This window comes from Pleurodeles waltl, chromosome 12 (genome assembly GCF_031143425.1).
Source record: "Pleurodeles waltl isolate 20211129_DDA chromosome 12, aPleWal1.hap1.20221129, whole genome shotgun sequence".
NCBI lineage: Eukaryota > Metazoa > Chordata > Amphibia > Caudata > Salamandridae > Pleurodeles > Pleurodeles waltl.
The window spans coordinates 465,465,285-465,537,373 of NC_090451.1; positions in this window are offsets into that span (position 1 = coordinate 465,465,285).

A 72,089-nucleotide genomic window follows, 5' to 3' on the forward strand; every position below is an offset into this window, starting at 1 on the left:
TGGCCTATCCGGAGCTAGATGGGTGCTTGGGAGCATCACAGCAGCCGCAAGGGGGTGAGTACACTGCTCTAATTTACAACATATACCTGGTAGGGTGGTATCCGGGTGGGGGGTGGGGGCCTTGTGAGTGCCCCCAGGCCAGGCCTGGCAGTGCAGAGTAGGTCCCATGTTGGGCAGGGTTCTGATGTGAAAGTCCTCCAACTAAGCAAGTAGGCATCCACTACTTTGCAGGGATCTGTCGGTCTCAGGAATGCTGCAATTTGCATTAGGTGTCCCTGTCCATAGGCTGGTGACTAGCATTGTGACTGGTAATGCATTGCCTAATGCATAGGGCTGTTCCCTGTGTGTAAGTGTGTTATGTACGCCAATGGTGGTGTTGTTGCCACCATTGACCAAGTGTATCCTTTGTCTCCCCCCCTTTTGTTTTGGTACCCTGTCCTTATGTGCATTAGCATCATCTGGCAGAGGAGCAGAGGCACCGGCGTCGGAGGGAGCTGCATCCCACAGGACCCAGGAGGCCGAATCCACCGATGGTGAGGGCACCAGTGGGACGGAGGGCTAGGGGAGAACCACGGCGAAGACAGGAGGGGAAAGTTCGGACACAGATACCTCCTCCGATGGAAGCTCCCTGGTGGTGGCAGATACCTCTGTGCCCACCCCAGCTATAGGTACAGCCACCACCCCCATATCAGCACCGCCCTCCCATCAGCCCCTCAGTGAGATTCCCGTGCCCGCTCGCCCAGGAGGGTGGGCATCTCCTTCGCCCCAGGCACCTCAGGCCCTGCCCCAGAGAGCCCTGCTGCTTTGAGTGAGGTGGCTATTGACCTCCTGCGATCCATCTCAGTTGGGCAGTCAACCATTGTGAATGCCATCCAGGGGCTGGCAGCCCAAATACAACAGTCCAATCCATTTCTGGAGGGCATTCACACTGGCTTAGCGGCCCAATAGAGATCAATCCAGAATCTGGCCTCCTCTCTGATGACAGCCATTGTCCCTGTTTCCGCCCTACCCCTCCATCTTCCTTTTTCCAATCCTATTCCCCTCAACCCCAACCTATCCCAAGCACACAGTCAGATGAGCAGGCACCCAGGACAACACACAAGAGTAAACATGGCAAACAGAAGCACCACACTTCATCCCACAGGCACTCACAAAAACACCATCCAGAATATGGACATGGCAAACACAAGCAAAAGACTTCATCCCACAGGCACTCACACAAACACCATCCAGAAGCAGACATACCAACATCCATTGCCTCCACTGTGGCCCCCTCTTCCTCATCGTCCACCTCCCTCCCAGTTGCATCTCCAATTACACATGCATGCACTACATCCTCATCCACTACCACCATCACCAGCACACCTATCAGTACACAGCCCTCACTGGCAGACACCACCCCCACATCCATGCACACGTCCCCTGTGTCCTCTCCCACTGTGTCTGTGCTCCCTCCTCCCAAAGTACACAAATTCAAGCACTCAAGCACCCAACAGCCATCCACCTCACAATAGCATCCAGCCCATGCACCTGCACCCAAACACAGCAGGCTGACACCTCCTACCACCACTCCCTCTTCCTCCACTTCCAAACCATCTCCCTCTTCCTGCCCCAATGTCCCTAAGAAGCTTTTACTTGCCACCACTGACCTCTTCCCTAGCCTCCCCCTTCCCTCATGTCAGGCCAGGGTGGTCAAAACCCAGGCAAGCACCTCACCCACCCAGTCCACGGGCACAGTAGTGTCCCCAGCAACTCCAGGTGAGAAAGGATCCCTGCCACCAGCCAGCCAGAAAGAAAGGGAGCCTGCCCCAAGTGGTTCAAGAAAGGGCAAGGAGCCAGCCCCAGCTGCAGGAAGGAAGGGCAAGGAGCAAGCCCCAGCTGCAGGAAGGAAGGGCACGGAGCCGACCCCAGCTGCAGAAAGGAAGGGCAAGGAGCCAGCCCCAGCTGCAGGAAGGAAGGAAGGGCAAGGGGCCTTCAACAGCAGACAGTAGAGACAAGGGGCCTGGTGCTGGGACTCAGTCAGAGCCCCCACCACCAACGATGGTGGTGCAGCCATCCGCATGGTGGAGCCTCCCCCCACCACAGCTAGCTCCACAAGCAGCACCGCCACCAGCACCACCACCTGCCCCAGTGGTCAGCCATCCGAGGCTGCAGGGGATGAGCCTCCTCCACCACTGCCAGCTCCACAAACAGCACCACCACCAGCACTGCCACCTGCCCCAGTGGGAAGCCGTCTGAGGCTGCAGGGGATTGGCTGGAGCCTCCCCCCACCAATACCAGCTCGACCTGCAGCAGCACCACTGCCACCACTGAGCAGCCGCCACCGCCGGCAGACAGTGTGTAGTCTTGCATCCATGAGCTGTTGTGCGACCTGGCCCCTGCAAATCCTGTGGGTCTGACACCCAGCTGAGAGATGACCTTGCACTCCCCAAGATCTGCGTCACAGGGCACGATGCCCCCTCAAGAACCAGTGGAGAAGCCATCCACTCACCCCATCCTCCCCAGGATGAAGCTCACTGGGCACGATGTCCCCTCCAGAACCAGTGGAGAAGCCATCCACTCACCCCATCCTTCCCAGGATGAAGCTCCCTGGGCACAATGCCCCCTCCAGAACCAGTGGAGATGCCATCCACTCACCCCATTCTCCCCAGGATGAAGCTCACTAGGCATGATGCCACCTCCAGAAGCAATGGAGAAGCCATCCACTCACCACATCCTCCCAAGGATGAAGCTCACTGGGCATGATGCCTCGTCGAGACCATGTGGGCAAGTCACCCACCTGAGAGACTGTGGCCTTGCACTCCCCAGGACAGAGCACAGGGCATGTTGCCCCCCCAGAGCATGTGCAGCAAGTCACCCACTTGAGAGACTGTGGCCTTGCACTCCCCAGGACAGAGCACAGGGCATGTTGCCTCCTCCAGAGCATGTGGGCAAGCCACCCACTTGAGAGATTGTGGCCTTGCACTCCCCAGGACAAAGCAATGGCCATGTTTCCCCCTCCAAGACCAGTGGCGTTGTACCATGTTCCAGCTGAGGTGCCCCCCATTCCCCAACCCCCTGAGGTGCCTGGCTATTTTTGGCCTGAAGCCCTTGCAGTTTTCTCTCCGTGTTGTTGCAGGAGTGAGGTGGGGCCTTGGACTTTGTGATGTGGCCCTGTGGCCCATGAACATTGAGGGCCTGGCAGTGTCCCTTGATTTGTGAAAATGTATATACCTTTTGATTTGGATGCACATATTTCTACTATATTTATCTTATTACACTCTTTTTACTCTATTGCAGTTGTCCTTGCATTATTCCTGAGGGGTATGGGGTGAATATGTTCTGTTATTGCATCTGCTTGTGCGTATGGTGATGGGGTGGGGGTGTTGCATGTTGCGTGTGTGTGTGTCACTCTCTTTTTCTTACAGCAGGCAGTACTCACCGTGGTCGTCTTCGCTGTCGTTAATGCTCATAGTGGAGCAGGACGTAGAAGACCATAGGGAAAACATGCAACTCGGGCTCCATGACGTTGTGTTTCTTCCATGTGTGTCCACAGGTGTGTCCTTTGACTTCTGAGTTCTGTTTCCTCCAGGCTTTTGATGTCGTTGGTACCGCCCCGGAAAAGGTGGCGTATTGGTGTGTCATAATACAGTGGGAGGAACATTGTCTTCTACCAGGCTGTAGGCGGTTACTGCCATGGTGCCTGTTGATTCCGCCCTGGCGGTCGGTGTGTTAAAGTGTCTGTCTGTCTGAGCAGTTTCCATAATCATAATTTCACAGTTATTACAGCTGGCCTGTTGGCGGTATTACCGCCACTTTATCACCGACTGCCAGGGTTGTAATGATGACCTCTATGATTTTCCCCTGTTACATTTCAGCAGGTTTGAGTTAATGCATCTGATAATTACCAGATGTGTTAAATACCTACCAACTCATAATTCCAACCCATGAATAAACACAGGTTTGAGCACGAGTCGGAATACACTGTCAGCACCGCAATTAGGCCCTATGATAACACTCCCGCAGAGCGGGCCTGTCTGCACCATTAAAGACCGGAGTTGGTTGGGTTGGACCACTCTACTTGGCCCAGTGGGTTCTCTTCTGCAACACTACGGATTGATTTGGTTGGTAGCAAGATGGGAAAAAGGAAAACCCTGCTACCCCTAGGTAAGGAACAACTTATGTGTAGATCAATTGCTAAGTTTTTAATCAACGCAATGCAGGTTATTGACCACACAATTAACATGGTTGCAGAACAGCTAAACAACCTGAAAGGAGCATCACAACTCTAGTAGTTGGCAGCAACTGTAATTTATTGCTCTCACCTCACCCTCTTGGGGACAAACTCCGAGACTTTTCTGAGAAGGTTATCCCTTGTATTTTTGATGATCTAACATTGATGGAACAAGAAGCGTGGGCTCTAGGTTATGCACTGACTCGCGATGTATGCCAATGTTGGGTAAAAAGACAAAGGGGGTTAAAGGTGCATTGCATGGTAAATGGAAACAGGGTGAATGCTCCGCTCAGACCCAGGCATTCCATAACTGTACGACTACTGCTAGGATAGAGGAGTCACAGTGACCCTCCATTTATTCCTGTTCTATGCTAAAAAAATAGAATGTCACATGGTGACTTACATGAATTCCATTTTAGTGAGACTGGGTGCAAGTGAATAGCATAAGACTGCACCTCAAAGAGAGAGTCATCAACATTAACTCAGAAAGTTTGGTTGCCCCATAACCAAGGGCTTGCAACCACAGACCCGACGGATAAGATATTGACTTTGTAGACTTGCCTCTATCACATCTGGACTGGGAAGAAATACTACTTGTTCCTTATGTTTACCAAGCACAGTCAATCTGTCTGTGCTCCAACTCCGGCTTGAAGCTACTCCTTATACCAATATCCTTTAGTGTGTTCCTTCCCAAGATCAGTTGGAAAGATATGAGCAACTTGTTAACAAAGTCACTCACTGGTTCAAAGCGACAACTGAGTGACAAAAACTCACTTCAGTAAGAAATAAAGATGGTTCAGAGAACAGCATGAATCCATAATGGTCCCAAAATGTGCACTAATGATTAATTTTTGCCAGCTTTAGGCATGAACCCATTGTGCAAATCATTACTTTGCCACCTAATTCCATTAACCAGAACCACAATAGGATGAAAGCTGTTCTTGTAGTGTTTTCTATAGTCTGGGGATCTTTGTCCCCTACCTCTTATACCTAGGGAAACAATGCAGGGGCTTCCCTCCCCAACATTTTCAGTTCCTCTTCACATCATAAATGCTGTTCTTGCTCAGCCCAAGTCTGGAAATTGACAAATCCATGTCTCTGCATTAGGATCAATGCTAATCAGCAAGGGGGCACAAACCATTTCCAGCATTTCTGAGAGTATATCATGCCCTCATGATGTATTTAGTATGCAAGATGCCATAAACACTGTGGGGCTTATTTTTATTTGGGAAAAAGTGACGCACAGGCGGCTCAAAGGGCTTGTAAATAAGCTCCTGTGTGTCATAATGGCATAATTGTAAGGGATAATAGATTTATCTCACATAACCCATTGGGGAAAATTGCCATGAGGGCGGAAGAGGGTCACCCTCACCCCGCCAGAAGAGTGCGTTGTCGTAGTCCAGTCTGCTTCTAATGAGGGCATGGGTGACCGTCCTTCTGGTTTCATTGGGGATCCATCTGAAGGTCTTGCGAAGCATGCGGAGGGTGTTGAAACATGAGATGGCGTTGACTTGCTGGGTCATAGTGAGCGATGAGTCCAGTATAAAGCCAAGGTTGCGTGTGTGGGCGGTGGGAGTTGGAGCGGCTCCTATAGTGGCAGGCCACCAGGAGTCATCCCATGCTGATTTGTTGGAGTCGAGGATGACGCTCTCGGTCTTATCCGAGTTCAGTTTGAGGTGGCTTACCTCCATCCAGTTGATGATGGCGTGAAGTCAGTTGTGGAGGTTGGTCTTGGTGGTGGCGGGGTCCTTCGTGAGTAAGAGGATCAGTTGTGTGTTGTCCTCGTAGGAGACGATGTTAAGGCCGTGGGATCGGATGATGTTGGCAGGCGGCTTCATGTAGACATTGAAAAGGGTGGGGCTGAGAGAGGATCCTTGGGGTACTCCGCAGATGATCTTGGTGGCTTTTGATAGGAAAGGAGAGAGGCGGACTCTCTGAGTTTTGCCGGAGAGGAAGGATATGATCCAGTCCAGGGCCTTGTGGCAGATTCCAGCATTAGGAGGTGTGTGCGAAATCTGTGGTGACAGACGGTGTTGAAGGCTGCCGAGAGGTCAAGGAGGATGAGAGCCACGGTTTCACCTTTGTCAAGCATGATCCTGATGTTGTCTGTAGCAGCGATGAGAGCGGTCTCGGTGCTGTGGTTCTTGCGGAAGCCGGATTGGGAGATGTCGAACAGGATATTGTCCACCAGGAAGGTAATAGTTGGCTGTTGACTATCTTCTTGATGACCTTTGCTGGGAAGGAGAGTAGGGAGATGGGTCAGTAATTTTGTAGGTCTTCGGGGTCTGCCTAGGGTTTTTTGAGGAGGGCGTTAATTTCGGAGTGTCTCTAGCTCTCCGGGAAGGTGGCGGTCTCGAAAGAGCTGTTGATGATGGTACGGAGCTGGTGGGGCAATGATTTGGCTGGCTTTATTGAACACATGGTGAGGGCAGGGGTCGGTGAGTGATCCGGAGTGGATGATGCTCATGGTCTTGGTGGTGTCCTCGTCATTGGTGTGGGTCCAGGCACTCAGGAGGTTGGTGTGGTTGGGTGCGTTGGGGTTGGCGTTGACAGCAGTGGTTGTGGGGATCGGGGAGACAAAACTGCTGTGGATGTCCATGATCTTGCAGTGAAAAAAGGTGGCAAGGGAGTCCCAGAGGTCTTGTGAGCAGGGGGGTCTGCGGTGCAGGACTTGTGGTTGGTGAGTTCTTTAATGATGCTGAAGAACTCCTTGCGGCTGTGTGCATTGTTGTCAATTCGTTCTTTGTAGAATGGTCTTTTGGTGGTCTGGATGAGCTGGTGATGCTTGCGGATGGCAGTCTTGAGGGCGGCGTGGTTGCTCTCTGTTTGTTCTTGGTGCCAGATCATCTCGGTTTTCTGGCACTCCCGCTTGGAGGCCTGAAGGTCGGCAGTGAACCAGGGTGCTTTCTTGCTGGTGCGGCTGTTGGTTGATTTCCTAAGTGGAGCGAGGGTGTTGGCGCAGTCGTCTAGCCATTGTTTGAGGTTGAGGGTGGCAGTATTGGGGTTGCTGATGTTGGGTGGCGGGACGTAGGCGAGGGTGGAGATCAGTTGGTCCTTTGAGATCTTGTTCCAGCTGCGGTGAGGGGTCCGTTGCTAGTAAGCGGTGGGTTTCTGGAAGGAGAAGTGGACACAGCGGTGGTCGGTCCAGTGGAGTTCGGTGGTATGGGTGAAGGTGATGTGGCTGGTGGTGGAGAAGATGGGGTTGAGTGTGTGGCCAGCTGAGTGGGTAGGCATTGTGAAGATCGGTTTGAGACCGAGGTTGGCGAGGTTGTCGAGCAGGGCTGAGGAGTTGCTGTCGTTGGTGTTCTCCAGGTGAAAATTCAGGTCACCGAGGAGCATGTAGTCCATGGAGGCGAGGGCGTGGGTGCTGATTGTGTCGGCGATGGCATCGGAGAACTGTGGACGGGGGCCTGGGGATCTGTAGACAAGGGTTCCTCTCAGAGTGGTGTTGGCGTTGATGTAAATCTGGAAGTGCAAGTGTTCGGCGGGATCGAAGGTGTCATGGGTGTTGGTTGAGATCCTGATGGCGCTCCTGTGGACTATGGCGATTCCTCCTACCGGTTTGTTGGTGCCACTTTTGTGGGTAGGTCTAGTGCCTGTGATAGGAAGTGCCCCAAAACAGAACGTGGACACATCACATTGGATTTTGGCCTCTAGCTCAGCCGGCACCTAGGGAAACCTACCAAAGTTGTGCATTTTTTAAAACTAGACACCAAGGGGAATCTAGGATGGGGAAACCTGTGGGGCTCTCACCAGATTCTGTTACCCAGAATCCTTTGCAAACCTCAACATTTGGCCCTAAAAAACTTTCTCCTCACATTTTGGTGACAGAAAGTTCTGGAATCCGAAATGAGTCACAAATTTCCTTCCACCTAGTGTTCCCCAAGTCTCCCGATAAAAATGGTACCTCACTTGTGTGGGTGGGTCTAGAGCCCGCAAAGGGAAATGCCCCAACACACTATGTGGACACATCAAAATGATCAAATACAAAACTACCTGTTTTTTTTTGGGGGGGGCACTTGCGTTTTTGTTTCTGGGCTCAGCAGCCATATAGGGAAAACTACCAAACCCAAACATTTCTGAAAACTAGACACCCAAAGGAGTCCAGGGAGGTGTGACTTGCGATCCCCCAGTGTTTTCTTACCCAGAATCCTCAGCAAACCTCAAATGTATCTAAAAAGTAAAATTTTACCCACATTTCTGTAAGGGATCACCGACCCGGGACAGATTTCCTACTACCCAATGCTCCCCTCAGTCTCCCGGTAAAAATGATACCTCACTTGTGTAGGTGGGCCATGTGCCTGTGACAGTGAAGAGCCAACAAAATGTTGAAATTGAGGGGGAACCAAAGCGGGTCCAAAAGGGCAGTTTGAAAAAGAAAATTTAGGCTTACAAGTGGGGCAGAATTTTGTATAGGTATAGATGTGACAATGCTTGGGTGGTAGGAATTTTGTGGATTCTAGCAGATTCCGGAAGGTTCCAGAACAAAAATGTGGGGAAAATGTGTGATTTCCACCCAGTTGGAGGTTTGCAGTGCATTGTGGATAAGAAATGGGTGCAGGGTGCATGTGAAGCACACCACCCTGGACTCACCCAGATATTTAATTGTCTAATGTGTCTAGGTCTTGTGGACATGGCAGTGTCCCAGGGTCCAAAAAGTGCAGCCCTCACAATTCCAAGTGGGAAGATTTTGAGGGTTAGACAAGCTCTCATGGCCCAAATTTAAAACCAAAACCCAAAATAATCAAAAGTTCTCTTGCTTGCTGTGGGATAAGATGTTTTAGTGTGTGGGGTAGAGCTGATGGACTGTTACCCCCTTGAGTTGGGGTGGGGGCATAACCATGCCCATAATGGTTGATAGCTACCACCGCACTATATATATATATATTTTTTAATTCCATGTCATCTAGTAGGCTTTCTGCCCCCCTGAGGGGTGGATCTGGGATAGTTGCCCCATCTGCCCACTGTGGGCAGAACAACTTTGGCCCCATTTATTTGGGGCGGGGTATGGCCACACCCCCACCTTCTTTTTAAAAAAAATAAAACCTTCCCTCGTCTCTGGTGGGCTTTCTGCCCCCCTTGGGGGCAGATGGGCCATCCAAAAATAGGCCGATCAAGGGGGCAGATATGGCCAACAGAAAGGTGCCCCCATGGGGAACGACCCTTGCCCAAGGGGGTACCACCCCAAACAAAACAAACACATACACACACACCAATCCCTGGTGCCTAAGTGATTTATGCCACCCCAAGGGCAGATTGGCCTAATAGAAATAGGCCAATCTGCCCCCAAGGGGAGTAGAAATAGCCTAAAATAAATTTGCCCCCCCCAGTGGAGCAACCCTTGCCTAAGGGGTCGCTGCCCTTGCATGAAATTGGCTAAAAATCCCTGGTGGCAGATTTCTCTAATAAAAATTTGCTGCAGAAATCGCCTAAAATAAATTTACCCCCAGAGGAACGACCCTTGCCTAAGGTCGTCCCCTTGCATGAAATTGACACAAAAAAAATGGCCTACAAATATTTTTCTTCCTAGGGTAGCTCCACACGTCTAAAAAAAAATACATAAAACATTATCCCTGGTGCCTAGAAGTTTCTTCCCCCCCGGGGTCAGATTGGCCTAATTACAATAGGTGTATCTGCCCCCAAAGGGGGCAGAAATGGCCTAAAACTAATTTCCCCCCCAGAGGGAGTGACCCTTGCCTAAGGGGTCGCTCCCCTCCTGCAAAAAAACAATATATAATAAATAGGGTCGCTCCCTTTGCATGAAATTGACAAAAAAAAATCCCTGTTGTCTAGTAGTTTCTGCCCCCTTGGGGGCAGATTGGCCTACGAAAAATAGGCTGATCTGCCCCTAAAAGGGGGCAGAATGGGCCTAAAATACAATTGCCCCCTCAGGGGCGCGACCCTTGTCTTAGGGGCCTCTCCACATCTGCAAAAAAATTAAAATTCATGGTGCCTCGTGGTTTCTGCCCCCCCTAGGGACAGATCGGTCTAATTACAGTAGGCTGATCTATCCCCAGGGGGACAGAAAAGGCTTTAAAAACAAAATCCCCCTCCCCAGGAAGCAACCCTTGCCCAAGGAGTCGCTCCTCTTATTCATATATATAAACAAAAAATCCATGTTGTCTAGGGGGGCAGAAATGGCCTAGAAATAATTTGCCCCCCAGGGAGTGACCCTCCGACTTAAGGGGTCGCTCCCCTCCTGCCCAAAAATAATAAAATAATAATAATCCCTGGCGTCTAGAGGTTTCTGCTCCCGGGACAGATTGGCCTCATAACAATAGGCCAATCTGCCCCCAGGGGGGCAGAAAAGGCCTTGAAAATATTGCTCCCCTAGGGAGCGACCCTTGCCCAAGGGGTTGCTGCCCTTATTGAAATATATAAAATAATTAAATCCCAAATGTCTAGTGGGCATTTCTGTTACCCGATTGCAAAGAGATGAAGAAAAGAAAAGGCCTTTCCTTTCCTTTCATACTTTTCCCGCCCCACCTCCTGGTCGGAAGAGAAATGCTTTTGCATTTCCCTTCTGGGATCATGATCGGAGGTGACCTCTGTTTGCTGGGGTGGAAGGGGAAGTGATTCCCCTTCCATCCATGCCCTGGGGGGGGTGGGGGGGAGACTCATGGTTGGAGTGCTAGCGCTCCATCTGTAGACCTGGTGCAGGACGAGCTGGTCTCATCCCCGGCACATGGGAACCGTGTGCTTGGACAAGGCCACCTTGCCCCAGGCACCATAGCAGTTAGGACCAGGGCCATACAGAAAATTATCTGCAGTGAGTCTTCTGTGCAGGGCCTAAAGCTTTGAGTCTAATTGACCAAGCAGTAAACAGGAATTTGGAAACAGCTACAACCACAATTGAGGAGGTGTCACTTCTGCATATTCTATATGCTTCTCCTCGAATTTGTAGGCCAAGGGATCTGCATAGGAGAATGATCCATTAGTGCCTTGGTTTTGCATAAAGAGGGCAAAAAAACAACACATGCTCATCGCTTGCTCATGTGTTTCCACAATAAAAGTAAAGTTTAGAATCCTGGATCATCTCCCCCCAGTTAAAGAAGTAAGCTGCTGCTGGAAAAGTCCCATACCTGAATTGGAGAAACAGGGACCGGGTGCAGGCTGGATGGATGAAGTCCAGGAATCTCAGCCTTACTTACTGATCTATGGAGGAGGGAAGCACTTGTTAAGCTGCCTAATGAAGCTATCTGGTGCCTGATACTGGAAGCTTTCTCCTGGACCAATTTTTTTAATTTTAGAGGCGTTGGCTCGACAAATGGACTGAGACTCACTCCAGAAATTCCCTAGTCCCAGTTCACTCAAGGCATTTTGAGGGAATCTAACAACCTGACTTTCCAAGCCCACCTTAGCCATGATGGCTTCCTGCAAGCTCTCCCTAGGCGCAAGTCATAACTACTCCAAGGACAATTCCAGAACAATGGATCCTCAGACCAAAGCAAAGCGGCACTAGGGGCATGCCCTTCCCTAATCTCAAAAAGCCTCTAACAGAATTGTTCGCTCTGTTTAAGGCACTGGTGTTGCATTGGCCTCATAATTCTGCTCCATACAGGTGCAGCAACCCTGGCCTGACCCTTATCAATTTTAATTACTGGAAGTACAGGGGACCGTTCTGCTTTTTTGGCAAATGTGTGCATGGCTCCAGCACGATGCTTCAGAACTAGAGTGCTTTTTGTGATCTGAGGGTCCCAGGATACAGTATCACGTAACATGATGTCCATATAATTGAACATACATATTCTTTCCAGTGTTTCAGGTCCCACCTCAATAACCCCTGTAGCTCTGGCTCTTTTAGAGTAAATCATACAATTGGTCTTATGCTTATTGATTTCAAGGCCACAATCTTTGCAAAACTGGTTGAAGCTATCAATCAAGCTTTGAGGCCCCTCCTGGTCTTGGACAGAAACAACATGTCATTTGCAAAGAGTAATAATTGATTTTTTCCCCCTGACAAACTGGGTGAATCACTGATACAATTCATTAGATGGGCGATACAGTTGGTAAAGTATGGGGGAATAGGATAAAAGCAAGGACACAACCCTGACACACACCTTAGCTTACAGGAAAGGCCTCAGTTAGTTCTTCATTTACGCCACACCTGACTCTGGCAAAGTTCCCCTTGTGGAGCATCTGGATCAATGCAGAAGGTCTGGTTGGGTCCCCATCCACTGGCGCACTTCCCATAGCTTCTCTCTGGATGCTAAGTCAAATGTGGCATGGAGATCAATAAATGCCATATATAGGTTGTCTTTAGAAGGGTCCACTATCATACATTTTGCCAAAAAGAAACTGGAAGGCTTTGTTGAAGGCACTAGTCTTTTGCCTAAATCCTGCATGCAGGCTAGAAAGAATAGGATTGTCCTCGCACCAATCCAAGAACTGTGATAGTACCTGCTTACAATAACATGTGTGCAGGTTGTCAATCAAACTGATAGGGCAGTAGTTGGAGGGCTCACTGGGTTCCCCCTTTTTAAAGATTGGTATGATCTCTGCCCACTTCCACAATGGAGGGATTACTCCCTCCATTGAGATAGCATTTGAGACCACATTGATATATTGAAACCACTACTTGAGATCTGTTTTAAAGACATCTACTGGTATTTTATCAAGGTTCACTCAGTTTCCTCCAGACTGAAGATTACTGGAGGGGAGGTCTGGTTCTTTGTTCTAGGAGAATTCATGCATACAGGGTGATTCTCATGTACAGTGGTAGGGTAGTACAGCCTCCCAAAATAGACTACACATTTACAGAGTAAAATAGATGTTTCTGCTGGATTGCCTAGTCTCCCATCGCTAATGCTCACCAGGGACCAGAATTTGCTATGGCAGCATCCAATAGGTCCAACCAAATGCTATGTCCCCAAACTGCTTTTGCATTTCTTAGGCTAGCCCGGTAGATGGCCCTGGGTTCTCTGATAACATGTGAGACCCCCTTTATGGCTTAGAGGAGATCTGCTTTTGCCTTTTTTCATGAGTTCTTAAACTTCCCCCCTGTGGGAGGTGGGTTTGGTTGCCCCCGAGATTCTTTTGAAAAAGGTTCCTAGGCTTACAAAATACCATATTCTCAGTTAGGATCAGATCGTTCTTCCCCCAATTGACAAATATACTGTCCATGTGGGTGGCCAAGATTGAGTATCAGGTCCTATCTCCCTTGGGAGAAGTTCCTACTGTTTCCCATTTCACACTCCTCCTATTGTTAGTGGCCACAAGCTGGGTATGGCCATGTTCTGCAGTTGAGGGCATGGGAGAGTCCTTGATTCTTTTAACTTTAAAGACAAAGGATTATACTCACTCTCCTTGTGTTCTACCACAACCATCTAGCTTACTTCATAGCCTTACGTCCAAAAAATGTCATCAATTTTACTATGGTATGAACCTCACCTGTATGTTGGTGCAAGCAGCTTGTCTGAGGGAGATCACTCCTTGCATGCCCGAATACTGTACGTTAGGGTAATGTCCACAACCTGTTGTTCTCAATCCACTCCATCCATTCTTCATGGTGCAATAGTTGTACCCTGAATGGACAGCTTACAGATACTATATTGTCATTTTTTACAACAAAAGTGATGTGTGAGCTTCCTCCTCAATTTCTACTGGGCTGCAGCTGCTGCTAGGCTACTTACATCTGGTAGATTAGGAATATTAGTAGAGTGGCAGCAGATCACCTAGGGTGTTTTTCAAGGTTAAACCCTACATTCAAATGAAAGCATGACTTTGCTTTTAAACACTGGTTGGCAACTGTGTTTGTGTTAATCTGCATATGGTATATCTATAATGTAAACCTAGCCATAATCCTGTGATGCCTTGTACAGGATCAAAGACACTCTTTAAGTCACCAACTGATAGGAGCGGACACTGGGTTACGGACATTTAAATCAATGTGATGTGTTATTTTTTAAAGAGGTTAGACTTCAACTTTGTCATAAATTAGAGCTATGTTACGGAGGTCATTATGGATCTGGGGATGTTGTTTCTGGGTGCATAGATGGAAATCAAATGTTTCCTTGTCTTTTCTTTTTTACACCTCTACAGTCTGGTGGTGGTATAGTTGCAGGTGATTCAACAACCACCAGAGACAGTGGGCTGGTATGGAAGATAAACAGGGGTGCTAGTTGTAATGGTATTCCACTACAATGTAAAAAAATAATATTGTGATGCAAGAATGTTGTGTCAAAAATATCATTAACATATGGTTATTGTGACACAGAATAGAGAAGGTAAGCATATTACATTTTTAGGCATACAACATAATTTTTCAAATATTGTTGTATAGGATATATTTTTCTTTAATATAGTTGTAGGAAATGTCATGTTTAATTAATTTAATAGACAAAGGACATTTTATTATTGCGAGGCAGTGTATTATAATGTTTTTTTTTTAATTTCTTCAGTATAGTTTCTGATTTTTATTGAGAAATGTACATTTTTTAAAATTGAATTAGCACATTTTATTTTAGTAGCATATTGTTGGGTTTGAAGGAGAATGGGATGGGAATTATTTGAAAAATAAATTATTGTTTTTTTTTATTGCAAATATTTTTATGTCCATTACTTAAACAATTAGAAAATTGGGAGTTAATTATGTAAACATTTAGTTTATTGTTTTATCGATGTGTTATTTTTACATTGGTGAATTACTTGATCAGTTTAATTATAACATATTGGAAAATGGTGAAGTATTTGTTTAAATTTCTGTAGTTTTTTAAATTTTATTTATCGTTAATGAACACGTTGTATTTTTATATTTTGTATGTATTTATTTATTTATATTTTTGGTATTAAAATGGTATAATGGACCTCTCAAAGTACAATTTCCCTAACGTTGCTAAGATTAGAGTGGAAATAGTAAAGCTGAGCCCTCCAAAGTCCACCACTTTGTTTGCTTTTTCTTACTTTGGAGTGGGATATTCAATCTAACCCCTCAAAAGTCCAAAACGTTCTCTATTGTTGATGAGATAGCAGTGGAAATAATAAACCTAATCCTTCTATAGTCCCACACTCTCTCTATTTTTCGTTACTTGGGGGTCAGCATGTTAAATGTCACACTTTCAAAGTGCAACAAGCTCTGTACTGTTAAAAGGGAATTCTAAATCCAAACGTTCCAACGTTTGTCCTGCTTCTGTTGCTGAATACTTGCACTTCTTTAATTTGAAAGGGAAAGTACCTGTACTTCTCAGCAGTGCTGCAATACATTTAATGGGAGAGTACCATCACCTCTCAGGAGCAAATAGGTACTGTGGATAGTTAGTATCACACTTCTATATTTCCATTTAAAGGACTGAGCAGAGCTTCAGCAGGCCCCACTGGTGTAAATGTGAAATCTTGTGTCCCGTCTACAAGAGGCCACCAGGTCACATTCACAGAAATGCTATCCGGCATCAATAAACCTCAACTTAAGAGTGCCAGAGGTTCTTTTCACAATCAATTTAAAAACCAAAGCAAAAGCAATTAAGTGTGCCTTGACAATATGCTTAATTCATACTAGTAAATTTTTGTATTTCAGATTTAAAACTGCAGCACATCAAATTGAAGTTCAATATCTTCACCACTATAAAGCTGACGTTCTGCTAAAATGTGATAAAAATTACTCTTTATTAAGATACTCAATGCAGTAATGTCCTGGGCAGGTTAAAACACAGACCCAGTCACCCCTGCCATGGAAAACCATCAACTGCCCAGTCTGAAATCTTATACAAGAGGCAATTTATTTTTTTATTGATCATTAGCTGTGGCTTGTTGCTAAAATGCAAGTATAAAAGAGTGTAACAATCTGTTTTTCACTAGCACAGTGTTGTCTACCAATTACAATATAGTATGTACAATCTGTTAGATACAGTAGGTCATATTTGTGACCCTCTTTGCGTTGTTCATGCACCACACAATGTGGTGCAAGAGCAGCACAAATTAAAAATGAGATTTATGAAGCCACACATGGCCACCTTGTGTGGCCCTGCATTACTTATAATGTAATACAGCACAATCAACAAGTTGAATTATTCTGTGGTAGGGAGGCATTTCCATGGGTGTTCCACAGGTGTTCCCACTCAACATCCATGGAGTTTGACATATTCCCAGACTTACATGAACACATAAACCTGGGAATGCACCAAAATTGATATGCCTCCGCAGTGTATTGAGGAGAAATGTATTTATTTCGCCTCATTTTGTCCTCTTTCTATGTGTGCTATTGATGTAAAAAAAGCCTCTTAGGGATGATTTTTTTGTGCAAGAAGGTGCCCTTTCCTGCACAAAACCAAATCTGCATTCAATGCAGGGACTCTTGCACTGTGGTGCAAGGGTGCCTGCATTGGTGCTAGGCAGTCAAAAGGATGTCAGCACAGAAGAAAAGACAGGAATGTATTGTATTCTTTTAAATACAATGCATTCATGTAATTTCCCTGTCACGCAGTGCAGCATAGTAAGTCATCTTGCTGCCTTTTACTGCATGACTATCACATAAATATCCCCCAATGTAGGCACTTTTAGAAAGTAGCAAGCAAAGTGAGATTTCTAGAGAGCCAAATAGCCTTCTTCTGTAAATACCAATGTCCAAGATATTAAACTTTGAGTTCATCTCTCAGACATTCATATTTAAAATATCATGCAGGCTAAAGTCTCCTATCTCTGCACAGCACCCTCTCTTAAATGATCCTAATACATTCTGGTAAATATTAATTTACGCAGTTACCTGCCCTTACTGATAGTCCACTTTCCAACATTTTGATGGGCTGGGATCCAGGGACTGTGCCTCATATCATCATACAGTGTTTAAATGAAGCAAATTAAAATCTTTTCAATTGACCTAATGCAAAAATTGGTTTTGATCTTTAATTTGGACTTATTTCAATTAATCCATTTTTTTAGATTTTTCTAAATTACTGACTCAATGTTTGCAAAGTTTTTTAGTGTGACCCAAAATTCAGGGATACCATGGAGCCTTGATCTGGCTAGCTTACCTACCCTTACTCTAGTTCAGCTTAGGGACTTGTGTAAGGATAGGGGATTACTAGCAGCTACTAACTTTAGGAAGACTGAGTTGGTTAATTCCCTTAGGGCTGGTGAGAAGCCCAGCAGGAAGGCACAAAGGAAGCTCCAGAGACAGAAGAAGAGAGGGAGGATGACACTTCCAACCACCCAGGGAAGGCAGAACCCTCAGACCTCAGTGATGGGGAGGGAGGGGGTCATCCATCAACACAGTGACCAGGACCCTGTCTAGAGCTAGTTGTGGGAGAGGATTCATCTCAGAAGGAGCAAACCTGTCCCTCAGGGAGAGAGAGCTTGAGCTCCAGGGAGTTTATATGGCTTTCGAGGCAGAGAAGTTGGCCCTGGAAAAGAAGAAGGGGTAAGAGAAGAACAGAAAGATGGTGGCAGCAAAGTAGAGTTTGAGGTGTTCTGGGGCAGTGGGTTTCATCCCCAGACTACCCAAGGGGATTTTTCCTAAGTATTAGGAGGGGATGGCATAGACAAGTGGCGAATAGCCTTTGAGAGGGCTTTCAGGATGAGAGGGGTTAGACTTCAAGATGGAGTTCACTTCTGTGGGAACTGATCCCAATATCTGGGAGGGATAGGTTCCTGACTCTAGAGGGGGTGAGGCAGAATCCTATCCACATATGAAGTGTTGTTTCATCAAGACATTTGGTCCCATCTAGAGTAGTATAGGTTAAAGTTTAGGGACACCCAAAAAGTCACATCCCAATCCTGGTTTGACTTTGTAAATGCCTCACTTAAGGCACTAGAGGGCTGGCCACAGGCATTCAGAGTATGTATTTATGAAGAGCTATATCATTTGATAATGAAGGATCACATTTTGAGTAATTGTACCTCAGAGATGCTACACCAGCATCTACTGGAGTTCACGCTGTCTAGTTCCAGGGACCTGGAAGAGATAGCTGATGAGTGGTAGAGAACCAGGATTTCCAACAAATACCTGGGGGTGATCAAAAGAAAGCAGGACAAGGTTCCTCTCGGGGGGAAAACCCAGGAGAGAGATGATAAAAAAATAAAAAACCCTGCACAAGGAGGGGGCCTCAAGCCATTCCATTTCAAAGGGGAGAGGGTATCAGGGGAAGCACTTGATCCTGCTAAGGGAGGGAAGTTCTTTTACCTCAAAAAGTAAAGGAAGTGTATTGACTCTTCCCGGCCAGGGCACAAAAGAGGAAATGCTGTCTGCTCTAGGAAGTCCCCCACTGGTAGGCAGTCCCATGGGGTTTCTGGTGTAGGTGTGGGAGTGGAAGTTGACCCAGAGATTGAGTCAGAATATAGAGAGGTTACCTTAGTGTCCATGGGAGGGGTGGTTGTTGCAGTCCTGGCCCCCTTACCTCTAAGCATGGAGAAATACAGGCATAGGTCTAAAGTCAATGGGACTGAGGTTGAAGCTCTTAGATATACAGGTGCCAGTGTGATTATGGTCACAGAGAAACTGGTTTCTCCAGAGCAGATGCTACCTAGTGTATTCAACCAGTTAACCTATGCAGAGTCCATCTCCATCCCTTGGCCATGGTGAGCTTGGAATGGGAAGGTGTGACAGGCCCAAAGAAGGTAGCTGTGTCTCCTGCCCTCCTAGTAGAGTGTCTACTGATGATTATTTTGTTGCGTCTGAATGGTCAGACGTGGAAAAGGAGTCCATGTGCCGATGCTGGACCTCCCTGAGTGGGTGTGTGCTCTGACCAGGTCACAGTTTGCACAACCGGGATGTGCTGGACTCTTGCACCCTGAAACAATGGCCAAGCTTCCAGGAGCAAGAGAAAGGGCACAAGGTCTGGTGAGCCAGCCCAAGGAACTCAAGATGTGCAGGAGAAATCTAACCCTGATGGGGAGGATCTGACCTCTGAGGTAGGGACTCCACCCCTACAAGTTGTGTCAGATTTGGCAGAATTGCAAGGAGCTGAAGGACCCACCTGGGAAGAGTTGTGCCAGGGGCAAAGAGAGTGTCCTCCAGGCAAGAGCAGGGTGATGTCAGTGGATTTCACAGGGTTTACTGGGAGGATGGAGTCCTCTATTCCGAGGCAAGGGTCCCCAAACAAGGGACAACCAGGAGAGTTGTGGTCCCCTAGAAGTATGGGAAGTTCCTTCTCACCTTCAGCCATGACATCCCCTTGGCAGCACATTTAAGTCAGAGCAAGACATGGAAAAGGTTGGTCAACAATTTCTATTGACTCAACATGTCTGGCAAAGTGAAGTAGTTCTGTGGCTCCTGTGTCACCTGTCAGACTAGTGACAAGAAAGGGGGCAAGCCAAAGTCTCCCTTAATACCACTGCCAGTGGTTGGCAATCCCTTTGAAAGGGTGGGGATTAATAATATTGTTCCCCTTGACTCTCCAACTGCTTCAGGCAACTGATACATTTTGGAGGTAGTGGACCATGTCACCAGGTATCCAGAGGTGATACCCTTCTGAACAATTGCTGCTCTCACAGTGGCTAGGACCCTACTTGGTGTGTTTCCCAAAAAAGGTGGTCTCAGATAGGGGCACAAACTTTATGTCTACCTATCTGAAGGTGATGTGGGATGAATGTTGTGTTACTTATAGGTTAACCACCCAATATCATCCCCAGACAGATGGTCTGGTGGAAAGTTTTAATAAGCCCCTGAAGGGCATGATTTTGGTTTTGTCTGACAAACTCAGGAATAGAAGGGATGCTTTCCTCCCATGCTGGCTGTCTGCTTACAGAGAAGTGCCACTAAAGGGGTTTGGCTTCACCCCCTTTGAATTACTGTTTGGGCACCCTGTAAAATGCCCAATGTGTTTGGTCAGAGATTTTTGGGAGAAGTCTCTCAGGGAGTCTAAGCAGAATATGCTTGACTGTGTGCTAGGCCTGCAGTCTCATATAGCAGTGTACATGAAGAAGGCAAGCAGCAATCTGGAGGCCAGCCAAGAGTACCATCCAGGTCAGTTGAAGTCGGTGTTTGTTTTTGGAGCCTGTGGCTCCCACAGCCCTCCAGGCAAAACAGACTCATCCCATTCTAGAGAAAAAAGGGCAAGGTCAACTGTGTGGTAGACCTTGGCACCCCACGATTCCCCACTGGATCCTATACATAAGCAGACTTAAACCCCACCAAGACAGGACAGACATGACCAGGCTTATGGTCACAGATGAGAGAAGATAGGAGGAGAGTGAACCTCTGCCAGATCTCCACTCTACCAATGTGCAGGATGGGACAGTGGAGGGAGTTATACTCTCTACCAAGCTGACAGACCAGCAACAAAAAGACTGCAAGCAAGTATTGAACCGCTTTGCTGGACTATTCTCCCTGACCCCTGCTCTCACCAATTGGTGTGTCCATTACACTGACACTGGTGACAGCTTACCTGTCAAAAACAAGCTGTACAGGCTGTCTCACCAGGTCAGAGCCAAGATCAAGGCTAAGGTAGCTAAGGTATTGGAGCTAGGGCTAATTGACCATCTGATATTCCCTGGGCCAATTCAGTGATATTGGTCCCCAAACTAAACCCCAAGGTGAGAAGAACAAGTTAAGATTCGGTGTAAACTACCGAGTTTTTAATGCAGTCACTAAGACTGATGCTCACCCCATACCTAGAGCTGATGAGCTCATTGATAGGTTGTGGCTGCCAAGTTCCTGTGCATATTTGAACTGACCTCAGTATTCTGGCATATTACCCTTATGTCCAGCAGCAAACAAGAGGCCAGAATTTTCCATTGCAGAGGCCCACTTCCTATTCCAGGTGATACTATTTGGCTTCAACAATGCTCCTGCCACCTTCAAAAAGTTGGTGAACATAGTCTTGTCTGGGTTGGAATCTTTTAGTGCAGCTCATCTTGATGCTATAGCTGTATTCAGTTCCACCTGTGAGGATCATTTCATCCACATAAGGGAAGTGTTTCAAGCCCTGCCACAAGCAGGCCGGACTATCAAGGCAAGCAAATGCCATATAGGTCAGAATTCAGTTGTGTACCTGGGCCACCTTGTAGGAGGATGCCATGTACAGCCTCTCCAGCCCACTATCCAGACAATCCTGGATTGGGAGGGTACCAAAACCCTGACTCAGATCAGGGCCTTTCTTAGCCTGACTGGACATTCCAGGAGATTTTCCAAGAGCTATTGGGCCTTTGTGGTTCCCCTGGCAGACCATACATCTAAAGAAACAGTTCAAAAAGGTCATTTGGACCCTAGAGTGTCAGAAGGATTTTGACATTCTGAAGGAGTCTATGTGTTCAGCACTATTGTTACTGGTCCCTGACTTCAATATGGAATTGATTGTATGAATAGGTGCTCCAGAGCAAGAGATTGGGACAGTGTTGTCACAAGTAAATTATGAGGGCTAAGATCAGCCAGTTGGTTTCATTAACAGGCGACTACTCACAAGAGATATGGAGCGCCATTGAGAGGGAAGCCTTTGCTGTGGTCTGACACCTAAAGAAGCTGAGACCATACCTCTTTGGTACTAACTTCTGCGTTCAAACTGACCACAGACTTCTCATATGGCTCATGCAGATGAGGAGGGGAAATCCAAAACTGTTGAGGTGGTCCATTTCCCTACAGGTGATGGACATCACAGTGGTACACAGACCTGAGAGTTCCCATGGCAATGCAGATGGACTTTCCAGGTGTTTCAACTTAGCTGATAAGGGCTACCCTGGTGTAGATTAGCACCCATCACCTTTCGACTGGGGGGTCAGTGTGAGAAAGTCATCCCTTTGTCCTTGGGTGCCCCATTTTTTTGATTGACACTGGTTCTTACTGACTCTGACTGTTGCTCAAACACTGCTAACCAGTTCCAGGGCCAGTGGTCTGTTTAGGAGATATGTGTAAATTAGGCATAATTATAATTAACAACCTAACTACTGTATAAGTACCTAGTATGTGGTAGGGCATGTATGCTTAGGGACCCTGTGGAGTTAGGACCCCCATGGATGCACTGCTGTTGTGTCTGGTGTCATTCTAAAGGCAGGCCTGCTTTGCTGACCTCTTTTAAATTAAAATTAGCCCCAAATTCAACTTTGGAATTAAATGTACTTAAACTATCCTATTTTTGCATATAAGTCACCCCTAAGGTCTGCCTCCGTAGGAGCCCCAATGACTGGGAGCAGTGCAAATATAAGCAGGGGCATTATGAACTATGTTTTATAAGCTCTGGTGAGGGAAAAACTACCAAATTTGTTTTCCCCATTGTAGTACATTAGCTCCATAGACTAATATTGGGAGGCTTTATTTAAATAATAACGTCTCATTTCTGCTAGGAAAGAGATAATTATCTCATGTTTGATATCAAATTACTAATTATAATAAATCTAACAACTGCCAATGTTAGCTTTATAATAACTAGTACAAGGGAACAGTTTTAGAGCTCTTTCAAAAGCTACAAAAATTAGCCCTGTAGTACCCTTTCCAGGTTGGTCAGCCTCTGGCAGTCTGAGCCAAGCTACCTTAATGTGGTGTTAAATGGCCTGGAGTAAAACAAATGAAGCGGCTGCTGTGAGAAGAACTGCTATAGCAGATGGCAGAGCAGACAGGGGTTTGGTGACCAAACTGGTCTTCAAGGAGGAAAAGCCTGTGTGACTGTAACCACACCTCCCCTGTATCCTGTCCCCAATAATTAGATAAGGAGAGGGGGTGAATGAGATGTGTTAGGGGAAGTTAGCCACACCAGTAGTTGGGCTCACACAGATCTAATCTCCCAGGAGAGATTTTCTCCATCTTGGATTTTTGAAGAATATTGCTTTCCTGGATTGATTTTTGCCACACTTCACAGAAACTGGTCACCCCAGAGAGTGGCACCCTGTACCCCCATTGATCAGTGGTACCCCCTGCTTGCCAACCCACTAGCAAGAATAAATATGGAAGAGCTTCCCAGCAACTCAGACCCTTTCCGGAAGAAAGGCCGAAGAAGAAGGATTGCCCTGCTGAACCCCTAGTCTGCAACTGAAGGACTGCACCAACAAGGACTGCACTGGCTGCACACTCTGGACTTTACCACAAAAAAGACGTTGCCTTACTACTGAAGAACCAGGAGTGGACCCCGTGTTAGCAACAGGCACAAAGGAGCTACCAAGTGTCCCCTGTATCAATTCTTGCAAGAAGAGCCCAGCTGACCAGCATCCAGTGGCCTTATGAGGATTTTGACCAGGTGCATTCTGGGAATTTTAGTCATAACTCCCGAAGAGCAAATCAGAACTCCTAGAACCTTGGACCAAATTTGTGGACACCACAAAACCCCAAAAAGAACTTCTGGAGAAGTTTGAGAAGTTTGGAGAAGTTCGGTGCAACTTTGCAAAAAAGTTCAATGAGGTGACCGATCCTTTGACGATAGTCAAGCTGGAGACATCGAACCTACCCAACCTGAATTTAAGGTTTGTCCCTCTGAAGCTCTAGAGCTTTTCCCCGTCAACGAGACTTCTAGGAGTTGACCGGGACCGCACACTGAGCAAAGCCCATTATGTCACATCACAAGCTGCAATGAGGAAGAGCCTCGATCGACGGAGCCAGTGTTTCCCATGGCATATTATGATGTTGTACGCCACCTATGTTACTGGTGGTCTAACCATCATTTACGAGCAGGCGGAAATGGAGAGTATATAGGAGGCAACTCAACCACAGGCAGTGTTACACATCCGGTACCACCATGGAGACCATCACACACGTCCTGCCACTGCTGCTGCTCATAAAAGGTGCCCAAAATCCACACCGCCGTGGACACAAACAACGGTAACAACACACACCTATCTGTGTTATGAAGCTCAGTAACAGATCATCTTGCCGTCATCCACATCATATGAGGGTCACGCTAAAGGGAACAAGTACATGTGTCATTGTGTCCACAGTCGGAGTCATTCACAAAGAATGACATATTCACAGCCATTAAACGCCCCTTTTGGGCAGGTTACTGACACTGCACCAAAAGCAAAAGGAACAGATGATGGACAGCATGGGCAGCAAACAAATTATGGATTTAAGCCCAGATCTCTGTCCTGGGGATGAATGTTTGACATTGTTTGGCATTCTTTCCATCACTTGTTCTTTTTGCATTTGTCATCCTAAGTGGGACGGGTATGCCAAGACATGGACCCCATGCTCCAAATACCACTGGAGTCAAGCTAGCCTGGCTGATGAAGGGTGATACCCCGAAACCGTTTCCAGTCCAGAGAGGACCTGGCCTGGCAGTTCGGGTTGGACTGTTCCCATGGGGAGCAGGGTCAATACTAATTTACATATGGCTGGGTCCAAACTGGAATGACATGGATAGCAAACAACAATGGATTTAGGCCCATATTTCTGTATTGGGGGTGAATGTTTGACATTATTCAGCATTCTGTAAATCAATTGTTCGATTTACACTCTTGTCTGTGGCACGACAGGAAATGTAGCCCTATTGCAAATGTCCTATTCCGAACAGAGGTGGCATGCACTTATATGTAAGGGAAATCAGAAATCATCCCATGAACACAGGTAAACCATGCATGAAACAGTAGTATACATAGTTTGTCAAAAGAGAAAGGGACACATGTTACTATGCAGGTACAAGGAATGTTCACAACAGTGATGGCACATAAATCATGTCAATGGACATTCCCGACTTACGAGGGGAAAGTTTTAATCTATAGCGGCACCAAAAGAACAATGTATGCTCTGTCATAGCCACCTTCACATGACAGATAGAATTGGGGTACCAGCACTCTTCACACTCTAAAGACAAGCTGACTCTTGGGGGGAGCTGCCAGTTTACTCGTTTGACCAGACACATGGTTGAGGACAGTGATCCATCACTTCTTTTTCTTTGGTCTGCAAAAGCGGAGGAGTAGTGGTCTATAGCATAGCACATACACCCACTACAACAACAAACATTGCTGATTGATCAATGCACACAGCCATGTGTTGTCCCTAAAGAGCAAACAGAGTGACACAGTTGCATAGCCACAGTGACTCTCCCAAAGCATGGACTATGTCTCATACTGTGAGATACATTTGTCAGGTCCTGGTCTCTGCAGACTTAGCATAGAGAATGTACATGACACTCACAGTTCTATCACTTGATGACAGTGACCATCATCAATGTGGCTTGTGGGTTGTGTGGCAATCTGAAGGTCACTGTGAGTCATGATATGCCTCCTATACAACAGTTTGGCAGGGCCAGATGTGGGGTGAAAGATCTGTGCACAATTCACATTGCTTACAAGATCCTCAAATGACTCAGACAAGATATATACACAGCTCGTGCTGTCATGCATATTCATGTTGTCTAATATGTACAAACATCATAAACAAAGAAATGTCATTAGACACCAGTACAATCTCCTTGCCCAGTTAGGTTCATCCAAAACAAGGAGGATCTAGGACCCCAGAAAAAATCACACAATACAATATGAAAGAATACAATATATTGTTCTTGTCACCAATACGTGCACATTGTACATCCCATTGATACCACACAGACTGCAACAACAGCCACACAAGCAGTCTGACTGACACACAGGGGAACACTATAGTCTGTGAGGAGGGAAAGCATGGGTTTGAACAGAATCTATTATACCATTGAGGAACTTACCTGCTCCTCTGCTGAGCCATAGAGCTGTCCATACAGGGGAGGACCTCACTCACAAGCCTTCCAGCTCCTCTGGAGAGAAGGCTGGGGCCCTTTCACCTGCTGGATGTGGCAGGATTTCTCCCAGAGGTGGCACACAGCAGCTGATATGATGGAGGTGTTGCTGGCAACAGTATCTTGAATCAAGTGACTGATTTAAAACAAGATGGTGTACACGTACTCCACGTACACGGTCATCAGTGCCGACTGACCCAGCCATTGGACCACAATTGCCATGAGAAACAAGGTTAACCTATGGCTATGTGCACCGTGGTTGGAACTGTCTACCACACAGACAACTTCTGCCGGCAGACGTGGGCGGTTCCTGATGTCCAGTTGAGTAGGTCAGACATCCACCATTTTGGTGGCTTGAAATTCTGTGTATGGCTGTGTAAAATGCATCACAGCAACAATATAAATTTTGTGTAATTAGAAACATCCTAAATCTGTCTTGATGTGTAGGTCCAACTACACAACTACCAGTGTAGTGTGTTGCAGGGTACAGATGGCATATAATAGCGGTGCATGGTTCACCACCTCTGACCGAATTTTTAGCAGTCGTAAAATACAGTCACATTTCAAGGGTAGCGGATAGTTGGGTGTCACCCAAATCCATGAAGTGGCCACATATGTTGACAGCCATGGGGCTCACATATGACTCTTGTGTAGTTCCCAGCTGGGTGTTGTGTCTATCCAGTCAGGAATGATTTGTCACATGTAATTGATGGCATGCATCATGTATGTTGCTTTGGGCACACTGACTAATGTTACAAATCATGTCTTGTCACACATATGTACCCTGGGAGAGGGAGGATGCGACAACCTCCTGTCTACCATCCATTGCCCCACTTTCAGACCATGGAACAATGCCATATCATCCAGTTATGCCATCTGAATAGGCAAACAATAATGGACTTATGTCATCAGTTGGAGCCAGATCTGATGCCAGCTTACATTAATCCAACCTGCATACCACCCATTGTATAAGTCATGAAAGTATTGTACTTCCTGGCCACAGTTTCAGTCCAACATATACTCACCCTATCTGCTAGTATGTCCCAATCTATGTTCAGTCTGGTGTTGAAGGATTTCCTAACAGCAATGTTGAAAAACATTGACAGCTATATCAGTTTCCCCTGATGTGAGGATTTAGCCAAAGTGAAGGCTGTCTTCCATGGTTTTGCCTGCTTCCCTCATGTGGTGGGGCCATTGATGGCACATATGTTGGCTTGGTACCACTGCAGGCCACTGACGAAGTCTATCACAATAAAAAGAACTTGCATTCCATCAATGTGCAAATTGTTTGTTTGGCGGATCTCTACTTCTCAAATATGTTTGCCCGCTATCTAGGATCAGCACATGATTCCTTTATAATGCGGAACAGCAGCATACCCAGCTGATGTCACACCTGCAACCACAGAGGGCCTGGCTGGTAGGTATGTTATGTCTGACTTGATTGTTTGTGAGCAATGTCAGGTGCTACAATCATCAAATGAGTGAATCATTGTTTCACTTATGTCCCATTCCTTAAAAGGAGACTCAGCATATCCAACCCATCCTTGGTTGTTGACGCCGCTGAGAAATCCTAGGGGACTCTGTTTCATTGAGGACCATGGGAGAACAGTGCGGCCAGTGGAGCAGGCTTTTAGGCTCCTGAAGGCTGGATTTTGCTGTTTGTCAAGATTAGGGGAGCCCTCCTCTTCTCACAACGGAACGTGTGTCAGATCACTGTGGTATGCTACATGCTCCACAACATAGCCCTGTAGAGGAATATCCTGTACATCCCAGAGGAGGGGGTGGCTGCAGTGCCACAGGTTGGGAATCTTGACATGCCAACTGAGGATGATCTATCCACAGCTACTTCTCATAAGTGTAAGTATGTCATCTGATGTTATGACTGTGACTGTACAATGAACTGTAGTTGTGAGAATGTGTGGAGTTGAGTGTTTTGGAAACAGCTAGGGAGCTGATACTCTGCAATATTCAGCCAAAGGCGGATGATTAAATAGCTTTTGATACATCCCTACCTTGATGATGTTGCTTTGTTTGTGTCAATTTTCTTGCAATGTACTTTGTTTTCCAGATGCTTGCTATGTGACTTGTGTCAAATAATATATAGTATCAAGCCTATACTCCTTGTTTCGTTTATTGTATAGATACCTTCACAATGACATCTTCATGTGGGCATTTACGAGTTGTGACATTGGCAGGTATGTGATGGTGTTCTGACATACCAAGTGACCATGGATTGTTCCAGATGATACAGGTCACAGAGTATGGGTGTATGAGACCTGTGCTAAGACAGCTTTCACAGTGTTTGGGTGGAAGGTCAGAAGTGCCTATTGGACTTTTTTTATGTGCTGTGGTGGGCCAGATGCAACATGCGTGGCATCATGTCTGTATAAAATGTGTAGTCCTAGACGACAAACAAGTCATTTTCCCTTCACATTGGCTAAACACTCTTTTTGAATGACCTGTGCATAGCTGTATATGTGTTTCATCGTTGTAGGCCACAGTGCCTGTGCCACAATACTGACATATGTTTGTGTCATACCACCAGATGCATGAGCATTGGATTATGACGGCCCTGTGATCAGGGACTGTTGTACTGCCATCTGTCTGTATCTTGGATTATGTAATGCTGAATTACTTTGGTGTGGTATGTGATAAGGCTCAAGCTGGTGACAACACTCACTTCAAAGGTTGCCTTTTCTACAGCACAATGTTTGATAAAGTCCTTCCTTCTGTGGTCTGGAAGTCTGTCCCTATAAATATGTTCATTTACTCAGTATGAGTCAATCATTTATGATTTCAAATAGTTCAGACATATTGAAAGCATATATACTGAACACTGTAATACAAATATTACTTTGACCAGACACTTGTATGTATGTGTTTGCGTGTGATGGTTGTAATCCTGAGCTGGATACTGTGTACATGCAAAATATCCCATATTGAAAAAGTACCTTGGATCATCAGCATATGGTTCACATGGTCTGATATCTACATGGCTAAACATGAAATCAAAATCAGTAGACATGAGTCCGTGAAGGGTGATTTTATTACGAATCTATGACTAACAGAAAGTCATATGTGACGTGACTCAACAAAAATTCAAATGTGAATGGGTCAGTCATGGTGAATGAAATCATTGGAATAGATACCATCCCATTGGTAGTCCAACGTCCAGACATTCTTTCCTTTGGAAATGGTAGGTGGTTCAGGATCAGCCCAGAGTAAATGTGTAACACACACAGGAGGTCCTTAAAGAAAAGGATTATTGCTGACAGTGGTAGGTGTCTTGTCATCCTCACCTCCTAGAGTCTTTGCTGGATGTTCCCGCTTACAGGGGGAACAGCTGCTACAGAGGCTGGGTTGTTAGTGCCTTGTTGTTCCTCTGGCAGGGTCTCCCTTCCTGTGGTTGGCACCAATGTTAATGGACCTGCTGTTGATGAGCCAAAGGAAGAGGTAGACTGGATTTGAAAAGCCCTGATCAGGGTGGTGTGTATGTCTTTTAACACCCTTATTAGGAAGGACATGTTGGATCTGTTCACGTATGTCTCTATGCATGCCCTTCTGTAGCTGCTTGATTTCCCAGAGTTAGTTCAGCACCTGACCTATCAGACCTTGGGGTTTCTTATAGACCCCCAAGATGTCACTGATAGTGTTTCGGCCAAGAGCAGACCCAGTGGCCCACAGTATCCCACCCATGCACCCTACCCCCACAGGCCTGTGCCCCTGCCACAGAGTGTCCTCTCCAACTTGTTCCTGGACCCTCAGTGTCTGAAGTGTTGCACTGCAACACTTAATCCAGTACTGGGGGCACAAGATGGTGGACAGTGTGCTATGTACACAGGTTGGGGTGGGCAAATGGTTGCCTGGGATGTTGAAGCAACAGGGCTGGGAGGTGACGTTGTGGGCAAAGTGAGACTCACTGTTGCCATCTGACCAGGTTACCCAGATGGGCTAGAACCGTCCTCCACGTCCAGACTTCCAGGAGTGTCGTTGTCACTGAGCACTTCATCCAGGAGGGTAGTGGTAGTCTGTTCCGTGGACTCTGTGTGCCCAGTGGCAGATCCATCTGTTGATGTAAAAAGTACATTGTTACTGGTTGTATTTTGACATCTATCTCCAAAGGTTTAGTTTTGCAGTGAGCAGAGACCTTAAACAAAGTTAAGTTCAGGTAATCCAGTTGTGCAAAGTAACCATGGTATTGGGTGATTTGGTATGACATGTGTGAAACATACCGAAACTGAATTTGACTAAAGCAGCTGATGAGATGTGCAGATCAGCTGCACTTTGGAGGATGGCCTGAAAATGACATTTTACCACCAGTGCAACCAACACAGTGGAGAGGCAAAATATGGCTTTGACCATTTTGAGGCCTAGTTGAGTGGGATGCAAGCAGACCCAGGACTTTGTTACATATGTGACTGGAGTCATCATGTGCACAGTGCTGTGTCAATGTGTCTGCTGATGCTACCAATCTGGTGATACACCTTGAGGCCTTAGGAATACTCGTTGTACACACTGGGTCAATTGTAATTCCTGATCTCAATAATTTCATCTTGGGTTAGCAGGTTAAGATGGAGCTTGGTAGACAGACACGTCTCTGATTTGAGCATAATCTTTGCCTGATCACTCCCAGGTGAGTAAACTTTATTTGGGAGCCGACAAACAGGGCTCTTTGGACAAGAGAACACTTGGCTGGTGGTTGGAGTGAGATAAACAGTGCCTCCTGGGAGATGCAGTCAGGCCAGTCTCTCTACTCCACACAATATACAAATGATATCCCCCCAGGTGAGTACGCATCAATTGAGAGTTCACAAATAACGATATTCAGGCAAGTGAACACTTGACTGGTGGATAGAGTTACTGGAACAGGGGCTATTGTCCTTTATATTCAGATCACTCTCTCTACTATACACACTATACAAATGGTATCCTCCCAGGTGAGTACACTTCACTTGGGAGTTCACCAACAGGGGTATTTGGACAAGTGAACACTGGGCTGGTGGTTGGAGCTCCTAAAACAGCACCCACTGGGAGTTGCAGTCAGGGCACTCCCTCTACTCCCCAACTCTTGACAACTGTTGTGTATTACATCTATGTCAACAGGCTACATTTTGGTTTCAGCATACATTTACATTTTGGGACATACCATAGATCCTGGAATGAGTTTTTGTTATTGTGAGATTTCCAGGCACCATTTGGACATATTGCATGTGATGGCCTTGGTAACTGTGATATTAGGTCCAACAGTACAAAACAACAGTGCAAACACTCAGATACTCTGGGTATTGAATGTTAGTGATGTACACGAACAAGACAGTGGCAAAAGCTGAGCTGTGAGCATGCAGGACATTGCAATTTTGTTACAGTTTTTGTGTTATTACTTACCAGACTCCACTCCCCCAGGGTATTCCTGTCAAGCCCTCAGGATGCAGGATGACCAATACCTTCTCCTCCCAGGGAAAGAGTTTTAATGGGCCACTAGGAATGCCACCAGCAGTGTTCTTGGTCTGAGGCTGGTGCCTGGAGACCGGGTAATGGACCTTGCCCCAGACGTCGTTCCACCTCTTCCTGATGTTCTCCTTTGTGTGCAGGGTGGTGCCTACAGCATTGACTCTGTTGATGATCCTATCCAACATTTACATTTTCCTACTGACAGGAGTATGCTGGACTTGTGCTCCAAACAATTGTGGATTTACTCTTATGAGTCCATCTACCATGACTCTTAATTCATTGTCAGAGAAACAGGGATTTTTTACACGTGACACAGTGGACAAAAAAGAGGATGACAGGGACTTACTTAACAGGGGAAGTGCAAAAGGTGTGAATGGACAAATGTGCGTGCAGAGTGTTCTATGGGATGGTGGAAAAAGGGGTGCCTAATCTATGTAAAAATCAATATGTGCTGGTTGTGTTTCTTTGGCTCCTTGTGGAAATGCAAAGGATTGTGGTCTGTGAAGGGGCATGTTTTATAGTGTGCTTTGCAGGTGTGTCCATTTGGCCAATGTGTGTCAGCTGGGTTGATTTTGAATTCTTCCAATGTGCTCTTGTCTGTTACTTTGCTGACTGAACCACAGTGGTCAAACACCATTGGCTGACCGCCATGAGGGGACTTCCACGGCAACTGTGTGATTGTAATATGCTCAGTGGTTGGCTGCAGCACTGATGTGCTGGAGTTTGGACTGCCTATATCCAAGCACCGCTGGCTGTCTACCTTTTTTGCTTGGTGGTCCTGCCTGTATAACTCGTAATTCAGATGTCTGGCGGACCACTGGAGTGGCAGGACTGCCAAAATGGCGGTCTGCTGGTCCAACTGCCGAACTCATAATCAGACCACAAGTCCAAAGGTAAAATTTTGACCAAGGCCTACTGCTCAGTGTATACAATTTTTGCTCCATTGCAGTAAGCCTCAAACTTTGACTTTGCTCTGGTCAGGCGGGACCAAATGAACGTGGTCTTTCGCTCTTAAGCGCTACAAAGCACATTTTTACATTTGAAAAATTAATATCTCCAGTTCCCTACATTGGAGTTTTGCCATTTTGGTGTCATTTTAAAGATATTTTCTTAAATTGGTATTAGCTTTTTGTGTGTTGTGCTTTACTTATTGTTTATTTACTGTTTTGAGATATTAAATGCTTTACACGTTTGTCGGATAAGCCTAACTACTCATGTGCCAAGCTACCAACGGTTGAGCAAGGATTAACCTACTGAGACCTTGACTGGACCTTATGTGAGATTATAGCCTATTACTAAGTGTAGGTACCTACCTACCCTTACTAATAATCCACTTTCCAACAACAGTAGACAATACATTTGCCTGATTACGCTTGAAAGACAGATAGAGATTTCTAAATGTATTAAATGCTTGACTGAACATGGATCGCCATTTGAAGAAGTAAGATGTAAATATCCCTGCTTGACTGGGAAATCACGAGGAGCATAGCCTGAAATATAAGGTATTTAGTAGAGATTGTCTGGCCATGATATGCCTCACTGAAATTCACTTGAATAAAACAACATTCTGTTATCCATAATTGATATACCTGACATCTTTCCTGGGATTCTATTACATTAATTGCACCACAAAACAGCAACAAGTTCACGCTTATCAAATATTTCACTCTGCATAAAAACAATTAATAAAGTAACTTTATCCAGGAATTAGATCACAAATCAATGCACAGATATTGATTCAAGGAAAGAATTGTCCTACTAAAGTTGCATTGAGACAAGTCACCATTGGGACTGTACTCTTGCCTGTAAGAGTGAAAGGAACACAGCCTTCTGTATTTAACTGAAAGCATTTGCCAAATGCACTGAGATCATTTTTTGGGTGTATTGTTTCAAAAGATGAATTTTCATCTATTATTAAGCCATATCTCTTAGATGTTAAACCTCAAAATGACTAGAAAAATTCACATACAGAAAGAGGCAGTCACTGTGCTCTAGAAGCCTTTAAATGTGGTGGATAAAAGGCTGTGCCACTGTTCAAAAAATGAGCATCTGAAAAATCGATAACATCTAGTGTCTAGGAGCAGGTGACACAATTCCTCCTTGAGTGAAAAGAAAAGATTCTAGATGAAATGAAATCAGGATACTGTTTAAAAAATGTGACTGCATTCCAAAAATAAATAGCTTTACTTTCTCCTCTCACCTGGTCCTTATTGATTAGAACTCTTTTATTATTAAAATGTCCTGAGAGGTCCCTTTACCACTCAGAATGAGATTATTTAAGCATTTATTAGTAATGTATTTTATTTATTATAAATAAAAGGAAACATCTGCAGTTTTACTGTTAGCAATTACAAATTTATACACATAGAAAAGATAAAGCGGGTCATTACGAGCCCGGCGGTCGGTGCTATAGTGGAGGTATTACCGCCAACAGGCTGGCAGTAACTACCCCCACTATTATGACATTGGCGGTTTGGCCAAAGCCAAACCGCCAAGTCAACACACCGACCGCCATGGCGGTAACGACCACCTGAGCTGGAGACTTCAGTCTCCAGTCCGGCCACCGTCACTAGGCCGCCCATGGCATTTTGACACCGCCCACCGCCATGGTTTCCTTGATTTCTGTACCGCCACGGAAACCATGGCGGTAGGCACTATCAGTGCCATGGAATTCCTTCCCTGGCACTGATAGGGGTCTCCCCCGCACCCTCCCCCTCCCCAGAGTCCTCCCCAACCTCCCCCCCCTTACCACTCCCCTACATATACACACATACATACACACCCATACAACAATGCATACACACATTCACACACGCATGCATACATTTATACGCACTCACAGCAACACTCACAAACATACATCCAGGCACACACGCGCTCACATGACACAACATGCATGTACACACACATGCATTACACACGCATGCACGCATTCACACACAGTCACACACACCCCCACACATGCACACAACACCCCCCACCCCCCTCTCCAGTCGGAGAACCTGACTTACCTGCTTGCAGGGGGTCCTCCGGCAGGAGATGGGACGCGGCGCCCGCCAGCAAAACACCGCCAGGCCGAATCATAGAACATTTTACGGTAGGCAGTGTTTTGCTGATGTGGAGCTGCTGCTGACAGCAGCGCCACCTTACCGCCGTCCGCTGCCATGATCGTAGCCGGAATCCTCCCAGCCTTCTGGCGTAATTCCGTCTACGGTCATAATGCCATGGACGGTCGGTAGCCACAGCATGTTAGCGGCCGTGTTGATAGGCGGAGTTTGCCGCCAAGGTCCTATGGAGGGCCATAGTCTTTTATAAAAGTGAAAAATAAAACTATATTGAAGCATCAATATAAATAAATAGCACATTCATAAATTCATGTACATGTTCCTCTTTCTTGCTGCACATATAGCAAATATGCAGATGCCCAAACAACAATGTAATATTTTGTATTGTCGTGTAGGCTCTCATTATTCTAATGAGACTACTGGATTTTGAGCAGCAAGATCATCCACAGTGTATGACACCTGTCGCCCTAAATCCGGGTTTTGCTCCAGCTAACTAGCAGTGCCTCATCTCTACCAAAAGATAGGGATGATTGGGCAGGCTAGCGCATGACATATTAGGCTTCTCAGGGAAGTTGTGGTCACTAGGTCCCATCCGGTTCTCTCATTCACAATTCGGTCTCATATACAAATGACAATAAGAAGCAGTGTAAGTTTTAATGACTGGTTTCATAAAACAACTGCATTTTAGATAGCAAAGCGTGAGCTGCAATAACCAGGACGACACAACATGACAATATTAAAATGGTGACGAGGAGAGTGAAGCATAAGAATAACGCTATCACATTGTCACAAGGATTTATGGCCTATTTCCTATCTAAGTCATAATCTGAGCACAGCATGTTAAGCTCTAATTGTGCCTTTCAGGTTCCCCTGGGAGGACATCGACCATCTTACCTGAGCAAAGGGCTGTAGTCTGCGTTAGCATCTTCAGCGAAGCATTCAGCAATCAGCATACAGTTGAGTTCCCTGGCTGGAATCTCCCTCTTAACGTGTAATGGGACTAGGAAGTGTTTTTTATAATAACACAGCTAATGTTCTAAGACAATGTCCCTACGTAAGGATGTGTATTTTCTACAAATGTTGGAGACTAAGCTTCTACCCCGTTCACCGGCAATGTACCAAACTGTAGCTTTGACTGAAGCACAAAGTGATCAAGAATGTCTTGTTTGAGAACACATTGCTGGGCTGAGCAAAAACAGTTAGATAAATGAAAATAAAACAAGACCGTAAAACTGTTTTTTGTAAAAATAACAATGCAAAGCTGAATAAAATATGTCAAAGTGCACAGCGGCCTAGTGTGTTAAACTAATGTGCATGGAGCTATAACTAAAATCAGTATGTTGGACATCAGAAAATCAATAACAAAAATATTGTATCACATAAATATCATGGGCTTATTGTAGTTTACAAACACATTGCTCCATTTATTAATTGCAAAGCAGCAATGTTCTTGTAGAGGATATTCAGGAGACAATAGTTTATCATACTACATTTAAGCGGTGACATTCTAGTGCCATAGCATGTATTGCTATTTTTAATAGTGGGGTGGGATTATTACTCATGAGGAGAAAGGCTTCAACACCCTCCCATTCAACACCAATGGTGAAAAGAAGAATATTGAACAAAGCAAATCTTTTTTTTTATATGGTTTAGGCCACGGTGATTAGTCATTTGCAGTAGTAATAAACAATGTATTTTAAACATAGCTGAATTATAAAATCATTGAAAGTTTGTATTATATCAATATGACCTTTGCACCGTAGACATCAATGTGTATGTGTTTATTAGTATAGTGTCTAAAAATACCATGTTATTGGGCTCACCACTCATAATAAGATTAAAAATTCAAACAATGTATACATCTAATTTGAGAACACTTGTGACTTCAATTTTTTGATGAACTTGAAATTAGAGACAGATTTCTGTACTGCTATTGCACGCTTGCATATATTATAAAAGTATTGAGTATTGAAATGGAGAGAAGGTGAAATTCTTTGCATTTGTGTGCAGAATATGAAAAGTCACATTTGTTCTAGTGTGGCATTTCAGTTGTGATTCATTAGTGTGCTTGAGCCATGCTGTATGGAGCACTGACACAGATGAAGTACATATTTACACTGTTGTTCTATTATTTACACTATTCAGTACTGTATGGAAAGATTTGATATGATAGTCTAACAGTAGAAGCACAGACTTAGTGTATATGTATGTAAGTATGTATGCATATGAATATATAGCTCAAAAATATTTGTATATCTGGACAGTATATATGAACACAATTAGAGCATTCTGATTGGCCCAGGGAGCTTTTTTCCCCTTTGGCCAATTCACTCCCATGTAAGACAAGCTCCAGTGGGAACAGGACTCTGATTGGCTGCCTGCTGCATGAAGAAAACTATTGCAGACATCCATTACAAAACTTGGAGGCTTAGACCACTGTCCTGTGTTTACTTAAAAATATATAAGGGAAAAGGGATAAGGCAAGGGATACACTGCACCCTAGGCCTTGTGAGGGGGTCCCAGAGGGCAATCCTGCTGGCCAAAATGAAAAAAAAAGTTTCAAAACTCGTGATCTCATGGTATGGCAAATAGACTGCATTTTTTAAAAAATTTTTAAAGAAACAGTTGTTAGTGCTTCAATTATGATTAAATTAGACCCCCGGAATGGGTAATGGCCCAGAGGTCTTCGAAATTATATTTTTGAGGGAGGGGGTATGAACCACTTAGGGCCCAGTGGACCCCATTATCTGGGGCCAAATATGAAGAGTAAGGGGCAAGTCATGGGGCCCAATCCACAAGTTACATATGGACCCCAGAAACCCATCAGGGGCCAAATGCAGTAAGAAGGGGATGGAGCATGTAGCTCACCTCTCTGGGTCATGCTGGTGTCCATTCCAGTGGATTGCAACCCCTTTGGTGTGATACAACTTAGTGTCATGAAGGGCCCACCCCAGGGACACTGTGGTTCCCTGCCCAGGAGAGTGCAGACATACCCTGCCCGCACTGTCCCAGGAAGGGAACTCCACCTTGCCCCCACCCAGTGGGAACAGTTGAAAAATGTCACTCCCACCTGGGCTGGAGCAAAGAAAGGTGCCAGCTCCTGCCCACACCTAGTATACTGCTGACTGGGGAGTCAGCTTTGGCTGTGGGGCCCTGAGACTAAACAGTACTGCTTTGTAGGTGCCCGTTTGGGGACAAGGGCACCTGCTGGAGGCTGCGGGTGATCGGGTCCCCAGGGTCCTCAACGGTCATGGATGGGGGCCACATGTAACCCTCCCACAATTTAAAAAAAATACCCCAAGGAGGAGGGCCCAGAGCCCTTGGAAGCTCAGGTAGAGGGGACCACAAGCCTCCTTCTCTTGTTTTTTTAAAAAAAGCCCCCAAGGGATGCAGTCTCTAAGGCCACAAGTGGCTTGGGGAAAGGGGGCATGAGATCCCCTCCAATAAATATAATAAAAATGGTCCAGAGGAAGAGATTCCTGGGACCAGTAGTAGCTAGGAGGGGAGGCCCCCACATCCCCTCCCAGTATTAAAAAAATATGGCAGTGGGCTGATCAAGGATAAATATCATAGAAAATAAAATATATGTGCCCCAGATGGGCACTGGGACACTCATAATAATTTATTTTTTTAAAGAAAAGTGAATAATAAACAAGTGGGTGGGGCCGCTCATTTATTTTTCCCTGCTCGTTTTGTGCCCCATAAAGCCCTACAAGGGCTTTATGTTTTGGAGCTTTTAGGTGTCCCTGTAATAGGAACGGGTGTTGTAGGACTCTCGTCATGGGGACAAGACTATTTGTATCTGGTGGCAGCACTACCACGTATAGGGGACTAAGATAATATCACCATGTAGTAGCTGTTGGCCTAACCCTTTCAGCTGACTAGGAGCACCTCACCAAAAGCTAGAAGTAAAGGTAATTTGTGGCAGCCTGACACATGACACTCTGTGACTGCTCAAGTAAGTTGTGGTTGGCAGATTCTTCCCTTTTCTCTCATTAGCAGAGGTCTCTCACACACACACACACAGACAAACAAAGAGATGCAGGACAGTTTTCAATACATTTTGTTGAAAAGACTGCAATCTATGATAAAATTCATGAGATGTGATTATTAGGAGGATAACGGCACAATTACGATTGTTGGCAAAAGTGAAAAACAAATAAACAACCTCAGCATATCGGAATAAAGGTGTGCCTAAGAATTCCTTCCCATATTTCCTAGCTTCTATGCAAGAGCATGTAAGAATTAGCCCTTTTCTCTGCCCATGCTTAGTCCATAGAAGGAACACCCACCCCCATACCTAAAAAGCAGAGGTCTGCCCACCGTCTCCTTGGTTGGCTATAGAGATAGGGCTGAGGTAATCAAAGTGGCAATAAAATGGTGTACTGCATAGGATGGATCTCCTGGTGGGATTAACCTCTCTAACCTTCTTTTGACTGTGTGATGTTTTATAATAAAACGTGTTGTGTTCTGAGAAACAGGCCTAAGGTGATCATGTGTCTAAGCATTGAGGCTGTCTACATACTCTTATGGCAGCCATACTAGATAGATTATCATGGTCAGTCCTCAAGCAGCCTTGGGCAGAGGTACATAGTGAAATGTAATGCAGGAAAAGCAATAACAACACTTTTGCAAAATAACAGCTGATTAGAAAAATAAAACAACCTCGCTAAAAAGCCAGTTATGCTAAAATTAATAAAAAATTAATAAATGAAACAAAGCATGTAACTAGTAAAAGGGCACAGTTCTCAGGCCTAAGCTGAAATGCGAGCGCTCAAGCAAGTTTCTAAAATAAACCCACGACACAGGACAACACCAAGGGGTCATTACAACCCTGGCGGTCCAAGACAGCCAGGGCTGTTCTGACAGAAGCACCGCCAACAGGCTGGCGGTGCTTCACAAGGCATTATGACCGCGGCGGAAGCACCGCGGTTGCACCGCCGGGGCCGGCAGTTTCCCGCCACAATGGCCTTGGCGGTTGTAATCCGCCAGGGCAGCGCTATTACGAGTCCCCGTACTGCCAGCCTTTTCCTGGCAGTTTGAACCACGAGGAAAAGGCTGGCGGTACGGGGAGTCGCGGGGCCCCTGGGGGCCCCTTAACTGCCCATACCACCGGCATGGGCAGTGCAGGGGCCCCCTGACAGGGCCCGTGCAGCTTTTCACTGTCTGCATAGCAGACAGTGAAAAGCACGATGGGTGCAACTGCACCCGTCGCACAGCCGCAACACCGCCGGCTCCATTTGGAGCAGGCTCCTGTGTTGCGGCCGAGATCCCCGCTGGGCCAGCCCATCGGGGATCTCCAAATGGCCGCAGCGGGAGTGCGGCTGCATTGGTGGCCGACCGGCGGTCCGATCTTGGCGGGCAGCTTCAGCCGCCCGCCAAGGTCGTAATGAGGGCCCAAGTCTTTTGTCGAATGTTGTTGGGGATTGCAGGGAGTACAACAGCTCCTAGCACCATTAAAAAGTAACAGTAAACTTCCTGGGTCATCAAATCCAGGACCCTGGGAGAATTTATCATATTTTTAAGGAACTCCTAGCTGGAGGGCTATGCTCTTCAGCTGAAGTGAAAGTTTCTCTTGTGGTTCCTTGTATGATTGCATTTTCTGGGCCAAAAATGTTAAAAGAAAGGCTCAGAGACACATTTGTTTTATTTTTTTTGTAAAATGGTATATATCTTTGAAAATTTGTTTTGAGATATCCACCCACAAAATGTAAAAATAAAAACAATCTAAAAATGAAGTCTCACATACATTTTTTAATGAAAATGTTGTTGAACGTTACTAATAATCAATATTAATAAACATTGCATTGTGTCAATTGTTATAAATACAAATATTGGTTATTTTTGGAGAAAGATGTTAGATCTGGTTTGCTTATATTGATATGCTCACTGCTTGATAGTCAATAGGCTCACCCTTTATATTTTGGTATTGCAGAAGGCAGTACGTGGCATAGGATTGGCTGTTTGCCAGGAGAGTGCAGCAGACCCTGGCCGCAGGCCACGCCCTGTGGTCAATTCCCCCCATGCTTGGACGATGGCAGTACATGGTGAGGGGGTTGATAAATGTATTGCAATAAAATATTACTTTACTTTAGAAAAAAAACTGAGAAATCCACTGACAAAAGTTTATAATCAAGTTATAGTAAGGTAAACATGTCAGTGTCAATGTAATGTTTTAAAATGAAAAAATACTGCATTTCACTGTTTATAGTAATCTCCAGTAACTATAACTCATGCACTAATATAACAAAATGTGTGCCCTTTCCCTGCACCACTAATTACCCCAAATAATACATCACTCATGACATGTTCTATAACGTCATTGATAACATCACTTCAACCTCTGAAAAAACATCACTGATAACAAAACTGTGTATTTGGGGGCATGTGAGAAAGCAGGATATTTTGCAGTGCCCCCCCCCAACTATTGGCCCCCATTTATGACTGATGCTGGTGTTTTCTTACTCGGATTGTGCCCTGGGCTCTGCTAACCAGGTCCAAAGTCAGTGCTCTGTTTACCTGATACATGTTAATTAGACATAATTACAATTATCTCTGAGAACCTACCTGTAAGTCTCTAGTATATGGTAGGCCATATAGATTTAGAAGCCCAGTAGATTTAATGCACTTAAGTGTGTACTGCTGTGTTTGCCTGGTGTCATTTTAAAAGCCAGCCCTGTCTTGGAGGCTGCTTTTAAAATAAAATAATGTCCAAATTTGACTTTAGAATTAAAAAATGCTTACAAAGTCTGAAACTACCTTATTTTTACATATAGGTCACCCCAAGGTCTGCCCTAGGCTCCCCAAGGGCAGGGTGTATTGTAACAATAAGCAGATATGTAATATAATGTTGTATATGCCCTGGGGAGGGAAAACTGCCTGTTATATTTGACAGCTTTAGGGTATTCACCCCTAACTTTTTGCATGCCTCCCTCCACTTCCTTGACATTGTTTTTGCTGGTTTTAGTACTCTGTGCACTTTACCACTGCTAACCAGTGCTAAAGTGCATATGCTCTCTCCCTTAAAAAATGGTGACATTGGTTAATACCCAATTGGCTTATTTATTCTACTTGTAAGACCCCAGTAAAGTGCACTACATGTGCCCAGGGCCTGTAGATTAATTGCTACAAGTGGGTCTGCAGCACTGATTGTGCCACCCACACAAGTAGCCCTTAACCATGCCTCAGGCCTGGCATTACAAGGCCTGTGTGTGCAGTTTCACTGCCACTTCAACTTGGCATTTAAAAGTACTTGCCAAGCCTTAAACTCCCCTTTTTCTACATGTAAGTCACCCCTAAGGTAGGCTCTAGGTAACCCATAGGGCAATGTGCTATGTAGATAAAAGGTAGGACATGTACCTGTGCAGTTTAAATGTCCTGGTAGTATAACTCCTAAATTTGTTTTTATACTGCTGTGTGGCCTGCTCCTTTCATAGGATAGCATTAGGGCTACCCTTATATACTGTTTGAGTGGTAGATCCTGATCTGAAAAGAGTAGCCGGGTCATATGTATTATGGCCAGAATGGTGATACAAAATCCTGCTTAATGGTGAAGTTGGATTTTATATTACTATTTTAGAAATGCTACTTTTAGAATGTGAGCATTTCTCTACACTTAAATCCTCTGTGCCTTCCAATCCACATCTGGATGGGTTTAGTTGACAGTTCCCTTGTGCATTCACTCAGACAACCCCAAACACAGAATGCTCAGTCACACTTGCATACATCTGTATATTGAATGGGTCTTCCTGGGCTGGGAGGGTGGAAGGTTTGACACTTACATGTCAAAGGACAGTAGCCTGCCTTCACACAAAGGACTGCCACACCCTCTACTGGGACCCTGGCAGACAGGATGGAACTGAAAGGGGACCTTGAGCACTTCTAAGCAACTCTTTGAAGTCTCCCCCACTTCACATTTGGGTATTTAGGCAGGGTCTCTGACCCTACCAACTTAGACACTTCTGAGGTAGACATTCTACTTCATCAAGACACTTCCTGGAGAAGAGAACCTGAACCAGAACCTGCAACCTCCCAAGAAGAACTGCCCGCCTGCCCAAAGGACTCACCTGACTGCTTTCTATGAAGGACTGCTGCCTTGTTGTTGCCCTGCTGCCTTGCTGCTTTCTGGCTATGCTGAGAAGTGCTCTCCAATAGCTTGGATAGAGCTTGCCTCCTGTTCCCTGAAGTCTCAGAACCAAAAAGACTTCATTCCTGCTAGCAGAAATCCTGGTGCGGCGAAATTCGATGCATCACCTGCCAGAAATTATGCACAGCCTGCATTGCGGTGAGAAAATCACCGCACACCGTACTGAAACAACGCAGCCCCAATTCGCAAGGAGAAGATCGATGCAGCGCCAGCGTAGTGACCACAATTCGATGCATGGCCCACTTGATCGATGTACAGCTGAGCCAGAATGACGCAGCCCAACTTCCTGAGAGGAATCGACTCAGTGTCTGCCGTGCGGTAGAATTTTCCTAGCAACACCCACCGTATCAACGCAGCCCCGTTGACTTTGTCACGCCAGTGCCAGATTTCAATGCACCGTCCTCGGGGCATATGAAAACCCCAAAACCTGAAGAGGAGCTAAGTCTGAGCACCGGAAATTGACGCGAAGCCTTCCCTGCATGAAAAATAAACAACACATCACCGTGTGTGGCCCGAGAAATTTACGCACACCTCCCTGTTTTCCACGTCTCTCCTTCTCTGCGGTTCCTTGCAGAGATTTTGCCCGCAAACCAGGTACTTTGTGCATACAAGAGACACTTGTTGGTTTTAAGAGACTAAAGACACTTTGGGGGTCATTCTGACCCTGGCGGTCGGCGGAGAGGCAGCGGTCGGACCGCGACCAGACCGGCGGTAAAAAAAATGGCATTCTGACCGCGGCGGTCACCGCCGCGATCGACCGCAACTTCACCACTCCGACCGCCACGGCGGTCATGACCGCCGGGCTGGAGGTTGCGCTCTCCAGCCCGGCGGTCGACCCAAGACCGCCAAGGGTATCATGACCCTGCTTACCGCCGCGGTTTCTGGCGGTCGGGAACCGCCATGCGAACCATGGCGGTAGGCACTATCGGGACCAGGGAATTCCTTCCCTGGCACTGATAGGGGTCTCCCCACCCCCCACTAGTCCTCCCCCCACACCCTCCACCCCCCTGCCACCCTCAGAGATGTTACAAACCCCCACCCCGACATGCACATACACGCACCCCGACATGCACACACCCCCAACATGCACATATACACACCCCCTACACACACACATACACAACGGGGACACATACCCGCACACATACATGCAGACATGTGCACCCACCGAACTGCACACATTACCCATTGACACAGCAGCACCCCCCGCCCGCATACACGCACTCACACACCCCCTCTACACACTCACACGCACACCCCCATGCACGCACACATCACACAACACCCCCCCACCCCCTCCCCTCACGGACAATCAACTTACCTTGTGCGTTGGTCCTCCGGGAGGCGATGGGAGCCATAGGGACGTGACCGCCAACAGAAGACCGCCAACAGAAGACCGCCAACAGAAATGTGGGTCGTAATTCTGTGGGCGGTGTTCTGCTGGCGTGGCGGTGGAGGTTGACCAGTCTCCACTTTCCCGCCGACCGCCAGTGTGGCTGCTGGCGGTTTTCCGGCGGAACGCTGCCAGCGGTCGGAATACGCGCAGCGGCATACCGCCGCGGCCGGAGGTCTTCACCGCGGCAGTAACTCGGCGGTCTTGCGAAAAGACCGCCAGGGTCAGAATGACCCCCTTTATGTCATTTTTACAGTGATATCTCAAAATATACTTATTGCATTTTAATCGTTTTGACCTGCATTTATCCAGATAAATATTATATATTTTTCGAAACAGTGTGTAGTGTATTTTTGTGGTGTTCTACTGTGTTATTGCATGATTTATTGCACAAGTACTTTACACATTGCCTTCTAAGTAAAGCCTGACTGCTCAGTGCCAAGCTACCAAAGGGGGGGCATAGGATAATTAAGATTTTTTGTAACTTACCCTGACTTGAGTGAGGGTCCTTGCTTGGACAGGGGGCAACCTGCTTGCCAACTAAAGTCTCCATTTCTAACAGTGGTGCTTCCCACTTAAATTTTAGGACCGGTCCATCTAAAAATATACACCACGTAATCGCTCTTACAATCAAAGGAGCCTTGGATCCTATGTACCACTTTATTATTGATCACCACTTACTTCAGGTTCTCCCCATTTTTGCAAGCTTTGCATCTGGTACACTTTTGAAACCCATTACCTTTCCCATGACAAGTATCATCCTTTCTATGTCTCACATCACTTCTTACTGGGTTATCTCTGGTGGAATTCCGTCTTCTGAAAGTTATCATAGGTCTCCATGACATGTTACTACACAACACCAGATCGCTAGTAAGAAAGTGACAATGTTTTGAGATCACTCTCATTATTAAATGTGCTGAACTATACATAGTGATGAACCTATGTGTTATGTTCCTCTCACTTCTCTTTGATTACTTATTGAAGATCAGATCTTCCCTCTTTATTGGCTTGATTTTCTGCATGCATTGTCGAGTATGTCTCTCTTATATACTCTTTTTTCAACCTCAATACGACCTTTTTTTTCTCTCTTGCAAAACTGTCCTGAGTACTGCAAATTCTATTAATCTGAAGTAATTACCCATAAGATATACTATTTATCAAAAGGGAAGGATGAAAAATAGATGCATGTAAGATGCTATTGCCTGTCGTTGGTTTTTTGTAAACCAGTGTCTCTAATCTCTGCTGTACGACCTGCGCCTTTATGTCTAGAAATTCAATTTTTTGTTTACTTACATTACTCATAAATTTTAGATTCAAGTCATTCCTGCTCAGTTCTGTCACAAAATCGGCTACACTGTTCTCATTACCCCTCACAATTACAAAGATATTGTCAATAAATCTCAGTTATAAAATTATACGTGGCTGCCACCTATCCAGGGGTGGAGGGGTGGGCTGATGAGGACCTGCTCCTCCCACCAACCCATATGCAAATTGGCATAGCTTAGGGCAAACACGTCCCCATTGCTGTAACTTGCATCTCTTCAAAGATCTTATTATAAAAAGAAATGTTGTGCTCTAGGCACCATTTCATCATAGTCATAATTTTTTTATCAAACTTAAATAATCTTATAGGTCTTGCTCTTAAGATGTATTTTGTTGCCCTAACCCCATCCTTATGTCTAATACTGGTATATAAGGATGTTACATCTAGCGTAAGTAAAATCAATCCTTTCTCCCATGCCATGACTCAAAGTCAGAAGTCAGTATTATCTTAAAGGTAGGAAGGCAAATTCTGAACAAATGGTCTAAGGATAAAGTCTATGTACTGAGATACATTCTAAAAAAAAACCTCCTGTGCAGCAAGGATCGGTCTCCCACTCTCACCCAAAAGAAGGACACCATAGTTTGGTTCAAACTTTACACAAAGAAAACCATAGAAATTCAGCAGTTATAGGTATAACTATCTGAAGCAATTACAACGTATGTCCTAAGGTACCTGTCACATCACACCTCAGCCATGCACAGCTTTCTTATCAATAATTTAACTGCAAATGTTGCAGCAATATTATCAATGATTTCATAGAAGATGTCATGATTGATGTAATATGTTGGGTAATTTGCAATCCATAGTGAGGGTACAAGTTATAGTTAGGGCATGAGTTATAGTTACTTGAGAAACCTATAACTATAACAGCTGAATTTCTATGGTTTTATGTGTGTAAAATCTGAACCTCAATATAATGTCTCCGTAGCCTTTGGTTTTTCCTTGAATTTGTAAGGTTATCTAATTACTTTTTACTAACTACAATGTCCCTGTAACATTTGTTTTTTGTCAGTTAATTCTTAAGGTTTTTAAACTTAAAATAATATTTAATTGCCATACGTTAATCCAACTGCCATTGTGCACAGCCTTCATTGTGCGCAGGAGGTGTTGGCTGTAGGCCTTGTCCTGCAGCCAGGCTCTGAATCCAACCCCATGCATACAGCCATCCCCATGCTGTGCCTGGCCATTGGCCATGTCCAATGGGAGCTTGGCTGCAGTTCCTGTTCTGTGGCCAGGCCCTGCCGCCAACCTCCTACATGCAGCCATCCCCATCTCACACACAGCCAGAGGCCATGTGTGGTGCAATGTAGCCGACTGGGCTTGGCCATAACTAATCACTCAAAGACAGCCAACCTGGGAGGCGGAGATGTTGTCCTCCCCAGGCAGATTTTAGTCCCAGTGCCCCCATCACCCTGGGTCACCACATTTTCTTCAGGAGGTGGGTGCATAGCACCCTCTCCCCAGGCCGTATTTTCACAGGTAACCCCAACTCCAAGGGCCCATTGCTTAATTAATGGGGAGGGTGGCAAACAGTCCCCCAACCTGGGCCAATTTCTGTCCCAGGGACCACATTTCCTGGGATCCAACCATGTTATCAAGGGGGAGAGGGGCTTGCAGCCTCCCTCCCCTGGCTACTATTGGACCCAGGTACCCCATCACTGGTGCCTTTTAGTAAATGGTGGGTGCCCTGGAGCCCTCCCAGGGGACCCACTTCATCTTTATTGGGGCCGATCGGGAGCCCCAATTTCCCCACATCCCCAGCTGGCTCCCCATCTCTAGTGGGAGCAGGCATTGCTCCTGCTGGCCGGGAGCAGCAGAATATGCTGCACCCAGCGGGTAGGAGCTAATTTTTATCTGTTTCCCTGCCCACTGTGAAGATAAACAGATAAAAAGTCAGCTTCCATTGGGCAGGAACATTTTTCCTGCTCTCTGGGAGTGGACTTAGTGATTGCTCTCATTTGGTGGAAGCTTTAATATTGCTCCCAACAATTGAGAGTAAACACTGCTTTTCTGCTTGTACCAGTGTGGGCAGAGAAACTGCTATGTCCCATGGGTGGGCATCCCAGGCCGTACCTGGAGCAGATCTTGGGGATGGGTTCCCCAGGGCCATTAATGGTGTTGGTTTCCTCGACCCCCTGCACTTGTTCTCCGTCAGCCTTTTTCATGACGGCCAGACAGCCATGAAAAGGCTGTCAGAGAACAAGGTTGTAATCAGCAGGGCAGTGCTGAGTTCAGTGCCACCCTGACTGATTACAACCTGCACCTCTATCAGCCCACCAGGATCTTCTTGTTTCAAGCTAGCCTGGCTGATGCCACTGGATTCAAGCTAGCCTGGCTGATGAAGGGTGATACTCTGACACCGGTTCCAAGATGCTTGTTTCTGGTCCAGGGAGGACCTGGCCAGGCAGTTCGGGCTGGACTGTTCCCATGGGGAACAGGGTCAAGACTGATTTGCATATGGCTGGGTCTAAACTGGATTGGCATGCTGAGCAAAAGAACTGATGAAATAAACCCAGATCTGTGACTGGAGGTGAATGTTTGATTGGTTCCGCATTCCACCCATCATTTGTATCTGTTTGGGATCTAGGATCCTGGTGGGGAAGGCAGTGGGTTGGTGGGTCTGCCCGCCAACCTAGTAATGTGGCAGTCAGACCCCCACAGTCACAGTGGTCCAAATTGCCAGCCGCGTAATCAGGCCCTCAGTGTACATGGTGAAACTTGACTGGACAATCTTTTCCTTCTTTTTGCTGACCCTGCCCCACCCCCCGGGCTTCATCCACTTGTGCATCAGTCCTTCCCCATTATTGTGCAGTTAATTTGTCTTTAATTCCAAGCAACAGAGAGCCAGTCCACCTGAGAATGCTTCTCAATCCTACTCCTTATGAATTTAACCTCCACTGTGCATTGTCCCGGTCCCTAGGCCAGGTAAGCCAGTATTCTTTTAGGCTCCTTTCTCTTTTGCCACTATACAAGACTTCCACTGGCATTTCACAACCAGCTACTTCTGAGACCACTGGGGGACTAGGTACCTGGTTCATGTTAGGATATGCATGCCATGTCCCTACAAGGAGCACTCTGTCCCTCTTCCTTTTGTTCCCCATATTCCCTGGTCTTAGCTTTCAATTCAAGAACCCTGAGGGCATTTCTCTTTGCTGATGACATTGTCTCTCCTCTGTGCATGTCCCTAACTCAAGTGGTTTGTTATTTTGCAGCATTTCCCATCCTTCTTCCCTCTCTATGTCCCTGACTCCAGTGGTATGCTATCTACCAGGATTTATCCACCTTTTTGACCTATTATGTCTGGATCATGCCTGGATTAGGTGCTTGGTCTATGTTTGATCTTTTTTTCATGAAATGCGTTCATCTCTTGAGAAACGTTTTCTCTATTGGCTATCTGAGTGCCCCTTCATTCAAGGAGTTGCAAAGCCCATGCTTTGACTCACTTATATGCATTTTTTTCAAGGTAGTCATAAGTACAACCAATACCTTGCCCCCTTACAATCAGTCTTACTTGATTTGACTTAGCACACAACACCCATCCATCTCATTATTACAATCAGAACATTTTGGAAGATGAAGATCACCTGTAGCAGAGTGTCAGTATTATTTGGTATGACTGGGGGGTCTTATCAAGTAATACCAGCACATTACCCAGAAGTGGACCTTGGGCTCACACATGTAAACTTTAGCCCAGTCCTGGTAGAGTGGCAAACAGCAGTCCGGCTACTTCGAGGAACATGTGTAAAGCAATTCACAACACCAACTTGGACAATAAGAAATTAAAACAACATGAAAGAAATCTGACACCAGTTAGAAAAATAAAGCAGATTTTTCTTAATTTTGACAGCAAAACACTTTTTTTACCTTACATACAACCAGAGTTGTGGATTTTCTAAAGCATTTAAAAATAGATGTACTTTTAGTTGTCAAACAAATACCTTTGAAGTTAATGGGGGAAAGCACAGTGTGCAATTGGTCACTTGCGGAGTGAGTTCCATGGAAGCCACCTATAGTTGAGGTCTGAGGGGTCCCTAGACCAGGTTCTTATATATCGTACCTTTTTACCTTGCCAGGGGAGTCTGGGTGCAGTGGTAGCCTTGCTGTCCTTAGAAAAGACAGGGAACTGCGAGTGCTGTCAATCAAAGATGCAGCACTCTGCAAAACCACACTTCAAGATGGAGTGACTCTCTACCCTCGGAGAATAGAGGCCTTTGGGGTCCCTGGGCCTAGATTCCACAGCTGGCATTCCACCACCACATCCGGCGTCTCTGGGTGTAGAGGTGGAATTACAGGTGTTGATCACTTGGGATGGTTGTGGAAAGATGCTTTGCCACTTAGTAAGTCACCTTCTTCAGGGTGCAGGCTCTCAGCAGTGGGGTTGTTGCCAACCTCGGACAATATTGCTGGGAGTTGCTCTGGAGTTGGTGACGTCTGGGGACCGGTCAGTTACAGGGCTAGTTACTAACAGGCCTTAGTAATCCATGTGTACTTCATTGGCTGGAGTTTGACAGGTGTGGTGTAGTGGCTTGAAACCTGTTGTGAGCCTCACTACTACTCCTGGAGTGCAAATCACTGATTTTCTTTGGGCTCACTGAAGAGGGGCCCGATGGGTTGCACTTCTTGTGTCACAGCACGATTAGTTTTCTGCAGGTTGCAGGTGACTGGTTCCACCAGTCAGGGAGCCTCCTTCAGTTTCTGGCATCCACTGGAGTCCCTCTTGCTGGGGGCAGCAAGCTTTGCCATGGGCACACGACAAGAACACAGTTCCCGTATTTGGTCTCCCTAAGGGCACTTCAGTATCCTCTTTTTAGGCTGCAGCGGTGACTGAGTCTTCTCTGTGCCTCTTATCAAATTCAAAGTCAGATCTGAGGTTCTGGTGCTAGGGAAGCCCTTTAAATCCTAATTCAGGGGGTGTAAGGGATGTGAGGGACAGTGGGATATGGGTTATTTGTCTCTACAGCTAGTCCAACTGTAAGTTGATGACTTCCTGTGGAAGTACATCTCTTTTCTACCCAGAACCCACTTATTTAGGGTTTGCCAAGATGGCAGAACCATTCCTTGGCTGTACAGACCTCCTAGCCCACCATTAGGTGTGGCTAGCCTCTCCGAGGTGTAAGTCTCCTGCATAAGTAGCCTGGACACGGTGGGAAGAACTTCATTCTCGAATGGGGGACAAGAGATTACATATCAAGGTGGCGAAAGCCTGGAGGCTCACCTCCTCGATTACTATAAGCACAAGCCATCATGGCAGGGTGGAGGTGTGACCCTCGCCTACCCAGGTCCTTTGTCTCCATCCTGGGGAAGTGTTCTCACAACCAGCAGAGGGAAGACTCGTGTTTTGGTGGCAAATGGCTCAGAGAAGCCAGCCAAGGCAGGAGAAAGCTAGCAATTTGGTGGGCATCCTCTAAGGATGCCACCAGGGTTCATGCTAACTAATCATGGCAGAGAGAATTGTGCTCATGGTTAAAAAGCACAGTGTTTGACCCCAAAATTGGGGAAATCAATCAGGTTATCATGGACCTGGGCATCTGGGGTTTGCCTAGGTGCCAGCCCATTTTATCCTATTAACTGTCTTGCTGTAGTGTTAATTTTTAAATGCTATCACAGGGTCATATATGCTCATGCATATGTGTCCCCACTCCTAACACAGTGCACCCTGCCTCCTGGGCCATAGAAAGCCTGCCTTAGGGGTGACTGACCTGTACTATGGACAGTGAAGGGACTTTGCCTGCACTTTTTCAAATGCAAGCAGACAAGGTGCTTGTGCAGGCTGACATGCTTTGCTTTTACTCAGGCAAAGCAGGGTGGCACATTCAGGGCTGTCCCTGTCCCTGCTATGGGTGGCACTGGTACCATTTGCTAGGGCCTTACATGGGTGATAAAGGCACAGTACAATTTAAGGGAAAGAGCACTGAGGTCTGACTAGCAAAACTCAGTGCACTTTCACATCAAAAACGAGTGCCTCAAGGAGCAAAAAGTGGGGGGAGACCATCCAAAAAGGGGACTTTACAATATTGCCTTACCTTTTCTCAGTTGGTTGATGAGTCAACTCATTGGGGTGGCAATAATCTTAATCTGCTGTTCTCTCTCTCAGGTCCAGTTGGTGCTGGTTAGTTGCAGGGAGGCCTCTGCAAGCTTGCTTGTCCTTGTAGCACAAACATGAGGTCAGCCATCTCACACTTAAAGGCACTCTGGAGAGCCTGAGTTCAAGAAAAGAAGCAGGATTCTCATTCTGCAGACAAAAGGGCAGTCCTTCTTTTGAATCTTTCACAGATTCAGAGATGTTCAGTGAGAGGTCCTAAAGGTCCAACTTGCATACATGGTACCACCTTTTGTGTGTGGGATTTCCCAGATTGACAACCAAAAGTGGTTCTGTTCAGTACTTCCCCTAGTCCTGACTCCAAACTGTCTAGAGTGACGAGGGCATTGGCAGGTTTGGTGTCGGCTTACTTTGTGTGTGCTTCAAGCAAGGTCCTTTGAAGTGTTATCAGGGCATGGCACAGCTACTCCCAAGCCATCCTGCCAAGATGCCCCTCTCCCTTCACACCTAGGCCTCTTTTGCCTCACTGTCTTAAATCAATACACAACCTACAATGCAGAGCCATTCACAGCAGTCATGAACCAGGAAACTGGCAGAAACACACAGTGGTTCCTCCAGAAAAATGACAACTTTCTAATAGTGACTTTTTCAGAATAGTAACTCAAAATCTGACTTTACCATTGAAGAGGATTTTAAATTACAATTCCTTTGAGTGTAAACAGCACATCTCTATCCACTGATCCCAAACTGAAATTGGCACTAATTAAATATAATAATGTAAACCAGTGTTTGTGTATGGGATAGCCTTACAACAGTGAAAAATGACTTTAGGAGTTTTCACTGACAGAAATGTAAAACCTAATCCTACATGTCCAACTTTCTACAGACCAGGTCACTGCCATCTGAGCAATTAGGGCCTACCTTAGTGGGGTATTAAAAAGATTTAGATCTAACAAAAGAATGATTTTGCCAGGTTGAAATGGCAGTTTTAAAACTGCATCACTGGATGCAGTGGCAGGCCTGAGACATGTTTTAATGCCTACTATAATAACGGGTGGCACAAGGAGAGCTGTGCCTCATTAGTAGCATTTAGCTTACAGACCTTGGATATATGTAATATAAGTTACTAGGGGCATATAAGTAAAGTAAGTGTGCCAATTAGGTATAGGCTAATTGTACGATGTTTTAGAGAGAGCAAAAAAACTCTACCTCTGGTTAGTCAGGGTAACTTTCACAGAGTCCTAATGCAAACAAAAATGAGTTCAGCAAAACAGAGGAGTGATGTCAAAAAGAAAGGATGTCAGGTTTAACACTAACACCTTTGGCTTGTGTTGTGGAAATGTGTTTAAAACAGTCCTCATCTGCAACTGTCTCTTTACCTGTAGATAAATGGCTCCCAGGTAACTTTCAGCTGGTTTCAAATCCCAGAGGGACACTGAGACCACTCTCTACAACACTAGGAAAAGACCCCTTGAAACTCAGGACCCAACCAACCCCCTTACACTGATCCATTTAGGTATTTGTGTCTGCCTTTGATACCATTAACCACAGCTGGCAATTGTAAGACTATGCATTGGACAGTAAAAGAGCAGTAGCAGTGTTTTGGTTTTGCCCCATTCGTACAAAACCACATCTGTTAACCCCTTTGCTGCTAAGCATTTTCCCTTCCTGTGCTAAGTTTTTGTTTGGCTATTTGATTTAGTTAGCACTTAGGCCCCCATAACATTTTGTCTACATAAGCTATGCAGCCACATTTGCGTCCTTTTTTTTCCAACAGCCAGGAAATTATAAATATACCCAGGGTTTGTGGATTCCCCTAAAGGGGACTGCGAAATTTGGCCAAAATACAGCTAAAATGTTTTTTTCTTGGGGAAAAATGGAAAGAAATGCTGCAGAAGAAAGAATCTGTTTTCCCTGCAAATGGCATAAATAAAGGGGCTGCAGTGCTAAAATCAACATCTTCCCAGATTTCAGAAACAGGTAGACTTGAATCAGAAAAACACATTTTTCAACATAGTTTTGGCATTTTACTGGGACATAGGCCATTTAAAAAATAAATTGTGCTTTCAACCTCCTTCCAGTTAGTGGTAGATATGGGTATAAAACCAATGGTGGATCCCAAACAGCTATACATTTCTATAAAGAAGATAAAGTTCTGAGTTTATCAAGGGGTCATTTGTGTAGATCCTTCAAGGTTTCCTTATAGAAAGTAAAGGTTGAAATCAAAATAATATTTGAATTGAGCCTAACAAAAAATAGCTATTCATGTCTACATTTGCATCTGTAACTTATTCAAACTATGACAGATTTTCAACATCAATATACTGTTATGTCTGCTAGACCCTTCTGGTTGTGGGGATATATAGGGCTTGTAGGTTCACCAAGAATACTATGTTCCCAGAGCCAATAACTGAGCTGCACCTTGCAATAGTTTTCCATTGTGTACCTGGCATACTGCAATTCATTTGATAAAATAGCAAGAGTGAAAAATAGGTATCAAGGAAACCTATGTATTTCCGAAATGGACATAAGATATGGAATTTAGAATCCGTGGTTATTTGCACGTCGCTGAAGTTGGGGGAACCCATACTAGCATGTGAATTACAGGACAAATCTCAAAATGACTACTTTCGTACATGCTGGATTGCAATTGGAGGCACAAATGCAGAGAAAGACAATTGGTAAAAATACCTGTTCTGTTATTCTGTATTTCCCAAGACTCTTGATAAAAATGGTATCTCACTTGTGTAGGTTGGCCTAGTGCCCGCAACAGGAAATGCTTTAAAATGCAAAGTGGAAACCTCACATTTTACTAATGAAAATTAACTTGTTTTTTTGCAAAGTACCTAGCAATGGATTTTGGGCTCTAGCTCAGCCAGCACCTAGGGAAATCTAACAATCCTGTACATTTTTGGAACTAGATACATAGGGAAATCCAGGCTGGGGAAACATGTGGGGCTCTTGCCAGGTTCTGTCACCCAGAATTCTTTGTAATCCTCCAAATTTGTTTAAAAACACATTTTCCTCATATTTCTGTGAAACAATGTTCTGGAATCTGAGGGGAGCCATAAACTTCCTTCCACCCATCATTTCCCCAAGTCTCCTAATAAAAATGGTATGTCACTTGTGTGGATAGGCCTAGTGCCCGTGACGGGAAATGCCTAGACACATAGGGGTATCCAGGCTGGGCTGACTAGCATGGCTCTCCCCATATTATTTTATCCAGAATCCCCTGCAAACCTCAAATGGTGAGAAAAATACACATTTTCCTCACATTTCTGTGATGGAAAGTTCTGGATACTGTGGGGAGCCACAACATTCCTTCCACCTGACATTCCTCCAAGTCTCCTGATGAAAAAGGCACCTCACTTGTGTGGGTAGACCTAATGCCCGCTGCAGGAAATGGCCCAAAACACAACATGCATACAGCAAATTTTTCCAACAAAATCGGACCCTCTTTTTCCAATGTGGGTAGCTCTAGATTTTGGACCCTATCTCAGCAGGCACCAAGTGAAACATAGCCAGCCCGTACATTTTCGAAAACTAGCCACCCAGGGGAATTCAGGACAGTGTGATGTTAGTGGATCCCATTAGGTTTTCTTACCCACAATGCCCTGCAAATTTCACACTTCTCCTGAAATCACCTGGCCCTGTCGCAGGCACTGGGCCTGGCCACACAAGTGAAGCAGAGTTTTTATAGGCACAGGTGGGGCAATGCTGGCTGTAGGAAGTTTGTGGATTCCTGCAGATTCCAGAGTTTCAATCACAGTAACGTAGTAAAAGTGTGTGCCTTCAGACAAAGTTGGAGTTTTGCAGGGCATTGTGGGTAAGAAAATGGTATGGGGTGCATTTAAAGTACTCCACCTTGGACTGAGTCTGGCTCTGGTTGGTTTTTCCAGTTAGCAGCCTACTCAAGTCAAAAAAGTGCAGCTGCTAACCATTGCAAGCGGGACGATATTGGGAGTTAGCCAAGCTCTGTTCATCCATCTGTGAAATCAACACCGAAAAGTCAAATCTCCTCTTCCATGCCATTGGGATGAGAGGCTTCAGTCAGCATTGTTAGCAGAGGTTGGGGACATTGCCAAGCCCATAATGGGCAGCTCCCACCTCTACTGGTCCCTTGTGGGATTTTTGCGCTCCTAGGGGGACAGATCAGAGGCTTTTGCCCCAATGGGTACCAAGGGAGGCAGAAAGACTGAGCCAGATATTTTGGGGTGGGTTTTTTGACAGGCCCACCCCAGACTATTTAAATAAAAAAAATCCCTGGTGTTATAATGGGTGTTGACCCCATCTGCCCCCGGGGGGGGGGCAGAAAGACTGTGTCCACTTTTTTGCGTGGAGGCATTGACAAGTCCATCATGGCCAGCCCCCACCTCTACACTAATATTAAAAACCCGTCTAGCACCAATGTTATGGAGTTAACATCATTGTTTTACAGTGAAAACCTACCTTGCGTCAATGAGATGCAAGGTTGGCGTTCCCTGGCAAAAAATGATTCAAAGGGCCTAGCGCCTTATTTATCCTCCTGTGCAAAAATCATGCATGGGAGAAGAAGGGCCTTAAATAATGGCGCTAACCCTGCTTAGCACCATTATTTAACGCCTGGGTCAGGGCAGGCCTTAGGGGACCTGTGGGCTCATTGCCATGGTCGGAGACCATGGAAACAGCCCACAGGTGCCCTTCCCTGCCTCCAAGGACACCCCCACCCACCCGTACCCACACCTGGAGGACACCTAAGGATTGGGGGACCCATCCCAGGCAAGTCCAGGCAGGTATTTTTAAATTTGTTTTCCAAGTGCCATAGGAGGGCCTAACTTGGGCTCCGCTACATGGCACTGTGCCCACTGGCCATGCCCAGGGGGCTCATGTCCCCTGGGCATGGGCATTGCGCTGGGGGGCATGACTCCTGTCTTTACTAAGACAAGAGTAATGTCCAGGGGGTTGTGCGTTAAAAAAAGACGCTAGTAAGGTTAGAGTCATTTTTTTTACTTTAACTTGACTAGCGCCATTCTTTCGAGGACAACCTCCAGTTCTCCCTTCGCCTCCTCTACCCAGTTAGCGTCATGTATTTTGAAGCTAACCAGGCCTTAGCACCAGTTTGCACCATTCCTTAAATATGGCGTCCGGCTGGCATCCTGGAATGGCACTAGCCAGACCTATACTTTTTGATGCAAACCTGTGCTAACGCAGGCTTGCGTAAAAAAGTATAAATCTGGCTCTAAATCTCTGGTGTGCTAGTGTGCTTTCTGCCCCCCTGTGGTGGAGCAGATTGGGGTCTATTGCCCCCATTTGCCCCCAGTGAGGGTAGAAAGACTGTACTCATTTATTGTTGGGGTGGGGGCATTGTTAAGGGCATCACCGGCCGCCCCATCCATGTATTAACTTAAAAAAAAAAAAACGAGTGCTAGTGGGCTTTCTGGCCCCTGGGGGAGCAGAAAGAGTGACTATGCCCAATATTATCAGGGGGAGTAAAAGCTCTTGTCCAAGGGGCTCCTCCCCCCCCCCGTGCCTTTTGGCTGGATCCCTGCTGTGTGATCACCTGCCTTGGGTGATCCCAAACAGGGATCCACTTGGGAGAGGTACCATTGGAAAGGGACGCTTCTCCTCTTTCCAGCGATACCTTGCCTGCCTGCCTTAGTGTTCGGGGGGCTGATATAGCTCCCTGAACACCGGAGTGGGGAAAGTAAAATGAGCCAGTCCCTCTGCTGCCCTCAACAGAGGGATATCCTGACTTGTGTGCGAGGACAGCCGGAAGCCGTCCTCAGCACACGGACACCATGGCTGATGATGGCTCCTGGCCATCCGGAGCATTGAAAGGGTTAAGTTAAAATGGGTAAACTCCTCTTTAACACTGCTTGCATTAAATGTGGTGTAGCTCAGGGCTCGGCCTTTTTCACCAATGCTATTTATCACTTATTATGCCATTTCTGCTGAATTCTTAGGCTGATACAGGATTGCCTATTCAAATACAGTCATAAGTAGAATAGCATGGGACAAATCACAAACATTAATCTAGTGAGTTGGAATGCACATGAATGGTTTTCGCCCAACACGTTCAACGTAAATTTTATTTCATCTCAGTTCCGTCTGCATGTGTGTCAGACAATTGTACATGGTGGCATTTCTAGGCATATCTAGGCAACCAGTGTGATGCCCAGGCATTAGTCAACGTTTTGCTGGCAAGATGGCCCAGCATGTTACCTGTTCACTGTGAATAAACAGAACAGAAATTAAGCTACATTTGAATAATAGAGACTGTTTCTGTTATAGTAAGCCATTGCCTGGCAGCAATTCCATTGACACGTTGTTTGTTTTCACCTCAGGATAATGGCATGTAATGAATGCAGTTCAACACAAGGGAGTAGTCAGAAAATTAAAATACCTCATTTAAACCAAAGCTCTTATGGCAACAAGTAAGCGGAGCAAGTCACATGACCCTCAACCGAAGAGATATCTTATTTGGTCCATCCAAACATCTATACATCCATCCTTCATCCTTCCATTCACATGCTGATATCCAAAATTTAATTTTAACATTATGTCATCCATTCATTTTTTCATCTATCATTCAATCATTCACCATTCCGTCTGACCACCCATTCATATCCAAATCTATCCATCTATTATCTATCTATCCATCCATTCACCCTCTCACTCATCCATAATTCCATCCACCCTTCCAATCATCCATCTTTCCAGTCATCCATCTAGGCACCGTTTGATTCCATCTAGCCATCCATCCACTCTTTCACTCCTTCCATCCACCCCCCTTTCACTCATTCATCCATCCACCCTTACACTCATACTTTCTCTCTGCTGCCCATCCAGTCATCCATCCATCCATCCATTTCACTTATCCATCCAATCACTCATCCATCCATTCACTCACTCATCCGTCCATTCTTTCACTCATCCATCCATCCATTCACCCTTGCTTTCACTCATTCCTCCATTCTTTCTCCCATCCATACAGCCACTCTTTCATCCATCTATCCATCTTCCCTCCCTTTCACTCATCTTTCCATTCTGTCACACATCCATCCTTTCTCTCGTCCATCCAGCCATCCAACTTTTACCTCATCCATCCATCCAACCTTTTGCTCATCCATCCTTTCACTCATCCATCTTTTCACCTATTCATCCATCTTTTTGCTCATCCATCCATTCATCCTTTCACTCATCCACTCATCATTTCACTCCTTCCATCCATCCATCTTTCCTCTCATCATCCCATCCATCTATCCAGCCTGTCTTTCACTCACCCATCCATCCGTTCTCTTATCAACCATTTGCCCTTTCACTCATACATCCTTTCATTCACACCCTCTCTTTCACTCATCTGTCCATTCTTTCACTTGTTCATCCATCCTTTCATCCATCCACACCCTTTCACTCATTGATCCATTCTTTCACTTATCCATTCTTAGACCCACCCTTTCACACACTCATCCTTCCACTCACCTATCAACCCTTGCACTCACACATCCACCCATTATTTCATTCACTCATTCACTTTTGTCTGCCAAGTTGTTGACCACAGAGGCCCATCAAGAACTCCAGCCCCACTGCAACTGCTAAAGTTGGGGATTCACAAATCCTCAGCACCATCCTTCACTCATTCCTTCACCCTTTCACTCATCCATCTACCCATGCTTTCATTCTTTCCAACCATCCAGCTTTTCACTCATCCATCCATTCACTCTTTAATTCATCCAATCACCCTCCATTTCAATAATCCATCCATTATTTTACTCATCCATAACTACATCGATCCTTTCACTCATCCATATATCAATTTCCATCCACCCTTTCACTCACCCATCTACCCTTTCACTCACACACCTGTCCTTCAGTCCTTTCACTCAATTAACCCTTTATTTGCCGACGACCGCGGTTCAACAACTACTTCAGAATCCGGCCCAAACAATAACAGTGTTCAGGCAGGGCCGCTTGTGTTTTGGGTACATTGGTACCAGACCCTGTTTACCCGCCGCATATTTCCACATTTTTACCCTGACAGAAGGCGTCTTTTGACAGGGAACATCAATAACGTAGTACTGGCGCCAATCTCACCGCTTTCAGGAAAGGCACTGAATGGGAGTGTGATCACGAGAAGGACAGATACAATAAATGGCTGATAACGTTGACAATAAATGTACTCTTAAAAGTGGGAAAAATGGGTCATAAATGGAACCATAATGAGACGGTTGGCAATGTGAGTTATTTGTGTGCTGAGAGGGAATATTATTTACATTACAGAACCATTAGTTACCAAATGACATATTGATTATGAGCACAGTTAATCAAATTCTCATATGTAAAACTATTGATATTAATATAGATCCATTTTCTGAGGAGCACATTTAGAAAACTGAGGGTTATTTATTTTAATACTGTACCAAATCAAGAGTACTGATAGCTTCTTATCCATCGCTCACCTGCTTCCATATAGAATTATTCCACCATAGTTGTCCTGAGATGTATTTCAAATAAGGGGCTCCTTGTCATAAAAGCTAGAACGCGTTTCAGAGTCACATTTTCGGTTAGGTTTAAATACATTTTTATTTGCCTTTTTTTCTTCAGGTACAACAAGCATTTCCAACATATAGAAAGACGTCTCCCTTTGCTTCGTTGCCTTTCCATCTCCCTTCCCTTCGTTATAAGCCCCCCAAAACCCTTCGGCGCTACCTAATCTTGGTATCCAGTCTTACCGAAAACAATACGTCAAATCAATTTAGGGTTCATTAAATAGTTCAGTTTGCATTTTGTACTTGTATCGTTCAGTAGTAATTAACTGTTTTCCTTCCTCAAAAATATATAGCGATCTCAGCATCTATAAGGTATTTACTAAAATAGTCCAAGAGTAGGCCCTAATCGATTTCTAAAATCCCCCTCTTGGCCTTCGGCAGATTTAGACAGTGTTTTGATACCCAACGTCCATCATAATTTGTCAGACAATAAAGTGTCAGTGAGCGTCATCGTCTGCCACAACAGGTCCAACAGCATCAGATTTTAGATTTAGATTATAGAGATTGTACCACCCTCAATAATTATATAAAAGTGAGTGTTACATTCCTATGTACAGTGATATGTGACTCTACAGAACTAGTTATACCATGACATGCTATAGCTCAGCTTACTGTCCCACATGCCGTTATGAACTAGGTCCCCACCATTTTCATTTGGGACTGTTCTTTAGGCAATTACTACACTGATAATCAGTCACGTTTTGCAATTTATCAGAGACAGGTTTATCAGAAGTTATTGACCCACCACACTCGATCCATCCAAAGATGTCACTCCACTCGCCCTTATTGCCATAGATCTGTTTTATTCATCAGCGTGTGCGAGGTGATCAGTATATACTTAGAAGCACTAGACGTAGATCACATCCTCAAAGTGCAAAGTCTAGTCCTCTGTTCAAATCATAAGGTAAGGACAGAGACTAAGGTAGGCTTGGGTTTGACCTTGTCCAGACAGTTATAAATTGATCTTTAACCCTTTCGCTGCCAGGCCTTTTCTCCCTCAGGTGCCAGGCCCTTTTCGGCTACTTGGTCTTAGGCCCTCATAACTTTTTGTCCACATAAGTTATCCATGCCAAATTTACTTCCTTTTTTCCAACATCCTAGGGATTATAGAGGTACCCAGAGTTTGTGGGTTCCCCTGAAGGAGACTAAGAAATTAGTCAAAATACAGCAAACATTTTGTTTTGTTTAAAAAATGGGAAGAAAGGGCTGCTGAAGAAGGCTTGTGTTTTTTCCCCTGAAAATGGCATCAGCAAAGGGTTTGCAGTGCTAAAATCACCAGCTTCCCAGCTTTCAGGAACAGGCAGACTTGAATCAGAAAACCCAATTTTTCAACAAAAGATTGGCATTTTACTGGGACATACTCCATTTTTACAATTTTTAGTGCTTTCAGCCTCCTTCCACTCAGTGACAGAACTGGGTGTGAAACCAATGCTAGATCCCAGAAAGCTAAACATTTCTGAAAAGTAGACTAAATTCTGTATTCAGCAAAGGGTAATTTGTGTAGATCCTACAAGGTTTTCCTACAGAAAATAACAGCTAAAATAAAAATATATTGAAATTGAGGTGAAACAACAGCCATTTTTTTCAATGTTTTACTCTAACTTTTTCCTGTGATGTCAGATGTTTTAAACAATATACCATTACATCTGCTGGACTCTTCTGGTTGTGGGGATTTATAGGGTTTGTAGGTTCATCAAGAACCCTAGAAACCCAGAGCCAATAAATGAGCTGCACCTTGCAATGGGTTTTCATTCTCTACCGGGAATACAGCAATTAATTTGATGAAATATAAAGACTAAAAAATAGGTATCAAGGAAACCTTTGTATTTCCAAAATGGGCACAAGTTAAGGTGTTGAGAAGCAGTGGTTATTTGCACATCTCTGAGTTCCGGGGTCCCCATACTAGCATGTGAATTACAGGGCATTTCTCAAATAGACATCTTTTTTACACACTGTCTTGCATTTGGAAGGAAAAAATGCAGAGAAAGACAAGTGGCAATAACACTTGTTCTGCTATTCCATGTTCCCCCAAGTCTCCCAATAAAAATGGTACGTCACTTGCATGGGTAGGCTTAATGCCTGCTACAGGAAACGCAACATAGACACATCACATTTTTACATTGAAATCTGACGTGGTTTTTGGAAAGTGTCTAGCTGTGGATTTTGGCCTCTAGCTCTGCCGGCACTAGGGAAACCTGCTAAACCTGTGAATTTTTTAAAAGTATACACCTAGAGAAAACCAAGATGGGGTGACTTGTGGGGCTCCCACCAGATTCTGTTACTCAGAATCCTATGCAAACCTCTGAATTTGGCCCAAAAAACACTTTTTCCTCTAATTTTAGTGACAGAAAGTTCTGGAATCTGAGAGGAGCCACAAATTTCCTTCCATTCTGTGTTCCCCCAAGTCTCCTGATAAAAATGGTACCTCACTTTTGTGGGTAGGCCTAGCACCCACGACAGGAAATGCCCCCAAAACATTATCTGGACACATCAAAATTATCAAATACATAACTACCTGTTTTAGCAGGGGGCCTCCTGCGTTTTTGGTCCTGGGCTCAGCAGCCATCTAGGGAAACCTACCAAAACCAGACATTTTTTAAAACTAGACACCCAAGGAAGTCCAGGGAGGTGTGACTTGCGTGGATCCCCCAATGTTTTCTTACACAGAATCCTCAGCAAACCTCAAATTTAGCTAAACAAAATCACATTTTCCCACATTTTTTGGGGGATCACTGCACCGGTACAAACTTCCTACCACCTAACGGTCCCCTCAGTCTCCCGGTAAAAATGATACCTCACTTGTGTAGGTGGGCCAAGTGCCTGTGACAGGGAAGAGCCAAAAACATGTTGAAATTGAGGGGGAACCAAAGCAGGTCCAAAAAGGCAGTTTGAAAAAAAAAAAATCGAGGCTAACAAGTGCAGCAGAATCTTTATTGGTATAGATGAGACAATGCTGGGTGGTAGGAATTTTGTGGATTCCTGCAGATTCCGGAAGATTCCATCACAAAACAGTAGGAAAAATGTGTGATTTCCAGCAAAGTTGGAGGTTTGCAGGACATTGTGGGTAAGAAAATGGTGCGGATGCATGTGAAGCGCAACACCATGGAATCACCCAGATGTTTAGTTTTCAGATGTGTCTAGGTCTTCTGGATTTTTCTACACTGCAGTGTCCCAAAGTCCAAAAAGTGCAGCCCTCACCATTCCACGTCGGATGATTTTGAGAGTTAGCCTAGCTGACATGGGCAAATGTAAAACCAAAACCCAAAATAATCAAATGCCCTCTTGCTTGCCGTGGGATAGGATGTTTTAGTGTGCTGGGAGAGAGCTGAAAGACTGTTATCCCCTTCACTTGTGGTGGGGGCATAACCAGGCCCATACTGGTTGGTAGCCACCACCCCACTATTTTTTGTTTTTTATTTCATTCCCAGGCATCTAGTAGACTTGCTGCCCCCAGGGTGTGAATCGGGGGTAATTGTCCCATCTGCCCACTGGTGGGCAGAACAACTTTGGCCCCATTATTTGGGGTGGGGGTATGGCCTTGGGGGCAGAAGGGCCTTCAAAAAATAGAGATATGGCGAACAGTAATGTGCCTCCATGGGGAGCGACACCTGCCCAAGGGGTTGCCCCCCCCAAACAAAACACACACATACACACACACCAATCCCTGGGGCCTAGGTGGTTTCTGCCCTCTGTGGGGGCAGATTGGCCTAATAGAAATAGGCCAATCTGCCCCCAAGGGGAGCAGAAATGCCCTAAAATAATTCACACCTACCCCCCGGGGAGCGACCCTCACCTAAGGGGTTGCTCCTCTTGCATGAAATTGGTGAAAAAAAGAATCCATGGTGCCTAGTAGTTTCTGCCCTCCCTTGGGGGCAGTTCGGCCTAATAAATATAGGCCGATAGAAATGGCCTAAACTAAATTTGCGTCCCAGGGGAGTGACCCTAGCCTAAGGGGTCACTCCCCATATATAAAAACAAAAATAAACATAAACAAAAATATATCCCTGGTGGGCAGGTCGACCTAATTGTAATAGGCTGATCTGCCCCCAGGGGGGCAGAAAAGGCCTAACAATATTTTGTCCCCCTGGGGAGCAGTCCTTGCCCAACGGGTTGCTCCCCTTGCGTTAAATTGGTGCAAAAAAATAAATCCACGGTGCATAGTAGTTTCTGCCCCCCTTGGGAGCAGATCCGCCTAATTAAAATAGGCCGATAGAAATGGCCTAAAATAAATTTGCCCCCCCAGGGGAGTGACCCTTGCCTAAGGGGTCGCTCCCCTTGCATGAAATTGATTCAAAAAGATACAAATCTCTGGTGCCTAGTGATTTTTGCCCCTCCTTGGGGGCATTTTGGCCTAACAAAAATAGGCTGATCAACCCCCAAGGGGGGCCAGAAATGGCCTAAATATAATTTGCCCCCCAGTGGGGTTGTGAGCCTTGCCTAAGGAGTCGCTCCCCATATATAAAAACAAAAGTAGATATAAACAAAAATATATCCCTTGCGTCTAAGGGTTTCTGCCCCCTCTGGGGGCAGAAAAGGCCTAACAATATTTTGCCCCCCTGGGGAGCGGCCGCTCCCCTTATGCATAAGTATAAAAAAAGAAATCCTTGGTGTCTAGTGGATTCTGCCCCCCGGAGGCAGATCGGCCTAATTATGCTAGGCCGATCTGCACCCCGGGGGGCAGAAATCATCTAAAAATAATTTGATCCCCTGGGGTGCGACGCAATTGAGCAGCAGAAATTCTTGCAAAGACATGAAAGGAAAGGCCTTTCCTTTCCATTCATGCCGCTGCTGGCCCCCTCCTCCCGAACAGAAGAGAAATGCTTAGCATTTCTCATCCGCATCACGCTGGAAGCACGCTTCCAGCTTGATGGGAGGTGACCTCTGATGGGGTCAGCACACGATTGTGTCCTAACGTCAGCAGATGTCACTGGGTGGTCGGGGAGGGGGTCGGAGGTGGAAGGGGAAGCGATTCCCCTTCCATCCCCGACTGGGGGTGTGGTATGGAGGCCCACGGGGGAGCGCTAGCGCTCCCCTTGAGCCGGGTGCAGGACGAGCTGGTCTCGTCCTCGGCACATGGGAACCGTCTGCGAGGACGAGACCAGCTCGCCCCAGGCACCCGAGGCGCTAAATCTAAAAATAATTTGATCCCCCGGGGTGCGACGCAATTGAGCAGCAGAAATTCTTGCAAAGACATGAAAGGAAAGGCCTTTCCTTTCCATTCATGCCTCTGCTGGCCCCCTCCTCCCGAACAGAAGAGAAATGCTTAGCATTTCTCTTCTGCATCACGCTGGAAGCACGCTTCCAACTTGATGGGATGTGACCTCTGATGGGGTCAGCACACGATTGTGTCCTAACGTCACCAGATATCACTGGGTGGTCGGGGAAGGGGTCGGAGGTGGAAGGGGAAGCGATTCCCCTTCCATCCCCGACTGGGGGTGTGGGATGGAGGCCCACGGGGGAGCGCTAGCGCTCCCCTTGAGCTGGGTGCAGTACGAGCTGGTCTCGTCCTCGGCACATGGGAACCATCTGCGAGGACGAGACCAGCTCGCCCCAGGCAACTGAGGCGTTAAATCAAACAGAATAACGAAAGAGGAACTGGACCTGATACATCTACAGGATGGCACCACTTAGGAGGCATAAACTAGAGAAGAAAGGACTCCACAGCATGAAAGAAAGCAGCCAAATTTGGGATTGGTTTCACTACTGTATAGTAGAACATTAAAATGTTAGGTAAGGGTTTTAGTAATAAACCTTAAGATCCTCATCAGGATTATAATTATTAGCATAATATTAATGATTGGATTGTTTGTTAACATGGTGTCCCTTGTTTTTAAAGTTCTCAATTGACCACGAAATCCACATACAAAAAGGAAGACATGTTGGCTGTGGAAAACTCACTTGTAAAAAAATGGACAAAAGTAGATTGCAATCTTGGAAATACCTAAAACAACCATTAGTCCTCAGCTTTGATTAACTAAGTCAATCATTTTTGTTCTATTGGGTTTAGTGTTTAATATATTGGATGTCTGTAACCCCTTTAGCAATAAGCTTCACATTATATAGAGAGATGCTACAATAAAACACTGAAGATGAGATCAGGAGTAGATGAAGAACAACAACATAACTAGCAGCAGAAGACCAAGTTGCTTGGAAACACAGTCATTGTGTTTATTCAAATGGACTTGCAGCATTCCATAAAGTGTGCATTGTGAATAAAAACATCAGTTCCAAGTTCTGCAGATTTCTTCGCAATAAAGAAGTGAACACATAATACATGTAGTTCGATGTTAAATGAAAACAGTAAAGGGCCTACCTCTAGTACTCCAGTGTCCAAACATTGAAACACAAGTAAGGACTGTGGGGATCAAGGATGGAAATTAATATATTTTTAGTTTATGTGAAACATGAAACTAGATTATCTCTGAACAAAGTTTTAAATCATCACTCAAAGGAGAGATACATGAGGGTTGTTTGGGAGATCATAGTGCTAAAGTGAGTTTTGAGGTGAGCCAGGAGGGCTCGTGGAGGGAAGAGTCTAGAAAGGGTTACTTTGGAGATCATAGAAGTTAAATGGGTTTGGGAAGAGTCAAAGAGTGGCGATAGAGGATAGCTAGCTAGAGGTATGCCTGTAATGCTTTCAAGACAGTATTTCTTGTACAGCAGGACAAAAGTAATAACTATATACGTACTTTATTAAATAGTAAGGGAATATATGTGTAAGGAATATAATATATTGAAATTTAAAGTTGTATGAACACAAGCTTTCAAGTGTTGCAGTATTTGAAGTTTACTTTTATGGCATTATTTTATCTTTCCTCAATATTTAAATAGTGAAATGCTTTTAGAACATTAAGATATTTACCAATTGTGATAGATAAAATAAAAACAGAGACTCATAAGCAATTAATCAAACAACTTATATAGAAACTATGCAATGACCTATGAACATGTTAATCCTACAATAATATAATATATATATATATATATATATATATATATATATATATATATATATATATATATATATATATATATATCAGAAACATCTCAGACCTTGTTGCCATCAGTGATCTGATAGATGAAAATCTAGATGACCAGGTTGAATATAAGGCTAAAATCGATGGGCTTCACTACTGATTGCTCTAATGTAAGCCACTTTAAACCTTCCAGTAAGTTCAATCCACCACATTTGAGTGGCAATCTAATTGACACCTTCCATGAATTAGTGGTGGGAGATATTGACAAATTATGTATGAAGAAGAATTCAATAAAGAACAGTATAAGATCTAGGAAATTCAACCCCAAAGATTAGAATGAATTTAATGCACTCAACAATAATGACACCATCATCATCAAGCAATCAGACAAAGGTAGTAACATTTTTATTGTGGACATAAACAAGCACATCAAGGAAGCCCATCGTCAACTATACAATGATGATCACTATGAAAGATTGTGAGAAAATCCCATTGTAAGTCATCAAAGGAATTATCATAAGATGCTGAATGAATGGCTGAAATGTCAACTCATCGAATATGAAGAATATAAATACTTGAAAGTAGATTTTCCTAGAATTCGATGCATTTAATTTTTGCGCAAAATTCACAAAAATGAAAGCTACCTGCCTGGGAAACCTATTGTGAGTATGATAGGTTCTCTCTTGGAGAATACATCCAGATATTTAGATCTTTTACTATGTCCTTATGTCACAGAACTCCCATCTTAACTACCAGACACCATGGACTCTAAAATTGATAATATTCCTTGGCTAACCAGTTCTCTTCTAGTGATAATGGATGTTTCCTCTCTGTATGGCATGGAAGCTTGCAGATACTTCTTGAAAACACACCCAATAGAATTTCTTCAATACACAGAGATGTTAATGATGATATTATTGTTCTTTCTAAAATGCAACATCTTTGTATTTGATAATTAGTATTATCTTCAGAAACAGGGTACAGTGATGGGGGCATCATTTGCACCCACCTACGCTAACCTCTACATGGGATGGTGGGAGAAAGAAGTAGCATGGTTGAATTGAGTGCCCACATGGAGAAAGTAGTACTGTGGGTGTGATATATAAACGATCTCTTCCTCATATGGGATGGCAAAGAAAATGTCCTGAAGAAAATATATACCTACTCAATAATATTAATGTGAACATCCACCTTGTAACTACATGGTGCAGAAGTAAAATTTAATTTTTGGATGTTCTGTTTGAAGTGAAGAACGATAATTTGGAAACTTCTGTGTTTTGTAAACAAACAGCATGTAACTCCATATTACACAGCAATAGTGGGCATCTGAAGGCTTTAAAATGGAGTATTTCCTACAGTCAATTCCCGTGGGTCCGCAGGATTATTTCTGACAATCTTGCATTTGAGAAGGAGATAGGGGTCATGATGAAGAGATTTTTGGAGAGAGGATCTCCACAAAAAGTTTTGATTGATGTATACAATAAAGTCAAATCCAAGAAAAGAGAAACTCTGCTCTTCAAACATCAGCACCCTCATGAACATGCAGGAGATGGTATCTCTCCACCTAGACTCTTTTTAGAATACAATCACCAACATCGGGCACTTAAAAAACATTTTGAAACACAATTGAAGTGTCCTGCGACAAGACCAGCACATCAAAATGGAGATTGTCCAGCACCTCCAAATTACATTTAGGAAAGCCAGCTCACTGGGGGACCAACTAACCAAGAGTTTATTTGTGATAAAAGAGAACATATCTTGGTTGACAAAAAAGAGCATGGGGTTTGAAACATTTGAAGGAAGAAGGTGCCCTATTGTATATAAATTAAATGCAAAACTGGATATTTGATCTATGTTATTCAATGTGGTTTTCAAAACAATATGTAGGTTGCACTATTCATAAATTGAAAATCAGGTTTCTGCCACATTTCAGAGCAATCAAGAACCAAGATAGATTCTATTCATTAGTTAAACATTTATGGGACACACCGATGGAGGGGATTGTAGCACATTAACCTTCAATGGGATCAAACAGATAAAATTAGGTTCAAAGTTGGGTGATAGGACATTAGAACTAAGGAGGATGAAATCCAAACTGATTCTAATATTGGGCTCATAGGGACACAGTTTAGATGCTGAACTTCATGTGCATTTGTTGGACCTGGCCCTTGTGGCAGGTTCATCTCCTGACTTTTTGCCTCCTTCCTTCTATTTTTTCTGACCTCTGGCTGTTGTCTCTAGGCCTCTGAGCACTTTATCACTGCTGATCAGTGCTAAGGTGCAGGTGCTCTCCCTTCTAAACTTGGGATGATTGTCTTATAACTAATTGACATATTTAATTTACCTGTAAGTCCCTTCTACAGTGGTATCTCTATACCCAGGGCCTGTAAATTAAATGCTACCAGTAGACCTACAGTGATGATTGCACCACCCAATAAAGTAGCCTTTCAAACTTGTCTCAGGCCTGCTAGCGCAGGGCCTGCATGGGCAGTTTACTGCCACAGGGACCTGGCATCTAAATTTATGTTCCAGGCCCAGAACTACCCTTTTACTACATGTAAGTCACCCCTAAGGTAGGCCCTAGCTACCCCTATGGGCAGGGTGCTGTGTGTGTAGGAGGCATGACATGTGCCTGGTTGAGTGGCCTGTCCTGGTAGCGACAAAACAGCCTATTTGGTTTCTCACTGCAGTGAGTGCTGTATTCTCATAGGAATGCATTGGAAATGCCCTGCTTTACATTTAGGGGTTTTTATCTGATTTATGAGGGGTAGCATAGGCATGTTTGGTATGGTTGTTATGGTAGTGAGAAATTCTGCTTACTGGTGTAGGTGGATTTTTTATTACTGTTACAGAAATGCCACTTCTAGAAAGTGAGCAGTTCTCTGTGCTTATGACTCTGGTGTTTTGCAGCTTGACTCCAATCGAGTCTGAGCAGAGAGACAGTTGGGCTTTGTGCATACTTTTCAGACAGCCGATACACAGGAAGAAGGGAGGTGTCCCCGAGGTGACTCTACATACTGAATAGTCTTCCTGGGCTAAGAGAAGGGGAAGGCGGGGCACACATGCATCTGTAAAGGCTGTGCCCGGCCTCACACAAAACGGTTGTTTACCACCCAACTGATTTTTGGAGCCTGTGCTGGAGGAGAGAGGAGGCACTCCCAGAACCAGTTGTAACTGGTTGAAACCTCCTCTCCCCTTCTTTGTTAACACCCTGTAAATCTGAGTATAAGTTCAGGGGAGTTTTCCCCACAATTTGGTGACATTTTGGATCTGGACACAGAATGCTGCTGGAGTGACTCACCAGAAACTGCCATGGAGTGCTGCTGCTGTGCTGACCTGTGACCTGCTTGATCATGTGGAGGAACTGCCAACTGCCTGTATTCACCTTGTGCTGGCCTGCAGCTGGGCCCTGCCACTCTGTGCTTCCTTAGAACTTTGTCCCCCAGGGACAGAGTGCTCTGGCCCCTGACCCCTGCAACTGCTTGAAACAAAGGAGTGCTTCATTTCCTCACATAACCCCTAGAGGTTGCTTTGTTGTGCTGACTTTTGTGCTTTGAGAGCGCTCTGGGAACAGTGCAGCCATTAAAAATCATCACTGCGACCCAGGCTCATTGAGTTGCCCCCAGCGATCATGAGCACGTTGTTGCCAAGGGATTCACTGCCATGGCCCCGCTCTGTCTTAAGAGCGCACCAGAGTCGTGCTGCCCCTTGTATCCCTGGGGCACTACTGAAAATCCAACTGGAGCAAGCGTTCTCTGCCCCTGCCCCAGGGGTGAAGCACGCTCCAAGGAACGCCCCGGGGCACAAGCAGGCACCTACTTCGTTGCCTGCTCACCGCTGCGGCCCGGGAGGGCCTTTTTGAAGCCGTCAGACTGGAAGGGAAAAAAGCCTCATCGGAGGCTGCCTGTCCCACCGGAGGCCCTCGCTGTTGTTGTGGACCGGCAGGCGGGAAGGCAGCCTCATTGGAGCCCCAAGCTGTTTCAAGAGGACACTGGCGGGGTGGAAGCCTCGCCAGAGACTCCCCGCACTGTGTGATCTTCCTTTGTTTTGGGCCCCGCAAGATTCGGGTGAGACCCCTACGTTTGCCCCATAGTGTTGTGCTGGCTTGTTCCCCTCTCTGGAGGGCCCGTTGTGGCTTGGGGGGGCCCATGGATCGCAGGCCCCAGTGGGGGCCCATTATGAAAGCAGGAGTGGGTGCGTGCAGCCCCCCTCCCCCAAAATTATCTCAAGGCCCCTGTTTTGTGCAGTGGAGCTTTGTTACCTTCATGGCACTGGAAGTGCCTCTTTCAATGGGACAGGCAGGTACTTTGTGTTCTAAATGTTCCTGATATGGACATTGTAAACGTATGTTCTCCTGGTTCAGTGATGACGTGCCATGTATGTTTGCTGATGTTCCTTTTATGGACATTCTACGCTGATATGTGTTTATGACTTGCCATATGTTTCATGATGTTCCTAATATGGGCATTGATGATGATTCTATGACAAGTGCATTTATTTAGCAACATGATTCCTGACTACTGCTTATGTTGCAGAATATTAAGTAACCTGTGTCTTATGTATCACTACTGCTGGTTCTGCAGAGTAACTATTGTGTAACATTCTGATAATTGCTTGTGTAGCAGGTTATTACTGACATGTTGTGTTTGGTCAAATAATTGCGTGTGTACAGTACAGTTTATTTTTATATAACTTGGCGTTGTGTTTCTTTTGTGGTGGGGATAGTGCGTCACGTGTGTTGCCTGTGTTGTGCAAAAGCTTTACACATTGCCTCTGGGATAGGCCTGACTGCTTGGGCCAAGCTACCACGTGGGTGAGCAGGGGTTATCTTGGACGTGTAACTCCCTTGCCCTGACTAGAGTGGGTGGGTTCTGCCTGGCTTAGGTGCATTCCCTAGCAATCCAGAAACTCAATTTCTAACAACATTTATAAAAGATGGTAGGCTTATATTGGACTCAGAATAACCATGAGGACTCAACTTAAATGCATAACCATATATGCACTTATAAAATATGGTTGGTTCAGATAGAGATGACACTGTATGATAGCAGAAAACATACGACTGACATGAATTGCTACACACACATCTTTATCATGTAAATATGTTCTTTCCATTCACTGGTGCACCTTATGTTTGAAGCTTCATTCTCCATGCAGGTTGCTGTCCTGTGGTAATACCACACCAAATTATATTTATATATTGACAGCACGAATTGTGCTCATTGAGATTTGCCATGATTTTACATTCACACTTTTTAGATTGGAAAAGTTTTTTTTACCACAGGACACTTTACAGTAATGGGTGTTTTTAAGAGACAGATATCTATAAATGCTATCTACTGCTATGCTCAGGACGGTGATCTGATGCAATCCTACGTGCTAGTACAACAAT